At 38.8% G+C, this 71,809-nt stretch overlaps 3 protein-coding genes across 7 annotated transcripts; 1 reads left to right on the top strand and 2 right to left on the bottom strand.

Annotated features, from left to right (window-relative positions):
* Positions 1-12,524: 12,524 nt before the first annotated feature.
* LOC145786667 (uncharacterized) lies at positions 12,525-21,594 on the top strand. Of its 3 annotated transcripts, none has more exons than XM_082598377.1 (13): positions 12,525-12,664; positions 13,318-13,360; positions 13,899-14,022; positions 14,403-14,471; positions 14,940-15,042; positions 16,061-16,145; positions 16,246-16,311; positions 16,756-16,847; positions 16,962-17,127; positions 17,405-17,566; positions 17,847-17,925; positions 18,457-18,571; positions 19,450-21,594. In XM_082598377.1, the coding sequence occupies exons 1-13, from the start codon at positions 12,642-12,644 to the stop codon at positions 19,730-19,732; spliced, it is 1,410 nt and encodes a 469-aa protein (XP_082454503.1). In that variant the 5' UTR covers positions 12,525-12,641; the 3' UTR covers positions 19,733-21,594. The 3 variants fall into 3 exon arrangements, with proteins under 3 accessions (XP_082454503.1, XP_082454502.1, XP_082454504.1); XM_082598376.1 differs by having other exon boundaries at positions 17,823-17,925; XM_082598378.1 differs by lacking the exon at positions 16,246-16,311 and having other exon boundaries at positions 17,823-17,925.
* A 509-nt stretch (positions 21,595-22,103) lies between these two features.
* Positions 22,104-41,224, bottom strand: LOC145786929 (uncharacterized). The gene is made up of 16 exons (XM_082598670.1): positions 41,030-41,224; positions 40,081-40,204; positions 38,414-38,573; positions 37,662-37,882; positions 36,107-36,253; positions 35,703-35,781; positions 34,732-34,947; positions 33,206-33,399; positions 32,609-32,695; positions 32,016-32,180; positions 28,234-28,369; positions 27,670-27,866; positions 26,420-26,587; positions 25,728-25,856; positions 25,107-25,218; positions 22,104-24,440 (listed from the first exon to the last, which is right to left on the bottom strand). Exons 1-16 carry the CDS (start codon positions 41,116-41,118, stop codon positions 24,181-24,183), a joined length of 2,484 nt encoding a protein of 827 aa, XP_082454796.1. The 5' UTR covers positions 41,119-41,224; the 3' UTR covers positions 22,104-24,180.
* A 7,190-nt stretch (positions 41,225-48,414) lies between these two features.
* On the bottom strand, positions 48,415-69,586 carry LOC145786603 (aminopeptidase N-like). Of its 3 annotated transcripts, XM_082598289.1 has the most exons (22): positions 69,436-69,586; positions 68,278-68,624; positions 66,737-66,921; positions 66,109-66,256; positions 65,090-65,218; positions 64,131-64,257; positions 61,506-61,660; positions 61,128-61,241; positions 60,820-61,023; positions 60,388-60,453; positions 59,359-59,555; positions 58,645-58,724; positions 57,479-57,606; positions 56,316-56,371; positions 55,590-55,737; positions 53,476-53,549; positions 52,639-52,749; positions 52,090-52,257; positions 50,963-51,103; positions 50,143-50,221; positions 48,961-49,125; positions 48,415-48,669 (listed from the first exon to the last, which is right to left on the bottom strand). In XM_082598289.1, the coding sequence occupies exons 1-21, from the start codon at positions 69,512-69,514 to the stop codon at positions 48,976-48,978; spliced, it is 2,886 nt and encodes a 961-aa protein (XP_082454415.1). In that variant the 5' UTR covers positions 69,515-69,586; the 3' UTR covers positions 48,415-48,669; positions 48,961-48,975. The 3 variants fall into 3 exon arrangements, with proteins under 3 accessions (XP_082454415.1, XP_082454414.1, XP_082454416.1); XM_082598288.1 differs by having other exon boundaries at positions 48,415-49,125; XM_082598290.1 differs by lacking the exon at positions 52,090-52,257 and having other exon boundaries at positions 48,415-49,125.
* Between the last annotated feature and the right edge of the window lie 2,223 nt (positions 69,587-71,809).

Raw genomic sequence — 71,809 nt, 5'->3', positions numbered from 1 at the left:
CCAGCTAGGTTAAGTAGACCATAACGGTTTTATATGACGTTTGATTTGGTGAATAATTGTCGGGAACATAGCGGCCCCTAGTTATGACAGTCTGACATGGCATAACTAAAAAAGAATTGACGACAATTGTGAGCCAATGAATAAAAACACACGATACATAAATTGTTTGAATCACTCACGTTTATGTTAACACGTAAATACAAAGGGCATGCAAAGAATGAACAACAATACGGGACAATACACGACGATACATGAAATTGGTACCATAGGTACATGCTAAAATGACGCTATATACAATGGTTGCGATAATAACCGACTGTTCCGGGCTCAGACAAGGGTCGGCCACGCAGACAAAACCAGGCTCAAACCCTAACACTTAGGTGTTCTTTACGGGGGCGAGGCACGAAATATCCCTCAACACGTAGTCTACTTTCACTTTCCCCGTACTCTCATCATAGTTGCAGACGGCAACTTTAGCTCTACGAACCACAGGCTTCCCTTTCCTAATTTGTGGAACTACCTCATGCACTCTCCCAAGTTGATACTTCCCACGTTTACCAATGTCTTGGAGAGAACCCACCACTACAAGTTGACCAGGCTCCAAATTCTCGGCCATTTTTAACCATTTTTTCCGGCCCTGAAGACCTGGCAAGTAAAAATCTATCCATTTGCTCCAAAACTGCTGAGAAACTGACAAATTGAACCGATAATCCCTTCTTAGTTGGTCACGATCATGTGGTTGCCCAACAGCACAGTATGGGTCTAAGTATGGGGTCAAAAGTGAGGCAGGGGTGATGACAGTAAAATCCCTAGGGTCGTCACTCAAAGGTACCAAAGGGCGTTCGTTCACGATCCGAACGGCACTGCTGGTGTACGTAATCAGTTCAATAAAATTGGGCTTACGAATTGAAGAGTCCAAAATGTGAAAAAAGTACTTGGTCATATCAGCCACGAAACCAAATCCACTAAGCCGAAATCTAGCCAAGAGATCTGCCATAGGGTTTAACAAATTAGTCCAGTCAATCCGGCTCAAAATAGGGCTTGACCCACCACTAATTGCAAATGTTTCGACCCATACATTTTCTGAAAGCTTACATCATACAGAATAACATACTAAAAATCTGCTGCGAAAAAATTAGTGAAACCCGCTTTTTAGGGGTAAAAACAAAATGGCCGCCATGTGTCCCAAAAATCTTCATTTTAACGTATCTTTTCACCTAATTCATGCAATTTAGTTCTGTAAAAGAGCTCGTTCTATATTTCTGGTACAAGGAATTTATAAACAGATACTGGAAAGTTGAAAAATGAGATAAAAATTTGTCTTAATAAAATTTTATAACAAAATTTAAAAATAAAATGGCCGCCATGAGTCTCAAAAATCTTCGTTTTTCCTTATCATTTAACCTAATTCGCACAATTTAGTTCTGTAAAAGGCCTAATTTGATAAAACAACTAATAGTTCAAACCAAGACATCATCATCAGAGTCAATGTCTTCCATTAGGCCTAATGACTAATTTGAACATGACCCATGACAGACTGACCAGCAACAATGTTCAGATTTTCTCCTCTCTGTGCACTTGCTTTCACAGTTCCGTCAACAGCTTTCGCTCGTCGTCGTGTGAGCGTCTGGGGCCGAGGGTCTATCCTTTTACCACCCCAGATTCACGATGTTCCCGGACTACACTGGAAGGCTACTAGAGAGCAGCCAGTCTTTGGTTTCATCATCCATGACACGCAGACCTTCCACTCCGTTAGGTGGCTTGACGATGGAGCAGTCATTGATGATGTGGTCTGCGGTCTGTTCCTCGGCACCACATTCACAGGAGGAGGAAGAGGCCATTTCCCATTGGTGCATGGTTGAGCGGAAAAGCCCGACGCCTGTACGGATACGGTTGAGGCGCACCCATGCCTGTCTTGGTAGTGTCAGACCGATGAGGCGTGTGTCGGCGTCGGGAATGAACGAGTAGAGTCTGGTGGCGGTTGACTTCCATTCAGAACTCCACTTATGTCCCGCCCAAACAGCCGCAGAGATGTTTTGTACATCAGCTTCGTTGATAAGAAGTTGAGCGGCTGGCACGAATGGGTGTCTTGATTTCAGTCGACGGGGGTGCTCGTTTGGGAGAGCAGAGATCTTGCGATGGAGAAGGCGGTTAAGCTCTAGTGCCCGTCGACTGAGGGACAGAGTGGCTTCTTCGCGACGAAGCTCAACGGGTTGGATGCCAACGAGAATGGGGAGATTGTCCAATGGTGTGGGACGCAGGCATCCGGTCACTGTGCGTAGGGCGCTGTTTATGGCAGTGTCGATGTTATGACAATGAGCACTGCGGCACCAAACAGGTGCACAGTACGTACTCTGCTGAAGAGTAGACAAGGGCTAAGGCTGCTATACGCAAAGTGTCAGCCCTCGCCCCCCAGCTAGAGCCTGCTAGGCGCTTGAGTAGCGCAGCGCGGGATGTGAGTTTCTTGCGCAGTGACACCAAATGGTGGCGGTATGTGAGCGATCTGTTCAGTGTCACCCCAAGATATCTTGGTTCGGGGCAAAGGACAGAGATTTTCCGTTATTCTGGACGTGTAGCTCACGATCAGCTTCCCGATTATGGAGGTGGAAAGCTGCTGCCACAGTTTTGGTTTCGCTGAGTTTCAGTCGCCAGTTCTGGAGATAGGCTGAGAGAGTTTTCATGTCCTGGCTCAAGGTATCTTTTTATTTGTTTGTTTGTTTTTCATATCTTTACCCGGCATTGCGGGAAAGCGGACTTGAGCGCTATGCATCGGTGTACGCCTTCCGACGCACACCTGACCCACGCTGCAGCCGACTGCAATGTCTGTTTCCGGTTGTCTACTCTACTTATTACTGAAATTTGGTACTACCCATTACTTGAAATCGATCACTGGGTAGAGGCAATTATCGTAAAGTTTCTTGCCCAGAGAAACAACAGCAAGTGCGGGTGGCTGGAGTCGAACATGCATGACTGCGAGCCCAACGCGCTAACCACTCGGCAACTGCTGATTAGATTTTCCCACGACTTTGTGGAGTGGAGAATTGCCAGGTCGTCCGCATAAGCATATTTTGCGGAGACCGTAGTTGGCAGGTCGTGGGTGTAGATGTTGAAAAGAAGTGGAGCCAGGACCGATCCCTGTGGGACGCCGTTTTTCAGGCGTCTCAGTCTACTTCGCCGTGAGCTACCGGTAGTGAGGGTGAAGCTTCGATTCCTGACAAGTTCCATAATCATATGAACCATATGTCCGTCAGGAAGCAGCCGAAGCAGCTTGCAAGTAAGGCCGCGATGCCATACGGTGTCATAGGCAGCTGTAAGATCTAGAAAGACAGCGCCTGCCTTCTTTTTTGCCTCAAAGCAATCCTCCCTCGATGTCTTGGGTTAAGAGTGTGACCTGATCTATGGTGGATTTTCCGCGCCGAAACCCAGCTTGCTCTTTTGGAAGGAGTGGGTCGATGATTGGGTTGACGCGTGCGTAGATCAGTCTTTCGAGGATCTTGAAAGGAACACAGAAGAGGGATATCGGACGATAACTCCTTGAGTCCTCTGGTGGCTTGTGAGGCTTAGGGATCGCAACTACTAAAGCTCTTCTCCAGATGTTTGGGACTGTGAGGTGGTGCAGGCAGGAAGAGAGAAATATACGTAACCAGGACTTTAGGGCATGGCCAGCATGGAGCACAAGCTCAGGGAAGATCTTATCCGGCCCTGGAGACTTGTGTGGTTTCACTAGGCGGAGGTCGGTGGTGAATTCCTCTGGGGTGAAGTCTCCAGAGATTGCTTCCTCTTGTGGTGTTTCCACTCGCCAAAGGGCAGATACTTCCTTGGCAACAAGGCTGGATGCCTTGCAGTCCTTTGTCTTGTTGACCCTGTTCTGCACTAGCTGGGAAGCGATGGTATTAGCAGAAACGGGGCACTGACGAGGGGAGTTTGCTGAGCGCCCAGTGAGGTTGTTGATGATGCTCCATGCTTTGCGGCTTGAGTGTGAGAAGTCGATGGTTTGGAAAGCTTCGTTCCATCGCTCAAGCTTCTTTGTGTCCAGCCACTCAAGTAGTCTGGTGGCGGCGGTGTTAGAAGCAGCACCACTTGTGGCGCCTAGGTATGAGCGATAGAGAGCTTCACACTCAGAGTCCCAGCATGGTGTATAGCCGGTTCGATGGCCACGTGGTAGCCTATTGTGGCCTTTGCCGCAGTTATTATGGCATTGCAGAAGCCCTGGTATGCCTCGTCTGTGTTGCATGTTTCAGGTGATGGTAAAAACTTTGCAGCGGACTCATTTGTCAGGAGGCTGTATTGATTCCAATCGACTTTTTTGAAGTTCCATCGCTTTACGGGTGAACTCGGGACAGGAGCCACAAGTTTTGGAGCGATGATGAAGGACGGCCGGTGTTGGAACCGCGGGAACTTCTCAAGCACACGTCTGTCTGGAAGAGAGCTGTCGACACTTGCGAAGGCCAAGTCAGAGTTTGTCCCTGTTCCCCAGCGGCCGGAGTGGAAACTGGCTGGTTCCTTTGGGTTGAATAGGAGGACAAGATGGTTTGTAGAGGCCCAGTCAGCCAGCAATTCTCCGTCGCTGCTTGTGTTGCTGTCGCCCCAGTCGATGTGCTGGTAGTTGAAATCGCCAGCGTAGAGACTGGGGGAGGGGAACTTTGGAAGGGATGGTGGCAACATTCGCGAGGGTGGGGCTTGTAGATGTTGACGATGTTGTAGTCTGAGATGCAAATGCACACCACTTAATCTCAGCATAAATTGGAGATTGGTCGACAAAGGTCCACTTCAGGCTCTCATGCACAAACGTGGTGATGCCGCGCTTCCTGCTTAAGGTAGACCCGGCTAGCGTGTAGTTGGGAATAGCTAGCCTATCTGCAGAGGTGCAGTGGGTCTCTTGGAGGACGATGACGAGTGCCCGGTTGGTATGGGCAAGCCGCTCCACAACTTTGATCTTGTTGTGTGCCCTTCTATGTTGAGCTGCAGAATGGTGGGGCGTCTGAACTTGTCCATTGCCCCTTGCAGCTGTGCCGTCCGGGTGGAGGCTCTTGGTTGACAAGTTTCGTTTGGCATCTGCTTGGGTGCAGATGTTACTCACAGGATGGGGCACGAGGAGCCACTTGTCGTCCATCACCTTTCGCTGTCAAAGTCACAGCTGCATCACATTCCAGTATAGAATTCGAGCAAAAAACACATTCATTCATAATGTAGAGATATCAATAAAATCCAACACACTTACAAGAAGGATATACAGTCTTTCCCAGATCATCAGATATAGAGAATGAGGTCTGTTGCAGAACTAAATTTTTCAGGCAAAGCAGCGCAATTATCACGATAGTTACGTCATAATACAAACGGTAATGTTTGTGAAATATTGATTTGCAAGTTGAAGAAACATGAATATGATCAAACTAGCAAACTTTTTAAGGGTTTATGTTCGATTTGCAGTGAGTTATTAACATAGGTCTTTTGCAGAACTAAATTAGATGAAAAGATATGAAAAAATTAAAGATTTTTGGGACTTGTTTATGGAGGCCATTTTATTTTTAAATTGTTATAAATTTAAAAAAGACACGTTTTTGTCTCATATTGCAACTTTCCAATGTCTGTTTTTGGATTCCTGTACCAGAAATATAGAATGAGCTCTTTTACAGACCTAAATTATATGAATTAGGTGAAAAAAAATGGAAAAATGAAGATTTTTAGGACACATGGCGGCCATTTTGTTTTTACCCCTAAAAAGGGGGTTCTACTAAATTTTTCGTGGCAGATTTTTAGTTTGTTATTCTGTATGATGTAAGCTTTCAGAAAATGTATGGGTCGAAACATTTGCAATTAGTGGTGGGTCAAACCCTATTTTGACTGGACTAAATCAGGACACGAAAACATTACATCATTAACACAAGTTCCTCGAAATTCAGACTTGCCCTCGTAAACAATGCGCTTTTTTAATTGTGACGTCACAAAGTATGGTAAATACCACTGAAAGCCCTTTACATTTCCTGCTTCACCAGCACGCTCAATATAACCATTAGATTTAAGATCTTTCATGGTGTCGGTAAGAAAATCACGAAATTCAGGTTGTTTTAAAGCCTTCTTCCTTAAAGCAGCAGCTCTATCTGACGCCAACACAAAATTGTTAGGTAAATCAATATCTTCCTTCAACGGTACAGGTATCTCAAATCGACCATCTTTCAACTCAATATTCGGTTCGACAAGTTCTCTAGCCAAAATATCATTGCGAGACAATTCACAGGTTTCATTTTGCAAGGTCAAATCCTGAATGACTTTATTCAGGTCTGCTATTTCCATATCACGAGACTCAATTTTACGCTGAAAGCCAGAGATGACATCCGACTCTGAAGACGTCTGCACTCTGCACACGTTAGCAACGCTTTCATCTAAGGGTGACTTACCACCACAAGCCAACCAACCGAGAGGAGTGAGCAAAGCATGCGGTTCACTACGATTCTCACCAACACGCTCTTCTTTAGCACACATCAAATAAGCGTTGTCGTTTCCAATCAGTACATCTACAGTACTACAATCATTCAAATGAAACATATTCACGTCATGAAAATGACGGAAACTACTTAAATCCTGCTTATGTGGTAAAGTTTTAACATCATCAGCCCAAGCTGGGTTAACCACCGAAGTTATATCACAAAACAGCTCATTCGTCTCTAACGACTGAATGTTGAGTTTAACAAGGTCAGCACAAGTAGGTTTCTGACCAGCCAGAGTATCCATTTTAAACGACGCTTTGTCATACGGTTTAAGACCAAGTTCGCAGACCAAATCACTCGAAACAAAAGTCAACTGCGAACCAGGATCATGCTGACAATACACCAACTTCGATTTGCCAGTCATTGGATTCAAAACACGAGCAGCAGTAACGCGGTTAAAAGCTGCTTTAACATTTCCAGTCTTAACATTACGCACAGGAACTCTGGCACCAGCATCATCTTTACCGACCGAATCCAGAGAATCACGTGACGTCACATAAAAATCATGCAGAAGAAAATAGTGTTTCCTATCGTTGTTAGGGCCACATTGACGACAGTTGTTTGCATGAACGCAATCCCTAACCATATGCTGGCGCAAACAATTCAAGCATTTGCCAGCTTTCACAATGACATCTCTCCGATCTTTAGGTGTCAAGCGCAAAAATTCTTTACAATTAGACAAAAAATGATATTCAACTTGACCATGTGACGAACAATAAAAACATGCCGATATGTCTCTACGTCTGGCCACACCACCGCGCGGTGCGCCAACAGCAGTCGAGTACTGCGAACTACCTGAAATCACATTATCATGGGGTTTTACCGACGTCTGCCTAACCGGACATGAAGGCAATTTTCCTTTGCCAGACTTTTTAAAATGCTGCGACTCACCAGAATCGCCCATTAGCATAATGCTAAAATCAGTCGACTTGCGCGTTTCCTCCCGTACTACAAATTCAAACAAACTCTGAAAAGTAGGCTCATCAGTACCACCATACTGATCACCTAAAAAGTCAAGATAACGCTGCTTAGCGTCAAACGGGAGTCGCTTAGCCAAATCCAAAACAAAACGTCCTTCCAATTTGTCACGCTGACCATAAGCTTGCGCGTAAAGCAAACACTGCGACAATTCATCTTTAAACTCTTTCAAATCACTGGAAAAAATCGAAGTCAATTTGCTACCATAGCGATACTTTCTAATTTCCGGTTCGGCGAAAAGACCTCCACGAACCCCAAAACGCTGGGACAAGCGAGCTAACGACATTTCTATCCTGTCTTCTTCTGACAAGCCAGGAGTGTCGGAAACCAAATTAGCAATCGTTTGCGCAGCTGTTCTAACACAAGCTGCTTGTAACAAAGTCAAACGAGTTCCTTTGAAGGGTGAAGCTGCCATTAAGGCCGTAACACGATTTTTAAAGAAGATAAATGGCATATTATTACCATCGTAACCAATCAAGGCCGCCTTATCGAAAAACGTCCTACTATTTTGGTATTCAAAAAAGCAATCCTGTTGTTGAGAACTCGACTTAGCGGGAGAAGACAAACTATATCCCTTAAGGGGCTGGTGGGGCTCAGTCACATGCACAGCCCGATCACGATCCTCACAAACGTTAAAATCAGGAGACGCGATACGCCTCTCACAATCACCCAAATTACGTGTAGCTGGGCGATCAAAAACTAGCGGCGCAGAAAACTGTGAAGGGGGCAAGACATTACTTCTGATAGCGGCCCCGTGACCTGTACGCTCTGGGGGAGGAGTTAGGTTATAATTCACAGACCTTGGCTCTACAGCCTTCGGAAGACCCTTAGCCGCGGCCCCGAGACCTCCTGAAACAGCTGGAAAACGTGTGGATTGCACTGGTCCACTTACAGATTGAACAGGCGTCTGGAAAAGGTTATGTAAATTAAACTGTGATTGATGTTCACTTCTGGAATGCCTAGAAGAGCCCTTCTTGGAGCTACGCCGGGAGCCCATATCTGATCGATATTCAGCCAAAGCTACCTCTTTACGTTGTTCAGCCCTCAACTGTGCGTCTTTGAGTGCAAACTCAGCAGCTCTCGCGGTGGCCTCAGCAGCTCTCGCTTCAGCCTCAGCTCTCGCGACGGCCTCTGCTCGTACGGCCTCAGCTCGTATGGCATCAGCTCGTATGGCATCAGCTCTCGCGGTGGCCTCAGCAGCTCTCGCTTCGGCCTCAGCTCGTATCTGGAGCTCCTCTCGTCTTAGCTGCAGGTTAATTTGTGCCACTATCCGAGACGAACTCGTAGACATCCTAGTGCTTACATTTGAGGCGCTATCCTCAGGATGTATGTCAGCATCCAACATATCTGAGAACTCACTTTCTTTTTGTTCGAAGTTATTTTTTAACGAGTTAAATTCGGGATCTACCCTATCACGAAGTTCTGCCAAGATTGCAGAGTTAAAAATTTTAGTCAAAAGAGCATGGAAATGCCGTAAATCTTCTTCCAAAGTAGAGAACTTAGATCTAAAAATTAACAGTTCCTGCTTATCACTCAAAGAACCTAGGGCTACAGAAAGTTCCCCAATTTGAGTCAAAATATCCCTTCTAAGATGCCGGGCCTCTCGAACTGACTTAGCCTCATCGTTACTGGGTCCCTCCCCAGAATGGCCTGCCCGACCGCAAAGAACATCATCAGGCTTAAACTCAGTCGAGTCGACGGCGGTCGAGTCCCTGTCGCCACCGAGTGTGGACATATTAAATGTTGGGGCTAAATTTAACAATTAAAAAATTAAGTTACACAAACACACAAAATTAAGTTATAAAAAACTTAACTGCAAAGACCGTAAAAATACAAAAAAGAATTTAAATGCACGATACCGTAGCTGTACGAGTATGTGAAGTCCAAAAGTCCACAAAACTTGCTTGGATTCTTCGACTTGAATCTTCAAGCACAGATCGATTGTCTTTAATCTTCTTTCTTGCCAATGAATGTCAAAGTTATTTTTCGTCAGTACCAAACTGAGAAGAAATGTCTTTACTTTTCCTTGCTTCTGTAGAATACCAACCAACAAGATCTTCTTTTATTATTTCTTTGCTTCTGTAGCCTACCAACCAACAACTTCGTCTTTGATTTTTTTATGTGCTTCTAGTGCTTCTTGGCCTACCAGCTAACAAAGACGTCTTTTATTTTTTTGCTTTAATTTCTTCTTGACCTACCAACTGACAAGAACTCGTCTTTTATTTTTTATGTGCTTCTAGTGCTTCTTGGCCTACCAGCTAACAAGTCACGTCTTTTATTTTTTTTGCCTTCAAGTGCTTCTTGGCCTACCAGCTAACAAAAACGTCTTTTATTTTTTATGGTCACAGCGGTAAACCATAATCTCTTTGTGGGAAAATTGTAACATAAGATTCCCGAATCCGTTCGTCTGAATGTAATGACTAGGGCAAGTTTTTGCAACTTTTGCAACTTTTTTTACAGCTTCCGGCAGCTTCCTAAATACTCAGAATTTATGTAGTATGATGTTTTAAGCTGTTTGTAGGAATTTTATATTGCAACTTTTTGCAACTTTTTTCTATTTTTCATGCAACTTGTTACTGCAACTTTTATCAAGTATTGAGCAAAATGTAAAGGAGTGATTTAAAAAACATGCTATAAAACTGTTTCTAGTACAGTATGGTTCTATTCTCTTTGATTTGCACAACAAAAGCTATGTGATGGATTAGCTGCATCTCAATGTTATCTATGACGCAACAGTTTGCTTGCAAGCTAGAAGTTCAACAACCTCAGCCAAGCACGACAGCGCCCGAACTAAATTAGAAGTGGAAGTATGACTTGGCTTTTGGCCAAGCCCGCATAAACGGAAACAGGTTGTGTCTAGTCTTTCGAAGTAAATGAATGGTAAAAAGGTAAATAAATAAATGCAACTTTTTACTGCAACTTTTGTTAAAATTAAGTGCAACTTTCTCATGTTTTTAGTGCAACAAAAACTTGCCCTAGTAATGACCGAACAAGAAACACTCCTTTGAAACGTCTATTCAAACTTGTATTTCTGTAAAATTAGCCCGCGGCTATCGAAATCGAGATGCAACGCCGTACACCTTTAAAAAACTGTCACTACAGAACAAACTACTTAGATAAAAGACGGAAAATTTGTCCAGCTAGCAAGCACCAAGCAAACAGTTAAATTTGCGACTGACTTCCAACAAGCAATTTACGAATGACTAGAATAATTTGCGATATCTCAAATGCACGTAGACAGTAACTGTGACGCAATAATGAAAGACAATTATGAAGTCATTCAAACAGGTGTTCAAGCGGCTAATGCAATATTTCATCAGGTCTTACGGCCGATGGTGCAATATTTGGACATTTTCTAGCAATTTCCATGACGTAAGATGCCAGCTAGGTTAAGTAGACCATAACGGTTTTATATGACGTTTGATTTGGTGAATAATTGTCGGGAACACTAGGCTTTGTCTGTGCAATTTTTATTAATCTTTGTTCGGTTTGTTTCACTGTTAGTAAATTTGAAAGAGCCTAGAAAAAATGTTTTTAGTCAACGTTAGGTTGATGGAAAAGTTACAGGTTATTTTGCGTAGCCTACTTGCCTTGATGCTTAAAGTATGTAAACAAGCCAAAAAGTATGACTAGTATACGAAAGAACTTTAGTTTCATGAAGTTTTATAAAAATGGCGGCATTGAGGACAAATGAGAACAAGTGCCTGTGTTGTATCGAAAAATTGAAAATCACCAACGAAAAATTTTTTTGGGGGCGGAACTTTTCTCATCTGCCTAGGGCAGCACTTAAGCTAAATCCGGCCCTGATTCTCGGCGATTCGCAATGACAATTTAGCCTACAGTTTAATGCGATGGCTGCGCTTGGCAAATATATCAATGACTGCACCATACTCGAGTAGGCCTACATTATCCTTGTTTAAATACATCGGAGCTAGACCATCCAAACGTGGCTCGGTCATAATCGTGCGGTAATAATTTTTCAGGTAGGCTACTTTAGTGAACTGAAACATCGCTCATTGGAGGCAGTTGTAACTGGAAGCAAAGCAAAGATTCGAAGTAATTCATGGATAATCTGATAAGTGCCGACTTGTTCATCAGCTTGACACGCATCCACAAGAGTCGCAGGTCGTTTATCCACAGAAACTGCAAGCCAATTCGCTCTCCATTTTCGCAATTCAACAGTAGCTGCAAAGCAATTGCTTGGTTCGACATCCAGCATTTCATGGTAGCGGTCGAAAATCTCCTCGATCGGGCAGGTTTTATCTTCATGAATCAATGAAGGCAGAAATGTGCTGACTTTAAAAGCTAGCGAGCAGTGTTCATTAAATCTCTCATGAATTTGTGCCATGCAATTGTGATGGAAGAAAAACTGTTGACGAATTACATTGCAAAAAGTAGGCTATACCCCCGCCACCTCCCCGCGCTAGGACGAATCATAGAAGCAATTATGTCTTGCGCTAAAACTTTATTTTGCAAAATTTGTATTTTTTTTACCTGATCATTAGGGGGAGGCCATCGCCCTTTATCCTCCCCCCTAAATACGCTACTGGGTGTTGGGATTTTTTTAACTAGGTGCTAAAACGGTGGAAAATAAACTAATTTAAACTATCTCTCAGCTTTTTTGAATGATAGCCTAAATATTTTTTATGGATTACAAAATTTTGAGACTTTGAAGTAAATTTGTTGGGAAGATTGAGGAGAAAAAAAACTCTAAGTACTGCAACTATAGCAGTTGTTTTTCTGTACGTTTGGGTTTTGTGGCCGTGCTAACTACTGATATATAGGCTAGCCTACTACATAATGTTTCATTCAGGCACGTTTTAAACCTTTCAAGGATTTGCCACCTTTTCCCGTTCGTTAACGTGCTGGTAGGTTTATATCGATTTTTGTAGTTAGTATCTTTTTCGTCCGGACGCGTTAATGACGAAAATTAAAATGATTAAATGATTGACGCGACAGTGTTTCAAAAAAGTATTGGAAGTTTTAGACATTGTTGGGCAGAAAGCTATATTTTTATCTGGCAACTTTGGCCTCTGCAAGTGCCAGGGTTACCATGTTGGCGTTTTTAATTTGGCTTTGGTAGGCTAGTTTTGATTTGGCATGTTGACTTTTTTCTAAGTTGGCAGCTTGTTTAACAATGTTACAAAAACAGTATTATCCAGCACTTGAAGCAAGATGAATTGGGTGGGAGGTTTAAGGTATTCAATATTAAAGTAAAATGCAGTTTATATACGGTACTAAATGATTCAATCACTTCACTTTTTTGATGTCATTTGTGTAAGAACTTCGATTATATCTCACCAGTAGAGGTTCTATTTGTAATTGGTAGTGTGACAGCAAATCTTTTTATCAGCTAACATCAGTGGAAAATATTTTGCTAAATGTGTGAGCGTGAGATACAACTCAGAGACAGTTCCAAATCCAATGGTCACAGTCTTCAACCAAACTCATAGGCAGAATATCCAAATATTAAAATTCAGCTTTCTTTGCAAATGTTTGTGCATTTATTATTATTTTGCACTATAAGTTAGTTCAATTTCAGCACTGTAAGTGTAAAGCGTCTGAAAAAATGTATTTTTCACGGTAAAATATTTGACTGGCTTAAAAAATGAAAAATATTCATTTTCCTTGCTTTGCCTGACAATACAAGATCATATTTTTAGTTATGGGAATCTATATATACTTGGTATTGACATCAAAAAGGAAATAGAGTTGTCTAGAAGCTTGTTGACTGTCTTGAAAAATTTTCATACATATAGCCTACAGCACAATTAAAATATAGTATCGTAACCTACCTACTCCATCTGTTGGTTTTAACCCAAAATTTTTAACAATTTTTATTTTATTTTAGAGATCAAGTACGTCGGCGTAATGAACTTCAATGCAAACAGAAGGTTGGTTATTTTTGTTTGTTGAATAAGCCTAGTTAAGTAATTTAGCAAGTATAAGTATAATAATTCAATAGTTCTGTCACTAGTTACAATATGTTTGCAATCTTAGTCTTTTGCTTTTGCAATGAGAATCTTCTATCAATAAACTTGTTTACTAAACCTGGTTAGATTTAACATGTCCGCGAAGAGCTTAAGTCCTACATGCTCAGTGTTGCTCTCGGGCATTCTTGCAACACCATTAATATACAAAGGTTATTAAGCTTGGAGCATGCCATTGACAATACCTCTAAAGCTGAATGATAAATTCTTATTTTTCATCTGTTATGATTATCCTGCTTCTAGGAAGTCACTTGAAAAAACTCTCAAATGTTTAATTGTCTCAGACACAGCTTAGTAAAGACCCTTAGATCAATCCAAAAAATTAGATTTAGTGACATCAACCAATTTTAGATCTCTCACACCTAAAAAGGTATACGGTATGTTGGTTAGTATCATTATTAACATATAAACTTGACTTTATGCTGAAGAGAATACATTTCAGGAATATTTTGAGAGAAAAAGGATTGAAAACAATAAAAGGCGCAAGACCAAATATAACAAGAAAGGAATCAGCCGTGACCTCCTCAACCTTGCTTGCATTGCAAGAACAGTTAGAAATCCATTTGGTGAGTGCATAAATTATATGAATCATTATACCTTGCCGTACGTCAGTCAATTGACTAAATTGAAACACTTGCGTTTTTTAATCCCTTGACAAGAACATAATGGCTATTGCAATGGATAAAATCAGTGCAAAGAATAGTTCCAACTGGTGATAGAAATTTGAAATATTTTATAGAAGTATGGTACCGTAATACTATTTTGCTTACAATATCACTAATGCGTCAGTACATCTAATCTGAATTGGAGTATAAATATTTTTATCGGTTCTTTTTTTGTTACATACATCCAGTTACATAGAGTTGTTACATACAAATTGAAGATAAATCGAAATCACAATCATTATTAAGAAAATCTTTATTTGTTACTTGCAAAAAAACTCAAGATGACAGCGATGAAGACAGTGACACTCAATCTTTCCAAACACAACTTATTCAGGATAAGAGTTTGAAAGGTATGGCATATCACTATCAGCCAAACTGTTATTCTTCTTGGACATAATTATTTGAACACTATGTTGTATTTTACATGATGAAATAGGTTTGTAGAATTTAGTTGATCTATCAATATCATTAGTTACGAATTATTAACAGTTTGATTCCTTGAGTTACTGGTCTAGCCACAACTAAATTGTAACTGCTTTTAAATGCAAAAACCCAAGGGAGGTTGTCAGAAGTAGAAATATTTCATAATGAAAGTGAAACAGACATGACAAGCAAACTGGAACATTGTTGGCAAGCAAATATATCATTAAGGAAGTGGTTTATTTCTTGACATTCTTTATAACAATGTTTGGAAGTTCAACAAAATGTTGATGGCTCTACTTTTCAATTCAGAAATGTACTGAGATCATTGTCGTGCAGCAGTAAAGCATTGTAATCTCCTCATACTTCCAATTGGTTGACAGCTTGACTTTTTGCAGCAAAAGAATCTCGTTCAAAACGACCAAAAGTTGATGTGATATCTGCTAATTGCATTGGAGCCCAAGCTACAGATGCAATCCACGATGAAGATATTTTTTTCAGGTTACCATTTTCTGTTCATACAATTATTAATAACGTTCTTACATAATCATAACAAATCGGTTTGAATAATTTTGCCTAGGTGGATGAATGGTCATTTATTTTTGTTTGGATGCGAAACAAAACTTACATAAAATATAAAAAACGTACAGTGGGCATCCAATGAGAGAGTGCGAAAGACCGTAGCTTTATGAAGGCGCGGGAGGTCGCCGAGTCTGCATTATCTCATTTAAAAAGATAATACAAAAGCAAGTATTGCGTTTTTAAATGGCTAATTAACGCAATGAAGAAGAAGGTTAAGGTAATAAATGACACTGTTTACCAGAAATATAAATCTTCTCATTTTCATTGACTCATTGACTGTAAGCAAGGCCACTACTAGGTGTTTAAAGCTATAACCAGCTTTGAAAGTAAAACGCCAAATCAAAAGGTCAACAGATGAATGAAAGAAAATTTGAGACCATGCAACTTTGTGGAACTTGTTAATGACCTGCTACTAGGGATGCCCAGAGCAGAATTTCGAATCCTTAAGATTCGAATCCATCCAGAATCGAATCTAAAAACCGCTTTTTTATCGGGTAATTGGATTCGGAAATAATACGAAAAAAGGAACAAAATTATAAAAAAAAAATTTTTTTTTTGAAAAAATGCTCCGCCGATCCGCAAAACGCCTGCAAGTCGAACGTGCGTCGTGCATGCCAATCCATTTCTGCGTGTGATTAACAGAGGTCCCTTACGTGTGTGTGCGCGCGTGTGTTGTTTTGAGAGAACAAAGGCAAGAAGAAGAAAACGATTGAACTTGAGAATGAGAACTTGTTAAAATGATGGTTTTGTAAAGCTTCTTTTACATGCTGTTAATGTGTATTTTCTCAATAAAAAGAAAAGGTTAAAAATTTACGCCGAGGATTCTAGAATAGGATTCGAAATTCTAAATCTGAAAATAAATTCCAGAATAGGCAATTATTCTACTTTGGGCATCCCTACTTGCTACCAAATTCCTTAGTCTTAACTTATCTTGCAGAAGCAATAAACATCAACTTAAACTCCAGCCTCCTCTTGTGAAGAAGCACTCACCTGTGTATCACTCCACACCTCTTTTGTATGAGGTACTTTATGTCATCCAACTATATTAGTGCTGGCTTGAACGGTTTAATAATTACCAGGAATGTCCTTAGACTGAGAAAGATTCTTTGAAATGATTTCCAGAGGTTTACCGTGCACAACAAGATTCTCCCGTCAAATCTAGAGCAAGTTGCACATTTCATTGAGAAGGTTAATATAACTATGCTATCCACCGTGTTATTACAAAAGCCTACCTGGAAGCGTTTTGATCAGCGCTGGTCTGATAAGTAGTGGATCTACCGGGTCTTGATCGTATTTCTCAAAAGCATGAAAAAAAGCTATTTTTTTAAAAGCGAAGCTAGTTTGTCGTTAGGGTATTACCGCCATACCCCGCACTAAAAGCTAACTTTTTGATGCTTGACTTTTGATGCCTTTTGTGTTGTATATTTTGAAACAAGTTGAGGTGATTTTGAAATATATATTTTTTTGCAGATTCGCTATGGTTATTATGTATTGAATATCGTTATGATAACATTTATGCTTCATCTTTAGCCGCATATTGGGTACATTGTTACTATATTAATAAATATGTATCAGATATTTGTTTTTCGTACCATCACCTTTTGATCCCCAATGTTTTTTGACACTGTTTAGCAGCGGAATTGTTCTTACCCATACAGACAACACAAGTCGATGACGCAGGTGCCAAGTCGTAACTTACCATCTCCAATCCGCGCTCGCAACAGGCAAGTTTTGAATGATGAAACATTGCAATGTATTTGTATTGGTTTTACAGTATCTCCATACTGAGGATTTAGTGCAAACTAGTGTATTATTTCCAATCATCATGTACCTTTCAGCTTCCAGCATTCTTCCATCCATCCGCTATCCATACTCACGGACGAAGAATTACTCCTGGAACAAACATCTCCGTTTGTTGAGTCCGATTCTGGCCACGTCGAACCTCTATTACAATCTAACTCTTTCACAAATGAAATTGCTACTGAAGTCAATCCGCATTCGTTTGTAAGTGATGCAGTAGTTTAGGTTTTTGTAACAAATGTATTATAATTGTGAATACGACCCTCATCCGGCATATAACCGTCTGATGATTGCAAAGTTCGACAAGTAGGCTTAGCAAAGAGATTTTTCAACCCAAATTTATATTTTAAAAAACTTATTGTCAACTTGGATCTTTTACTATCATAGCTTAGGCAAGTCAAGCGCTGCATTGTTTGAATGCACATTTGTGTGATATCTGTCACCTACCAGTATATCTTTTGCTAACTACATAAGTTGTCAGGGTGACTTCTTGCACGGTGTCCCTTCAAGATCATTCCTTGTTAAAGAAGAAAGAAACAGTCCTGACCATATCCCCTTGTTGAAAGATGAGGAACAGTTTGAACAATATGATTTAATAAACAGCTGTTTGGGTTGTGAAAACTCACCGACCACCAGCGACCAAGTAAGTTGGCTTGCATAATTTGTGCGGTGGCCAAATGGGCAGCTCACCTACAGCCCTCATCGAAAGGATGTCCGGCTGAAACTCATTGAGGTCACACAGTTGTGTCTTGATAAGACACAATGAAATGTATGAAGGTGGACGGACTGGACGCATCAATTCATTTCTTGTTTACTCGTCCATTTATAGCTTTAACACCAAGCATAAGCGTTGATATGATGAAAAAACGACATCCTCGTGTGTATGTATTGTATTATAGAGAGCATTGGTTCTTTCATCACAGAAAAGTGGTCAAATGGATTTCCCTGCAGAGTTCCACCAGTCAATATTGGATAATCAAGTTCCAGAAATCGGTGCCTCGGGTGAGAAATTATTATGTGGTGCAGTTATAGCTATCGTAGCCATATTACAATGCAAAAAAGCATCACAGCTTGAACGTTATGATGGCGGCATACGCTGCACTGGCTTTGAACAGGCAAGCAGCTTGCCCAAAACTGCGACCACTTTTCTTAAAGTGTGGCAAGATCTTATACCAATCATTTCCTAACTTACTGCCCAAACACCTATTTATCATCTTTATTTGTCTTTTGTGTTGCACACCACAAGTGTAGGATAAATGGCGGATTTTTTCCATGCAGACATTCTCTTTTTCTAAGTTTCAATCTATCTATCGCATCTTCCTCCTTCACCTTTTTCTACCTTATTTTTATCTGCTTTTTTTTGTATCCTCCAAATTTCCTTTTCCCGTCCACAACCAATGGACCAGTGCTACTGAGACCATGTTTTCCCTCTTTATGCTATGTCAGTAAAAAGTATGTTACACCTTTGTTCTCCAAATTTTTATTAAATTTAAAAAATCAAGCTTTATCACACTAGTCATTCTCTGTTATCAGCTTTTATGGGAGATGAACGTACTGAACAACCCTCTTACCACACTGGGCCATCCATTGATGAATGCCTGATTGAAGATGAGAATATCTATCTTCCCGGAACTACAATATCTTCGGCGTGAGTGTCATTTGTTGGCCAAATAATCCGATCATAGCCATCAGCGGACAAGCCTCCAGCATGAAGTGTTTTATAATTGTTAAATTTAACGAAGTTTTGAAAGGGAACTCCAAGTACTTGAAACTTCGTTTTACTTTAACAACCTTGTTTCTTTCCAAAACTTAATAATAATAATAATGTTATGGTTTTATTTATTGTCGCTCTACAACAGCTAAGGTTTTTTAGCGACAGGGCTCATGTTTAATTTTATATCAGGTTTTTACGATGTTATCACATTATTACCCGATTTATTCTCACTGCGTTACACAAGAAAGAACACAATCGGTACCGTTTTTCAAGTCTTCGGTTTGACCCGACCTGGAATCGATCTCAGATCTACCAGCACCAGAGCCGAAGGCGAAACCACTCGGCCACTGAGCTGGTTTTTCCGAAACTTGACTTTGTGTAAGGCTGAACGAGTGAACGTGTCATTCATTGGCCGCTATCGGCTGCGGTGTTTCCAAAATTAGTCATTACACTTTTGTGCTGATTGCTAAAAACCAATAAACTTTTTGCAAGTTCTTGACTACAGTAAATACTGTAGGCTATTGGGTTTTTCTGCATTAAACTATATTGTTTTCTTAAACTCTGAAAATCGTATTAGGCTATCTGAGTATTTTGAAAACGTTGCTTTAATCGAAGGACGGTGTATCAAACAGCAAAATCGGTTTGAAAATTAGTGTCTATCATGCGAGGTTCGTTTTTGCGGCAAACTTGTGCACATGTATATTGTATAAGCTTAACAATCAATATTCATTCTTTTTGGGAAATAGTCACCTTGGTGTAGGAAAAATGATTGTGCTGCAATGAACTGGATTGACGGTTTTGTTATTTTGCAGACAAAGCATGGGATCCCTTTGCAGCAAATATTCTTCAAGTGATTCTGCCACCACTCTGTGTCCTCCACCTTCTAAAGCTACCTTGGCCAAGCAAAAAGGAAACGAAGACATTCCCTTTAATGTTTTCAACCAGGTAGATGCGGTCAGTTTCGGTCAAAACCAGTTTGTAGATGCTACACAGCAAACAGACAGCAACTTGCACCGACTTTGTGTTGATGCATCCACCAGCCCCATAGTTTGGTCAAATGTAGATGTTTTAGTTCAGACTGAAGATGAACATTAAAGGTTCAAGTAGGAAGCAAAATGCAAGAATGAAGATGAAACTCATCAGTTAGATCTTGTTTTAGCTGTTGGATAACTTAAGTATGCGAAACTGCCAGGATTAAGCTCTGCAAGAAGCTTTCCCAGTCCGAGGATAAAGATTCAATCAATCAATCGGTCAACAAATCAGTTCTTTTTTGCACTGATACAGCATTTGCAGGGCATGAAAGCAGAATTAGCTGGTTTGTTATAGTAAGCCTGACGAAGTGATCATGCGCAGTAAAGCCGAAGAGCATTGTTGGTTTTCAGAATGGTAGCAGATTTACGACTGCATAGAAACATAACTCCCTTTTCAGCTTCTGGAAAACAATTTATATTCAACGAATATTTAACGCTAGTTTTGCTGAAGACTCAAGGCTAATGTTATGTTTTGAAAGTGGATCTTATCTTTAATGCTTGTCTCTTGTATGCGCGGTGTTGATAAGCTACAAGGAATAGATGGACTATTTCGTCTCCTTGGTAATGACTTGATACTATGAGCTGGGTGTATCTAAAGCCTGATTTAGACTTTCTTAAGTTTTGGCAAGAGTACTCCTGTAGCCAGGCCCGCAACCAGCAAATATTTTCGGGGGGGGGGCATTTAATTTTTATCAAAGAACAAACATTAAAATGATGCATTGTGACATTTTTATGTTAATGTCCACAAACAAAATTGTTAGCATGCCTTCCAACCAGCGTAGCCTACTTTCGGTTTCGATAGTCTACACCAGTGGCGTAGCCAGGAAAAAAAATTGGAAGGCCAAACATTTGATGAATTAAAGAGAACGACAAAGTGTTTGATTTAAGACATCGCCACCTGATGTGCAGTGGCGTATCCTGGTGGGTTGAGCAAAGGGAAGCAATGAAAGTGGTGGGGGTGAGAGCGTGCCGAACGCACGCGTATTCTAGGGGGGTCCGGGAGCATGCTCCCCCGGAAATTTTTTGCAAAACTACACTCAAATAATGGATTATAGCGCTTTCTGGAAACACTTTTAGGATAATATTTGTATGAAATTTATTAGCAGATAAACAGCTATTAACTTATTAAAGGTAGCTCTTACACACGAACGGGCAAAATCTGCGGATAAAATTAGAGAACACCAAAAACTTAGCTACACAAAAACCCAAAAGAGTAAGCCATTCTGAAATTGCTTCCACAAATTAGTTAAAAGAAACGTAAATCGAGTAAATTTTGCGCGATTTACGATTTGCAAAATTTATTGGTGTCTTTCTGTGTGTCTAAATCTAAAACAAGTCCTTGTGGTGTTCATAGCCAGATGTCTTGGAAAACGTTATAAATTTCTACAAATTTTATTATATTTTCAACAAAGCGCTCTACTTCGGAATTCAAGCTTTGAAAATTTGGGGGGGCCATGGCCCCTTTCGCCCCCCCCTGGCTGCGCCTATGGTCTACACTCTACATAGGCTACATTTCATACTGCATAGAACGCTGAAAATTTTTTCAAAAAATTTCGGGGGGGGCAAATGCCCCCAATGCCCCCCCCCCTGGTTGCGGGCTTGCCTGTAGCCTACTGTAGGTTCATGAGTGAAGTGACAGTTTGTCGCATAATGGCAATCTGACAAAATGACAATTTACCGCATAAGCGCTCTTTCGTAACAATATAGTGTTGTGTCATTAATCTATTCAGCAGACTATCTGCATAACACAGAATTGGTATTTTTCGGTTATTAGTAGGCTATCTCAGCGGAAAAGCGTTAAAAATTTTGGAGTGCATCTGGTCGTGCGACTATAGACGTTTTTTATATTTTCTTTTTTTTATGATTCTTATAAAATATAACTGCATATTTTATGTTGATGAAGTGGTTTTTGAAATAAAATAAATTGCCATATAGTTGTTTTAATTCATGTTTTGTTGTGCTAGAGTTATGGTTTTTATAAAAAAATAGCTTGTTTAAAAGCGTAATCAACGAAGTACGACATTTTGGCGTATTTGTTGCGTCATATTACGAATCTCCTGGCGTCCTCATAAGAACTATCATAAAGAGACAAGCGACATTTATCGGACATGTTGGTTGGTTTTGAATCTTTATCCTCGGACTGACAAAGCCTTGATAGGTTATTCCTGGTAGTTTTGCATGGCTCTTGACACAGGGCCGGTTACCGAGATTGGCAGAGTGAATTTTCCGATTGTTGAAATCTTGTTGCTGGGGAATTATTCCATCCATTAGGTGCCGCTGAATGAAGAGCAGTCCTTGAAATGCGTTGCTCAAGCGCACAGCCCGAACCAGCGCCGCGTGATTTTGAGTATTCGAGTAACCACTGAGCTAACGGAGTTGATACTAGACTACTCTGCAGGAAGTCGCTAACTCCTCAGCAGTCTACTGTACTATACAGTAATTGTATTTGTAGCCTATATACATTATTGAATTTCAAAATGCATCGTTTCTGGCTGCACTGTGCCTTGTTGTAGCCAAAGTAACTTCAAAATAACCTACAAGACGTGATCATGTTCTCCAATGTCCAACCGGTAAATCAGTTCTTTTTACACTGATCATTTAGATTGTTCAGATGGAACCAAATCAAAATACATAATAGATACAAGATAAGTTATATCATCTTTGTAAAATGACCAAATTTGTTTTTATACAATGCAGTGTCATTATACAGCAGTGCTTCCTAAATACAAAACCTTCAGTTTGTTTTTATTTCTGACCATCACAACGAAAAGCGTTATCGGCCAATCATAGCAGAGGTCTACTAAAAGGTAGAAGCTACAAAACGTCATAAAATGTACCGTAGGCCTACTGTGTTCAATAAGGCGAAGGGCGTGATAATTTTTTGCACAAACGGCATTAGCCTATGGTAGGCTACGTAGGAACAGCCTATAAAATAGCTCAACGAAGCTTAGTGCTTAGCCCGTTCAATAAAATTTATTGTTTTAGGCTACATCGATTCAATACTCTATGATATTAAAGCGATGTCAAAAATTTAGAGTTTTGTTGGTATGAGAATCGCAATAGCGCGAGACAGGTAACTTCGGCCTACCTCACAAACAATAAAAAAGATGAGCATCTTCATTGAAAGAAGGTAACCTGGATATGAAGTTGAAAATAATTGCAATATACTGTAATTAGAAAGCGAAAGATCAAAGGTCAGTAAAACGAGGGAATTCCCGTAATAGGAATTGAAACGTCACGGAATGACAATGACTGGACTAGACGTGTTCAACAATGTTCACGCTTCAAAACCAGCACGTTTTGATCAAAAATCAACAGTGCAAAGAGTTTCTGGTACACAAAAAAGCTGCATGATTTATGGCATCGCGCATAATTCCAACATTGCTAACTTCTACAGCAAAAGCTACAACCCAGACAAGAATATCCGTCATTTTTACATTGAGACGTTGTATCAATGTAAAAACGACGGATTTTGATGTACGGAAACTCATTAATTTTAACAGTTAAAAATTCGCTCAAGCAAATTAAGACTACGACGCCAAAAGACAACACTATATTCTATGTTGAAACGTACAAAGTATAAGTGCACTAGATTTCTACAATGATGTAAGTATACGGTAGTATTTACAAAAGGAATGCAGCTACTAACAGTGTTAGCCTACATTATAAATTCTTTACAAGAGAAAAATATTGCTTTATGTAAACGTATATTTCTGGACAATTACAGTAAAGTCTAAGCGTAGAATTTCGTAATACTGTTGCAAATAATTTCAGCCTGAGCAAGGTAGGCTACAATACAAAAAAATAGGCTATATCTGAAACATGAAAATAAAAGTGAAAAATGACGTAGGCTAATGCTTTTATTTTTCATAATTTTTAACGTTTTTTAAATTTTGTTTTTCAAAAGGACGAGCTTCAGTGGAAAAGCTTTCCGTAAGCATGTAGGCTAAATTCATATTCGTTTTGCTAAATGGTTCAATAAATACAATTTGAACATAAATCACTTAGCCATAGTCTATAGCTTCGCCGATGACGTTTAATAGTCTAAAGTTGGTTCCTTTCTAAAAAGTGAAGAATACGAAGTGCTTTTAATTGCTAAATATAAGCACGTAGCCTTCGCCACAATTAAAACTAAGGTAGCCGAGTCACGTTTCTCGGCCAACTTTTTGTAACTGGCCCATGCCTACCAATTATAGGCTACTTTACGTAAAAGTGAACGGTGATGTTCAGTATTCAACTTTACTGTGCGTCGAACCCAAGGGTCCCAGAACAATGAGATATGTATTCACTCAGAGTGGGACGCGTTAGAAAATAGCCTACTAACGGCAGATGTTCCTTCAGTCAAGGTTGTTTGTTAAGTTGACAAAACTAACTCAAAGTATAACTTTTTGACATTTCTTATCTGCAATGATTGAAAATTTAGGCTACACAAAGCCTTTTTGTTTACAACCTAAAAACATTTACAGTTTATGATAGCCAGTGATCAACTAATCGCAAATTGATCAACTTGGCCTAACTCATTGCTGATGAATTCACCTTCTTCCGTTTGGGTTTTTTTTGTTTTTGCGTTGAAGTGCTAGAACAGGGGACTTCCCGCCTCGATAATATTGCCGAGTTCATTTCCTCAACAATATCATTGATTTTCTCTTTAAAAGCATCTTCGTTTTTAAGCATTTCCAAGAGAATAGATTTCTCTTCCTTTAAGAGCACTTTCATCACTTGGGGCGCATGGGGTCCGTGAACTCTTGCGATATGTGGAAAGAGAATCTTACCTACGAATAGATATAGGCAAATGACCATAGGCTATTAATGTTAGGTCACTTTAACTTTGTTAGCACAAAACTCTATAGAAAAGTGACAAATACAGAATTGATGCGTGTTTTTGTGCAGCTAGCTTGTTGTCCGTCGCAGGAGTGAGTCGCCTCTGCAGTCTGCACCTCAAACCGAGAATGCACTAAATCGCAATATAGACTTTCTTGAGTCAGTCCATAACCTTTGTGCCTTTGTCCACGTCAGATTACGAAGCATCGCATGCAGAATGTATCAAGAATATTTATGAAAAAATACGCTAAATGAAACCGCTTAAGCTCGGCATTCAGTATGCTGTTACCACGCCGAGACAGGCAATAACGGCTTATTAGACCACCATATCCGTCATATTGTAATGAACTATTCATTGTAGTAGTATAATGCATTAAAAGCTTTTATGTATCTAATATTAATTCTCGTCCCATCGTATTATCGATGAGAAAACAGCCAAGTTTGAAAATACTAAGCAAAATATACTTTGCTATAAAGCTTAATTTAAAAAATCTATATACAATTAACTTTCTAAAATCACAAATCTATTTGCGATTATCTCAGTTTATGATAAGCCTATCAATCAAGCACAGTTTACGGTTCAGTGAGGTTTTATTACGTCACAAATTCGTCCTTACGAAATGTTTCTTTTTGATGGTCGGGATCCTGGGATTTGAGATCTTCTTCAATTGAAGCTAAACTCTGCTCGCTGCATTCTTGTCTGGAAAACAGTCCTGGACCTGGAGGAAACTAAACAGTAACGGTATTGAGAATAAACAAAAAAGAAATGGGATAGTTAAGATAATATGTGAACGATAAAAATGTAGATTAATAAAAGTATGAAAGAAAGAATAAACTGGCAAAACATTCATTTTCCGGAAATTCAAATCAGTTAGCAAATGGTGTTGCTGAGCAGACACAAGTAAACTATAGATAAAAACTACGTTGTTTAAAGTTCAGTTCAGTTTATTTTTTGTTTTGTTGGCGAAAAAGAAAGAAACAAAAAGCAAAAATATACAATAAACACAAATAATTCGCACAACAAGGATTGCAGCGAAAGACCAAAAGGTCACCAAAGTCAGCTGCCACTCAAACATTTAAACAAAAGACCTAAAATTAAGAACATTAATATTGCATAAGGTTGAAGTTAAATATCATTTAGGGCCTACAGTATATCTACAGTAATTAATTTGTTTAGAAATTTACAACAATACGAGATTTTTTGCATTACTTTTAAGTTTGATTGCGCTCATACTCACAGGTCTGATGTGGAACGGAGGGAATCGATGATTACCTAGTTCCATCAGGTGAGGAGGAACCATGTGGAATGGAAGAGGAGTTATAAACACTGGAGCAGGAGGATTCATCACCAATCCAGAGGAAGTTGGCTACAGGTAATGCAACAAAGTGTTAAAATATAATAATCATGTTTTATTTTGCACCCATTGCGACAACATGCAGTACACTGCGATCACAGATGTGATACAATAGACCACAGGAAGCAGAGTAGTGATAGTCTTCGAGTCAGCTGCTCCCCTTATTTTGGCTTGCCATTAAGTCTCTTTGCCGAGACATAGCCGCGTGCTCTAGAGCGGTATGGAACTCACATCCTTTCAAACGTCGATTACATTCCATTATAATATATAAGCTATTAAGTATTTTTGCCGAAACACAGCCACGAGCGGTGTCGAACCCACGTCCTTTCGAACGTCGCGCCACCACTCGGCCGCGCAGTCGACATTACAAAAATTTATGCGTTTATGCCGAAGCGTTTATGCGTTTAAAGCGTTTATGCCGAAGATGAAAGCTTATATAAACACTTCTAATGTAATTTCATTTATTTCTGTTGCATGAATACCATTACAAACAAGGAACAACTTCCTCAGACAAACTATGTAACATGCCTGAACAAACACCATAAAGACAGCAGGAAAAATTAATATTTTCTTACCGCTTCGTCCATCTTGTTACTTTTCTTCTCATGAAACGACACGTATAATGGCGAGTTCCACTTCATTTTCTTTTCATGCATTTTAATTTTGGCCGTGGCTGCTTCAGCTTCTGTTCTGAAACAAACGAAGCCGAACTTTCGCGACTTTCCTTTGGCGTCGCGCATTATCTAAAAAAGCAAAAAGAAATACCATTTTAAAGCCAGCAATCGATCAATGAAGTTGTGGAAGAGAGATTGACCAACTAAAAATATGCAAAACTAGGTTACACTTCAGGGCCTAACATTATTTCCATCACGTAAAACATCTAATTAAAATGCCTCTTCTCTCAATGGTCCAATTTATCGTAATTGTTTCTGAAAATAAATAACCTTCTAAATATCATCTCAATACCGCGGCAGAGACAATTCATAGTTTATATGACAAAGATTCACATATGTCCATTTCTGGGACAATTATCAATAATAGAGAGCAGCCTGCAGCTGAAGGGGCCCGACTGTGAAGTCATGCAATGCTGGTAACACAAATTATAAGCAAAGAAGGATAGTTGCCGCATTCGAAATGAAACGAAATCGAAATTTAACTTGTTTAAACGTCTGGAACTAAATGTACTTTTATCAATAAAATTAAAATTTGGTCAATTAAGCTGATCACATTAGACATGCAATTTACTCATGAATATCACTCAGTCAACCACCCCATCAGCTAAAACAGTGGTTCATAAGTTACCCCGGGAAAAACATGATGGATTTCGATTTTATAATTTGTTTCTATTTTTTGTTATTGTTTCGATAGCGATAACTATCGAATTCAAGTGGCTGACAATACCCCGAATAAAGCTGCATTTCAAATTCGAATCAAATTGCAAAAGCATTGTCAATTTGAAAACATGATCTTAAGTGAAACCAAACATAAACACACACGAAAATTTATCTAGTTTACGTTCAAATTTATAGGGTTGAAAATACTGTGTTTTGTTGGAATGTAACTAAAAACAAAAAAACGTAAATGTAACAAAAAAATGTAACAAATGTAAGTAAAAAAAATGTAACCAAAAAACGATAATCTAAATTACCCCCAAAAGTGTCAAATTACCTCTTTAGGGGTAATACCCACAAGGTAATTAGCCCTGAGCTAAAAAGTTCTATCATTGAATAATCTTTTTTACCTTGAAGGAGAATTCCCCCTCTTACCTACATCTTGCCACCGCGCTACGCCAAAAATTACGGCTAAATTATTCTCACATACTAACCTTCGCACTTGTGATCTCTCCAAACGGAGAAAAAAGGTCACTTAGTTCTTCATCGGTCAAGGTAGCATCGAAGTTCTTGACATACAAATTGTTTCGCAAGAGAATTTCACCTTCATTCACACGGTGCCCCCCTCTCAAAACTTCTTTCCGCTCCTGCTTCGTCATTGCGCGACCAACAAAAAGTTTCGCTCCGGAATCTAAATGACATTTTGTTGAACTGAAATGTAATCTTCAAGATATTTAACTTTAAAGGTGACGTTTTTCCCAATGTGTTACGTTATTATAGCTACCCTACTTCATTGGAAGCTGACACCCTTTTTAGTACATCATCATATGTACATACATATGTTACGTAGTACATCATTCATCGTAGCCTAGGTAGGCAACCTAAAAAATTCATCATCATGCTGAGCGCTGGCAAATTGGAAGCGACTTAAGGATCTAAAAGAAAGCTAATTCGACTTGTTCCACACTAAGGTGTGGCGCTGAGCGACTTTGCAACCTTAATTATTGGTTTTGATGTTTCATTCGCGTTAAAGCAAGCCCATTTATACACAAATTTACCTTTAACTCTGGTTCCATTGAGAGCTTCTATCGCCTGCATCGCGTCTTCATGTCTTTTAAAGTTGACAAAACCGTAGCCGAGGGAATTTCCGTTATCGTCCTTTTGAATCGACACGTTGCCCAATTCGCCAAATTTCTGAAGTCAAAAGCAGTTTGTGTTTAATTTGAGTGGTTTTGGGTTATTTTTGTGCGATTTTGACCATGCAAAATTGAACTAGATTTTGACACTTGTGTTGAAAAATTTAAAGAGTAGCCTATCTGGCAACACTGGTAAAAGGGAATAATTTGTTTTTTTTGGGGGGGAGGGGATAAACCCAAGTGTTTTGCAGTGATTTGAGATTCAGTGATCTCACTTTGGCAATTTGGATTCTCAAAACTATCATTTCAAAGTGACGTACAGTGAATTTCACATAGAGTTCAAAATCAAAATTTAATCGGCCTCCAGTCATTTAAGGGTTCGCACGTTGGCAACTGGCAAGGCCTGTATTTATACTGTAGATCAGGGGTTCTTAACCTTTTTCTTTCATTACCCACTTCCGCTACTTAATAAACCTATATTCCCCACATACTTTTAAAACTGACTGAAAAATCAAAATGAATCCTAGTGACCTGTGTGACATATCCCAAAGCACAATGGTATTTAACAAAAAGAACAATTTCAATGAGAAGAATAACATTAAAGAACGTTTACGTAGTTTCAAACAACGTCAATGCGATTTTTGTTCTTGCTTTTCAGCGACGATCGAGCCAATGTCAGGCTCTATTTTTGAGATTGCACAATGCAAATCTGATTCCAGATTTAACATTGTGTTTCGTGCTTTTGTTTTTATGGTGACAACGTTTGAAAATGCTGATTCACACAGGTATGTTGATGAGAAAGCAGTCAGCAATGATAATGGTTTTGCAGCAACTTTTGGGTATGTATTCATCGTAATTGCCCAAAATTTATCCAAGGTATTATCTTCAAATGAAGCTTTGGCAGCTGAATCATAAATCAATTCCAAAAACTGTTCTTGTGTGTTTTCTTCATCCTCTTGAACACCTGCAACAGGGAATCGAAATGGATTCTTTGTTAATGCCATTACTGGAGTGTCAGCTTCAAATGATGGAAAATAACGATGAAATTCAGAAATAAGCTTGTCAAAATGTTCAACAACGTCACCTTGAAACTTGAATAACGGAACAAATACCATTCATTCTAGTCATTTTATATAAAGTTGGAAATGCCGCAACACTATGACCACTCTGTATTTTCCCTTTCCACAATTCCAGCTTTGCAATAAATGCAGCTATCTTGTCCCGTTGTACAATTATGTTCGAACCCACTCCTTGTAACTTGCGATTTAGTTCATTCAAATGACCGAATATGTCTGCAAGATATGCCAATCTCTTCTGAAATATATTGTCAGTAATAATCGACTTCAATTCTATTTTCTTTTGAATTTCAAGAAAATCAATAACCTCTTGCAGTAAAAGCACAAGGCGATTTAACATGTTTCCCTTGGAAAGCCAGCGAACAAAAGTATGATACAGCAAATTTTGATGTTCTGATTCCATGTCCTTACATAGTTTTCGGAAGAGCCGGGTATTCAATGCACTAGCTTTTATGTAGTTTATGGTCTTGATTGAAGAATCCAATGTTTTCTTGAGTGCCTCAGGCATTGTCCTTGAGGCCAATGCCTCTCGATGTATGGTGCAGTGCATTGCAATAATAAACGGATTCTTCCTTTTCACCAGTTCAACAAAACCAGACCGCGCACCCAACATAGCAGGTGCCCCATCTGTGCAGTGTGCATACACCACCGAGTTTATCCCAATCCAATTTTTCAGTCTCAAAAAATTCTTCCACCAGTTTGAGCACATCGCTGGCCTTTGTGGTTGTTTCCAATGGCCGACAAGAAAGAAAGTTCTCCTCAATGGCTTGATTGTGAACATACCGGACAAACACCATCAGTTGAGAGAGATTTGCAACGTCAACCGACTCATCGAACTGAATTGCAAATACAGGTGAAGCTTTGATATTAGCGATGAGTTTAGATTTGATATTGCATGCCATATCATCAATGCGTGACTTAACAGTGTCATTGGACAAGGACACCTGCTTAACCTTGGAAACAGCATTTGAGCCAAGCAAAATATTAGCACACGCTACGAGACACGGCTTTATCAGTGTCTCGCCGATGTTATGTGGCTTTTTGGCTTTTGCCACTTGCAAGGAAACTGCATAAGATGCTGTCAGAATTGCCTTTGAAGTGGTTTGAAACTGACCGGTAGTATCCAATCGCATTTTCTTTACTTGATTTGCTTTTAGTTCAAAGTAGCTCCGGTTTTTTTCGACTAACTGTGGGTGGACTTTTAATTGGTGTTGTTTCAGTTGATAGGGCTTCATGGAAGCGTTTGAAAAAGTTTTACGACATATAACACATTGTGGTAACTGCTCATTACCTTTATCCACAAATGTGAATCCATAATTCAGATAATCATCGTCATATTTTCGTTTAACTTTAGTCATAATGATCAACTAAATCTAGACTAGAGAATCTTTCTAGAAATCTAGATAACTCCTAGAAATCTAGAATCTACCAGATAACTGCTAAAAGTTATTTACCATAACGTTGCTAGCTTATATCGAGTACAAGTAACCTAATCCTCACCTAAATATAACTTCAATTTAACCATAATTAACTAAAATCAGCTTTCAGAAATCAGAAACTAAACTCCTCGCACCTCGTGGCCAATCGTTGAGCGGTGACAGGTGTCTGTGACGTAACGATGCAACGAAGATTGCGCCATCAGTAGAAATCGAGGCAAATCATTACAAATTGTAAAACAATGCACTAGGACTCGGTGTTTGTTAAAAAAAAGTACTTTTGTGACTAACTAATCAGATTTACTTCCTTGAATATTCGAGTAAAACTTAAAACAATTTCCCACTTCCAGACCAGAAAGAATTTCTCACTGCATGGATATTCAGTAATTTCCCACTGGTGGGAAATTTCTCACCGGTTAAGAACCACTGGAGTACACATAGAACAACAAACCCAACTTCAAATTACCCACTTGAAATCCCCAAATTCCCAACTAGTGGGTAATTACCCACAGGTTAAGAACCCCTGCTGTAGATCGATATGGTTTTCGAGATATCTCTTGTGCTGATCTACAACCCAGGCATGGTAGGCTACATTGTGGCATAAACTTCAACGCCCTGAAAGCTAAGCTATAACAAAAACTATAATATTTCATGAGGTGGAATACAACTTTTTCCTCGAAAGGTCTTCCGCTTCCTTTCTCCTCGTCTCAATTATTGAAAGAATTTGAAAAAATAAATAAACCAAGGATTGAATTTTTGGATTAGGGGCTTTTTGTGACGTCTACGACGTCATAATAAATAAACAACCTCACGTCACGAGACGAAATTGTGCAAATTTTAATGTATAAAACCAACTTTGCAGTACACACTACGGTACCCGGTCATTTGGTCGACAGGACGTTTGGTCGACAGACATTTGGTCGACAGGACGTTTGGTCGACAGGACGTTAGGTCGACAGAACGATTTATTTTAAGGTTAGGGTTAGTTAACTAACCATAACCCTAATCTAACCCTGACTCTAACCCTAACCCTAAAATAAATCGTTCTGTCGACCTAACGTCCTGTCGACCAAACGTCCTGTCCACCAAACGTCCTGTCGACCAAATGTCTGTCGACCAAACGACCGTGCACCACACACTACACAGTAGGCTATCAGTCTGTTTGTTGCAGGATAAACTGTTGTGGCCTGACCTGAAACATTTTCGTGAGGTCGCCTTCGTTAAGTTTGTTGGCGAAGTTCTTCACATAAATGTTTGTGAATTGTTCCTGTTTATCAGCTTTGTTTTTCGTTCTTTCTGCCGAAGTTAAGAAATAATTGACTGAAATGACTTTTCTTCCAATGCTCATGTCATTGATCTAAAAATAAAACACGGTTAAGTGCAAAAGATTTACATTTTACATGTAACCAAACTTGGTTTCATGTTTAAATTAAATCAGCACATTTTCGAGCAAAGCGGAAAAGATTTTCGCCTTGTACTTTGGCGCGATTGACAAGTCTACGAAAAGTAAGAAGTCTTAGCCAAACGCACCGTGCAATGGAGTTAGGCTAAGTATTAATATGGCATTTAAGGCTATGCAATAGTTAGCTTCACGAGATAGGCATGTTAACAAAAAACATGTGTTTTTCCATTGCAACATTGTCACAATGCTTCTGGTTAGAAGTAGCAGTCACGTGGCGTTTTAGCAGCAGATTTGCTTCGTTTACCAAAAGTTACTTATCTATCAACACGTACAAAGTGGTGAGTTATAGACGCATATTATGTAAAAAAAAACGCATGAATTACCGTGTTTATTGCGAGTTCTGCCGCATCATCAGTGTCATAATGGACGATTCCCTGTCGACAAGAGTGGCCATCGGCTTGATGTTTCACCTTCAATACAAGTGCTGATTGATTTTATTGATGAATCTATGGCGGAAAATCTCTGTCGATATAAGTTCTTAAATGCACAATTGGTTGCTTTGGGTATGCCTAGCTTACTTCACTAACTTGGGGATTTTCTGGAATATATTTTTGGTTGAGTACAAAAAGATTTGGTTCCATTTTCAATTAACTTTGTTGGTTATTTCAGGATTAATTTAAAACTTTCTAAAAAAGTTTCCACAGGGTCCACTTTCCCTGTGTGTCCACAATACACTGCCACCAGCCGGGGACGTAGCCACGGGAGGGCTTGAGGGCAATCTCCTCCTCCCCAAAAAAAATTAACTTACCCTCGAAAAACATGCTTTATAGTATTACAACGTTTTAATATCATTGTAATTCATGTGGGATGACATTTGCCTCCCAACAGTTGCTTTTGCCCAACTAAAATTTACTTTACGGACACTTTAGCAAATATACGCGTTTAAGTACACACTGCAACCCAAAGTAACAGCAACTCACTCGGCAAGACAAGATATTTCCAAATATGGAGAAGAGATCAAATAAAGCACAGTTGTTGAAGAAGTTGGGAAGATTCTTGACAAAAATACAACCGACGCCAGATTTTGCCAACGACGGATCGTACTGGCTCCACGTCATATGAATAGATTGACGGTAGATTTTGATGTAGTTGAGGTCTTCCAACGCGTCTTTAGCTGTGCAGGTATAAACATCAAAATTACATAAAAATAGTCTAAAATATCTTATCAAAAAAATTAACACTTAACATATTTTTTTCAATAAATTTCTTACCGTAGGCTACTGAAAATACAAACACAAAGTTTCCATAAGATTGATCGTGGAATGTCCATCAATAGATGAACAGAAGTGTTTAAACCACTGACGCAGGCGTTATCACTACGTTGGCAGTATGTTGTTCTACTTTTTTTTTTGTCGTATCCAGGCTTACACCCGGTGGTTGAAGATTTAGATTAAGTGGACGGGAAGGCAAGGAAGCCAATCTTCGTGTCCACCTTCAGGCATACCTTTAAGTGTCCTGCCACAGACACAGCCGCATGCTCTTGAGCGGTGTCGAACCGGCGCCCTTTCGATTACCGTTCCAAGGTTCTCACCACTCGGCTACGCAGGTTGTTCTACTATATTATGCTTAATGCAACAATTTTGCATATAATAAAAGTAATTTGCGTTCTTCTGGTGACTATTTACTAGGTTACCTCCTGATGTTAAAGATGATAACTAGCTTTTGTATTTCCGACGTTTCGTCAGTCAGCACGACTGACTTTATCAAGGTGGCTAAAACAGGTTAACACAACCTGTTCAGCAACGATGGCACAACACAAAAACGTACTGATAAAATGAATAAAGTAAGCAGCAAGAATCAGAATTAAAACACGCAACAAGACACCTAGAGGTTAAACTGAATGCAGTGAATGCCTAAAACCAGTAGGCTGCTTTCCAACAGCGTAAATTTATCTATCTATTGGGCCACCGTCAAGAAACATTGAAAAGTCATCAGACAAGACAGAAACCAAGGGAATTGGCAATAACAATGATAGAGAAGACGCACTGAGAATGGAAAAGGTGAAGTTAAAGTTAAAGTAATTTTTTGTACACAGAGGGAAAATTCTGACCATCTTTCTGGTTGAGAGCATGTTGTGCTTTCTGGTTTATGTACCACTTTTCTGTAAATAATCTTTTTGTGTAATCCTTTTCAGTTTTAAGAATGGTAGTCACCAGAAGAACGCAAATTACTTTTATTATAAAATGCCTGGTGAACAGTCTCTCTCTGTTTTTAATTTTGCATATATTAATCTTTTAGGGTTGGATGTATAAACCACGGATCATCCACCAATTAACTAAATCGGCTGATTTAGCAGCATGACTCGCGGAGTTTTTTTGCTGATGCACCAACCGTAATCCGTCGATTACTGATCTTCAGATGATTAACAGAGAAAAAATTGATGCTTAATTAAATAATCAGACGATTAGCTTAATCCGCCGCTCAAAAGATCAGCCGTCTGACTCACCATCATCAATTTCATCAAAAGTAACAAAAGCAAAGCCTCTGGATTTGTCAGTAATGCCGTCACGGCATATATGCAGCGAGGATATGCCCCCCGCAGCAGACAACTCGTCATGCAAGTCATCTTCAGTCACATCTGGGTGCAGGTCACCTACATACAGAGAGCCGACGGGAAAGTTTGCAGTCTCCGGACTTTTATCTTGAGATTCTAAAGATGGCTCTGAAATAAAATAAAAAAAGATTTAAAACTGAAACTTGGAATCTTTTTAACCTGTTTGTGACATCATCATTTCCCGGTTTGAAACAATGTGAACATTTTATCAAGTTTTCTGTGTTGTCTGCTTTTCTTGAGAGTCTCCTACAAGTCAGCAGTTGTATTCTGAGCAAGCGACAACTGAGCAAGCGACAACTGAGCAAGTGACAACTGAGCTAGCAACATTAGACCAAGTGGTTGAAGTTGGTAAATGATAAAGCTGAGAAAGTAACAACTGAGCAAGCCGTAACTTGGAATATCACAATCACAAGTCAGCAAAATTACTTTGACAAGCGATGACCAAGCAAGTCCGACGTGAGCACGTAAATCTCATTTGGTGACCTGGCAGTAACTGAAATGTAGGCTACTTGCTGAGTTGAAGCGCTTGCTGAGTTGTTGCCTGCCAAGTAGTCCGACAACTTTTTCTTGAATGATCAAGAAACTATTTATTAAAATATCCTCTGTTTTCAATTGATATTGACTTAAGTCTTAAGTAATACATTTAGCAAATAATATTAACGCCACAAATAAAGTCCATTGCTAAGCATAACAAATGCAGTGAATGAAATAACATATTCATAAAAAATATTCTACTTGTTCAAAGACATTTGCATGGCTAGTGGCTACACAATCCCATGGCTACGTTAAGTACGTTTATAAAAGCATAGACAAAATGTGAAGAATAACTCCAGCGAAAACAAGTTCTCCAAGAGACCACTTACCGACATCCTCATCAAAGCACCTAGAAGCAATCGTTTGCACCAACTTCTTCAGACACCTTGGGTTTCGTAGCACCAGCTCCTAATAGACAATATTGTGCAAGATACATGAAGCTAAAGCTCTAAATTGTACAATTTTGAGTCAAAAACCGCAACAGACATGCAAAAATATTAAAAATTTCGTGATCTACCACAAATCAAATTTACTTTGCGCTGCTTGTTTTTTGCAAATGAGCCTTCAATGAAATTAAAGCAAAACTCAAAACGTTCACTTACAACCCAAAAAGTATACTTTATATTTGACAACACCTGTTCTATGACCTGGGCACTGGGTAGGCCTATTCCCTCTCCAAACAAGAGATACTTTTATAGGTTTACCAGCAACCATGTAATAGCCAGTAGCCTACCTGATCTGCCACAGATTGTTGCAGAAAACTTGTTGACAATTTTTCCAAATCAACAAGCTCGAAGAGGTTTTCAAACTCTTCCGTTCTGTTGTACAGATCATGCGTCACCCAGGCAAGGATTGCATTGAAAATCGTTTCTTGGGATATCTTTCAACAAACGTTTGTGATTAAACATTTTTCGTAAGCAGAAGTTACAACATCAGAAATTAATACTCTTCCTGGTTACAGTAGTTCCACCTATTAAGCCCACTTCGGGACCGGACGATTTTGGGCTGGTTAAGCGGGTGGGCCCTATTAAGCGTGGGATAATTTTCTGCCACTCCTATAGGCCCACATTCATTCATTCCGGACCAAAGTGGGCTTAATAAGCGGATGAGACTATTAACTTCTTCTTCGTCGTATGAGCTGTTCTTCTGGACTATATGTTTGGGCATGATGTCATCAGCCACTCGACAGTCTCGTCATCCAGGGCCTTCAGTCCAGGCGCTCCATGTGGTGGTTGATGGATTGGGCAGTCATGGACGACATGATCTACTGTCTGGTCTGTGGCGCCACACTCGCATCCCGGTGAGGAAGCCAGGCCCCATTTGCACATGTCTGAACGAAAGCGACCGACGCCGGTTCGTAGGCGGTTAAGCCGGACCCACGCAAGTCTTGCGAGGGACATTCCCGGAGGGTGGGGATCGACGTCGGGTAGGAAATCACGGAGTCGGGAGGTGTTGTTTTGCCACTCCATGTTCCATGTGTAGTTCGTCCAGTGTGCCGCACTTATTCCAAGATCTTCAACGTTGTTCAGAAGCTGTCGTGCGGCGGGCACAAATGGGCGTCTTGATTTCAGTCGCTGCTGTCCTCCAGGTAGGCGCTGAAATGTACTGTGGAGGAGGTGGTCGGGGTCCAGTGCGCGACGAGCAAGGGAAATCATGGCTCCTTTACGGCGAAGCTCAGCAGGTTGGATGCCTGCAAGGATGGGAAGGCAGTCCGTTGGAGTGGGACGCAGGCATCCAGTCACAGTGCGTAGTGCGTCATTGATGGCGGTGTCAATGTGGCGGGTGTGAGAGCTGCGGCACCACACTGGTGCGCAGTACTCAGCAGTAGAATGGACAAGGGCCAAGGTAGCTGTGCGAAGGGTTTTCGCATCAGCTCCCCAACCGGAACCCGCCAGCCGCCTCAAAAGTGCAACGCGCGCAGATAGTTTTTTGCGCACTATTAACTGTTAAGCGGTGAAATTCTTTTTAAGTTTACTGTGGCAGTACCCTATATAATCATTTGATAACTTATAGCAAATCCTTTTAAACCGTATGCTACGTTCTAAATCCATAAAAAGTAGTCGTTAGCGCAACTCAATATGTTGTAAATAGCCATAACTTCTACAAAACCCGAGAATGACACAGTTGTCCACACAACCGCTAATATTGGAACTTCATTATTCTTTGCTAGGTAGGAAACTACTTCAAACGCTTGATACGTTGAATCACACTTTAGTTGCTGGTAGCTGCACCCCTTTTCGACCTAGTGTCAAACCCTACGTGTTATCACATCGCCACTAAACGCGCACCTGGTTGTCTTTTATATTCAGCAACGACAGTATCCCTTCCAGTGGAAGATTTTTAAAATCATCTTGACTGACAACCATGTCAAAATTGTCGATGAGAAACGCTTTCTCCGCTTTTTCTTTAAGCCTCTTCAGCTTATGCTTGCTCGCAAACTCCCTGATAGTTAAGCAGTTGCTCGAATCGATAATACCGCAGAGAAATGTTTCTGCATGTTCTTTCACACCTGCAACGTCATCAGGTTTAGCAAACGTTGTTTCACAGATTACAATTATTATATGCATCGCTGATTGGTGAGAGCCTGGTGGAAGGTTCGAAAGGGCAGCTGTTCGACACTACTAAAGAGCATGCGGCTGTGTCTTAGGCAAAACATTTAAAGGCATCCCTGAAGGTGGACACAAAGATTGGCTTCCTTGCCTTCCCGTCCACTTAATCTAAATCTCAAACCACCCAGCACAGTAGCGTTGACAGGGGGTACTATTAAACCCGGGTCCGGGGTGATTTTAGGGGACCGAAAACTTTCAAGGGGACTGAAACCTTTTCAAGGGGGCCCGAAAACTTGAAGAAGCCATTGCTTATTCTTTGAATACGGTGCGTTTTCTTTAAAAAGTTTTTGATTTGGGGCCCGAAGATTTCATTAGTGCCGGGTCAAACGTATCCACTCAACGGCCCTAACCGGGTATAAACTTGGATATGACAAAAAAAAACGATTACAAACGAAATACTCCATTACAAACGATCTCATTGCAAGACCTACCGTTTATTTTCAGCTTTTCAGCAGCTGAAATTAATTGATAGACGTTTTCCTTGTCGATAGATATCTTGCATTTGTAAACAAACTTGATCATGCTTTCCATGATGTCAGAACTTATTCCGTTGATGAAAACAACAGGAACACCTTTTTTCTTCGCTTTGTGCTGTTGAAAGTTACGAAGATTACATATGCCCAACAGGATTTAGTTAGAGAAAAGAATTAATTGTACTGCCACATAATAGTGATGCACAACCAAACACAGTAATTGCGTAACACAGACTATCATAATCAAAAGAAAAATATACGTTAAACTAAAAATAATTACTGGTTCAGAAATGGCTTCACAATTTGCAAAAGTGCTGGGCTGCTTGTGCTGGCTTAATACGTAGTAAAAGGTTGCAAACTTTGTGATTCCTCAAACTTTTGTTGCATTTCTTGTACGATCCGGTCAGAGATATCTAAAGTAAAGTCTGATACGCTGCAGCCAGGGTTGTGTTTGTTTAACGTATTAGTTTGGTTCGGAAGCACAAGCGTAACTACTCAAAGCAAACAGTTGTCATGGAAATGAAACGTCATTTTGAATTTAGAAAAATTAGTTGTGCTGTGTTTGTATTTCCATCACTCATCAAAAGCAACATAAAGCAAATACAAATTCTATTTGTAATCGATAGTTTAAATCCATGCGACCGCCTCCCCTAAAACACAGGAAAGTAATTTCATTTACGGTGTATTTGTAAGGTTGGATTAAGAAGACCTGCACATCATTGTGTTTTGTTGAAATTAAAATTTTGGCAAAATTTGATAGAAATTTGGGCAAGAACTTTCAGCTTGTTTCAAAAATATTTTATTAAGATTGAACTTGTTTTTGATTTTTTGTTAAAATAATGATTATGCAAATGTCAAATAAAATGCAACCACACCCACAAACTGTTCAACTAGTCAAAAATTTGGCAAAACTTGATAAAAATTTAGACAAGAGCTGTCAGCATATTTCAAAAATTTTATTAAGATTAAACTTATTTTTGATTTTTTGCTCAAATAAACAAACTTATACCAGACTATTGGGAACAGTGTATAATTTTTAATGAGGTGGTCTATTCTTTGTTGCAAAAAATGTTTGGGCGCATTTATTTAGGCTATATTATAGTAAGAATTTTTTTCTCACCCTCAAAAACCAACTTTCCCCCACGCCTATGCTCTGTACAGAATAATATAGCCTGCTATAGAAAGCGTGGTTTAATATTTATCACAATGCCTACCATGTGGTAATTTGCATTCACGCTTAATTTACGTCACATCCGGTTCAACACGCACAGTGGATCTTGTAAAAGTAAGCTGGAATATTACGTGTGTTTGATGCAAACGAAACACGCTAAAGAGCATATCAGAACAAACAAGAACGCAGGCTGAATTGGATTATTAGAAAGAACACACATGAAAATCCGATCAAAGGTCGACCAAGCGTTGTAGAATAAATGCTTTTGCAGCAAAGCCAACGCTATCAGCATCAAATGTTTTTCTAGATTGATTTTTTTAAATAACATGCAAGCTTACAATTAAGTAAGACACAAAAGTGTAACTGCTAACATTTATCTGTAGCAAAAGATTTGAAAGATTTCAAAATGTGGGTATTAAAACTACAATCAACTATTTTCTAGAGTGATACGCACCTTCCAGGTTACTTTTTCAAAGTCAATCCCAGAAAATATTGCCATCACACATTTGTGTACCAAAAACTCGCGTTTTCCTGCACAAATCGTGACATCACAGAGAACTTTTGAAGACTCTCTGTCCCTAAACACATCAGACAACAAATTGATTGAAACAGAGATTGACAACCTAACAGTAACTTCCAAGACAGAACTGACTCGGTGGCTTAGTGGTTAGTGCGCTCGCCTCTGAATCGGTAGGCATGATTCGATACCTTGTCGGGTCATACCAAAGACTTTTGAAAATGGTGCTGAATCCAATTCCTGCTTGGCACTGAGCAATGGAATGGATTCCGGGTAATAATGTACTCAGTTGCGCTTCTACACGACTGCATTGACACTGTCTGCTTTGTAAAGCGCTGAGGAGCAACGCGTTCTGCGATGGATACAGCGCTATATAAAAACAAACAATATTATTATAATATTCCGGTATAAACTTTAAAGGCGAATTAAGACAGACGGTTGTGCCTACAAAGTACAAACATCTATTGAATTGGCGATCAGGTTATAAAACGAGAAGGAATCCATAGGAGATGCAAGCTGACTTACACAAGAAGCAAAAATAAGGTTTCCTTATCAATTTTACTGTGAATTAGAAACTAGAGATTGGAAAAATACTTTCAGATTTAGAGAACTAGAGATTTAGTCCATTATACCACCATTATATTAGCTTATTTAAGTTATATTATATGATTCATCAATAAAATGCATATAGACTGCTAAAGGTTGTGAAAAGAGAAGCGTTACTGAAGAAGCTTGGTGACCATGTTTTAACACATCTTTGACAATAAATAGTGATCTAGTTTCCTCTATGCCTGGACAATGAATAAAAAATGGAAGAAAAAATGTGTGGTCAGTCCTATGTGAAACAACCTCAAGTCACGTGACTGATTCCACTTTGTTACGTTACCTGTCCAGTTCTGTCAGGAGATGTGACGCATGATCACTGACGTAGTCTTTTTGATCGATGTGACTTCCACCAGAAGTTTCTCTTGCCATACTTATGAAAATGGCTCTGGCAGGTAGAATACTCAAAAACGGCTTCAAATAGTGTGATACATACCAACAAGTTCAAAGTAAAATTAAAGGTCCGTTTTGTTACTTACGTTCTATTCAAAAAAATATTGGTTTGAGACAGGTATGACCATCGCAGAGTCTAGGTCAATGATTTCCAATTGTTGTAGGCAGGACGATTCATAAGAAAGAAATATGAAGCTAAAACTGCACGGAGAGTTGTACCATCAGAAAGCCTTTCTTAAGGAACAATTTTCAAATACATCTCCTTTGGTTACTAACGTAGCCTATGCTTTGTTAAATATTTTCAAACACAAACAAGCAGGGTAGTTGAGAGGGGCAGGCAGGGCCGTTGGAAGGATATTTTGGGACCAGCACTAATCAGATCTTCGGGCCTCCAATGGTAAGTGGTAATTTATTCAAGTTCCCAGACCAACTGGAAAGGTTCCGAGCTTCTAAAATTATCCCGGGCCGGATCCAAAAGTATTCGCCGGTTTATAAATAATTCTCACTGCATTTTCTCCAATAGGCTACTTTTCAACAGTTTGATGGGTATATCATCAAAACAAGGACTTTTTTGGTTTTTAATAGTTTTTAAAAATTTTTGTAGTTCACTTAGCAGTGGTCGTGGACTCGTGGCTCTGTATCGTTTACATCTTTACATTGTATATTTGGACTTGTCTGTACATTATCGATAGGATCTTTGTTTTTGTATAGCTAAGTTCTTCTCAATATTCTTTCCATCTTTCTTTACCTCATCTTTCTGCCACAAAACTTCACCATCTTTACTTGTTATGTTGTCTAGCTTTGGTTTAAACTTGTTGGTCATGCTTCTTACTGCTTGGTATAAATTGAGACATGAGTTATTTGATACGTGTTTTCCAATTTTACAACACTGTTGTTCTATATTGTCTCGTTTGTCTTTCCTTATGGCCTTTTGTGTCTCTCTATTGAGCTAAGCTACTCTTGTCTGGCCTCTTCTGACCGGGAAATATTTGTTTTTAAATTTTTTCATTGTTTTATTTTCATTAGCGTCTCTTTGATCCAATTTTTTTTTTTCGTTTTCTGCTTTTCATGGGTGTAGTGCTTCTTGAATGATTTTATTTGTGTGATTTCAGAGCTCTTGAGGTGATGCTTCTTTGTCTTTACCTTATAACATCTCAAATCTGTTACTTGTTTCAATGGAATAATCTTTCGTCATATTGTCATAATCCAATTAAAGTGGGGACAAAGGGTTTGTCACTGTCATCTTTTGTAGCTGAAGCTTTAATGTTGCTTTTAACTTTTGGTGGTCGGTACTACAGTCAGCTCCAGGATAATATATATAATTGTGATGTTGCAAGGCTATAAAGATTCTTCGGACTATATGTTTGGGCATGATGTCATCAGCCACTCGACAGTCTCGTCATCCAGGGCCTTCAGTCCAAGCGTTCCATGTGGTGGTTGAGCTATAAAGATAATATAAAGCTATAAAGAGCTATAAAGATTATGCTATAAAGATTATTTTATTTAACAAATGTTATAACTTTAAACTGTGAACACGGAATAATTAAGAGAAATGAGGTGTGAGCCAACCGAGTCAAAAATTCATTTAATTTTTTGCTGTGAAACAAAATTTCGTTTTGAATCAGTTGATTCTGAAAATTCGTAATTTGGAGGCTAAAGTTTAGAACATGGCGTAAATTTACGAAAGTGTCGATTGTTTTCCAAGTTCCAGACTGTCCTACGCATCGATTTCGTTTCGAGTAAACAATGAAACCAAACTGTTTTCACTTCGGAATGAAAACAAAACCAATGCGATGAGTTTTGCGTCGAATTATAATGTTTTTTTGTTTCGAGCGTCATAAAGGCGCTCGAACCACTCGACTTCCGGTCACGAAACCAGCAAAGTTCTAATGTTTCTAAACGAGACCATTTTGTTGTTTTCAGCAAGTCCCACCCCTATAGCTCAGATGGTTTAAGCTCCCGGCTTAGTTTACAAAGAAACTGCAATATTAAGCAGAGCTGGTTCGACTCTTTGGGTGTGTCAGTGTGCACCTGAGGCAACGCAAGGACTCCTTTCCATTCAGCGGTGCCTAGTGGGTGGAATAATTCGGACAACAACTCTTTCACCACCGCAAACTTCACTCTGCCAATCTCAGTAACCGGCCCTGCGTCAGTAGCTCAATAGCCTACTTTCACAATTCTGCGAAACTGTCAGGAATAACCTATCAGAAGCTTTCTCAGTCAAAGTATAAAATTTTAAAACAACCCTTTAACACCACTTGTCCATTTATTTTATGCCATTCGGTTTTGTTTATTTTTATAATTTGTAAAATAAGCTTCCAGATATTTTATTCGTCTTTGCTATTCTTTGTCGTGAGATTAATTTGAATTACTGCAAACGCAGGGCATTGAGATAACAACATCCGTCTGTGTTTCTACAGTCAGTCACTTTAAATTCTTTCACATAATTTCATGACCAAGACTTCCACTGTTGCTATAACCCACGAAATCTTGAGTTTTGATATTGAATTGATCAGAATCACGGCTTATGATGCAATTCAAAACTCACTTGTTTTAGGGACTTTCCCGCCTTAAAAACTACCACATCAACAAATCAATATCTTTTTTATGTTGATTCAGCATCTGTAGACGTCGAATAAATGCAAAAAGAGACTGATTTTCTGGCTGGTCAGACACTGTTTTTTCTGTTTTTGTTGAGACTATGTTCATGAGTTCCTCTTTTGGTTCAGCTTGACACCTGGACTACTTAAATTAGAAATTTACTGATAAGTTTCGTCTGATCTACGTTTTCAAACCAATGTGGCAAGGATGCAGCGCTTCCACTTTGGTGGTAATTACCACAATTGTGGAATTTTCATCATGCTTGTGGTAAAATTGTGGTAATGAAAAATTTGTGGTAAAAATGTGGTAATATGGAAATTTTGTGTGGAAATGTTGCCAAAATGTGGAAATTATAAATTTTGAAAATTTGAAATAAAATGCTATCAATAAATAAGAGCATTTGAACTGTTGTCTTCCAAAATCGAACAGATACCGGTATGCAAAAAACTACTTATAATAGTATGCGACTGGCATGTTCCGCTGTTTTTAGTTTGATTTTGGAATGCGTCCTGACTTTTGACTTTAAACATAGGGTGACCATGTGATCATATTCGTAGTCAAGATGTCTTTCAGATTCTAGCTGCGGTGTCAAGTACAGTACTTTGCTTTCTTATTTCCGACGTTTTGATGACTGTTAATAAACTGAGTAGTTGTTTTAGACCTTATTTTAAACTATATAGTGCTGTGATTCCCAACCTTTTTGTTGTCACGGACCCCTTTAGACAAATTATTAATTCTGCGGACCCCTACCTAAATTTTACCTGAAACTCAGTTAACATACTATTGATTATTGTAATTATTATGCTACTCAACTACTGTAGCCTACTGTGTCATGTTGCATTGCCGCTATGACTCCTGCGGCAAATATCAAGTTAAACAGTTACTCAAATAAGAAAATGAATGAGTTACTGCAGGGGTGTGCAACCTTTTTTACAGGAGGGCCAGATATAAACAACTGGGTGAAACCGCGGGCCGCATGTTTATTTGACATATGATTTCTAGTAGTTGCAGGCACAAAAAAGTAGTTTTTTGTTATTCATATGGTATTATTAGGGGATCTCCTTGCAGAAATAATAAGTTAAGACGTATAAATTTCTGAAGATAACTGCTATTTAAATCTATTGTCACACAGTCTTTAAACGAGTTCAATTCAATGTCTGTGTTAAATGCCGAAGAGAAGATACCAAACAAATGTTCATGAAATTTAAAGTCCTCGGAACGAGCCAAAAATTCATAGGCCTACAACAATTTTTCAAGTTGGTCTGCAAATTCAGTTTTCTTCTCAGGATGCATTCCATGGTCTCTCAAAGTTGGAAAGTGGAAAAGATTTCCTGTCTGTATGTGGCTTTCCAAAGTCGTAATTTGTTCATAAAGCCTTTTATGTGACCATACATCTCATTCGCATACTGTTTTTTTTTGCTGCATTCTTGCATTGAGTTCATTCAATTGTTTTGTTTTGCCCTTTTCAATTGCCACTTTTTCAATTTTTTTTTTCCAATGCCTCTACTTTTTTACTTCTAATTTTAACAAATTTTCTGTTTTGACTGGTTCAACAAATTTGGCAAGGAATGGGCCGCTAGGCTGAAGTTGTTCTGATCCAACTGCTTGTAGGCCTATAGGCTAGGCCTACATTGGGCAACTGCTAAATTTGACGCAAGCCGGCTCTACAAAAGGTCTAAAGCAAGAGATCAAATAAAAAGGCGACAAAGCCAGAGACAATAGCAGGGCTCCACCTCTGATCTTCTGACGTTCCAAATAATTAAATACAACGGATTAGCGGTGGCCGGTGGGAAATTTCTAAAATGGTTAACAGAAGGTGCGAAATTACAATAATCCACTCCATAATGAATTGTTCACATGTACCAGACTAAACGAAATTATAAACACGTTTCGCGGGCCGCACACAATTCAAAATTGGTACATCTTCGTGGGCCGCACAATTTTTCTTCGCGGGCCACATTTGGCCCGCGGGCCGCACGTTGCACACCCCTGAGTTACTGTATTCAAGAAATGTCAGCAGTATTTGAATATTAAGGTGACCCAAAGTGCCATGCCGAAACTTTTTCAACGTAAACAAATTTAATGAGAGAAATGAAAGTAAAAAGATCGCTTTTTTTTCCAAAATTCATCAAGGTAATCTCGGACCCCCAAATGCTTTCTCACAGACCCCCAAGGGGTCCACGGACCCATGTTGGGAACCATTGATATAGTGTAATAATAGCCAAATAATGGCATTGCCAAATAAGGAATTCTGTCCTAATCTGAGAAAAGTTAAAAGCAGTTGAAAACAAAAACTTGCATTTTGGAATTTTTTTTAGTTCTGGGTAAAGATCAAAACTTTAACCTTATTCCTAAGTCTAACCCTTACCTTAACCCTTACTAACCTTAATCCTAACTCTGGCAACACCTGATAGTAACTATGGCAACAAGTGGGTAAAAATAGCCACTTTGTTAATGTAAAAGTAAGTCGAAATACGGTTAAAATCGGGTAGAAAATCACAATAAAAAATGTGGTAATCTGAGGACAAATGTGGTAATACAAGTGGTAATCTAGCTTTGTAAGAGTGGAAGCACTGCAAGGATGACTTTTTTTGGTTGAAACAATACAAAGCGAAAAACAAACTGGTAATTCGTTTTCTGCAAAATGAGCAACGAAGCGAAATTACTATCTATCGAAACAAAAGCAAGGGATAATTTTGAGTTGACACAAGATTTTTAGTTTCTTGCTGCCATTATGCTTTCTTTCTCGAGGTTTTTTGTTGTTTGCATTTCGCTGAAATTAAATAAACAGAACTAACAAACTTACAGTGCCGTATTTCATAACTTTATTGGTATTTTTTAGAGAAAAATAATCGTAACATTTTTGCAAAGCATTTAGTAGCTAGAAAGTTTGGCTAATCCCTGACAGTATCAAAAATTTCTACCTTCAGCGCTTCTACCTTTTTCTAGACCTCTGCTATGTTTGGCATATATTTTTTTTTTCCTTGTAATGGTCAGGCATGGCTGGCCCAAAAGCTAAAACCTCTGCCAAAGTTGAAACCTCTCCTCTAAAATCAACAAGGAACTCTGGTTGGTTTTCTTTATTGTAAATGCAATGCTTGGTGTGTTCGCTGCATGAACTGACAGACCGTGACGTAAGCATCAGCTGAGTGAGCTGACATGTTTCTGAGGATTTCGCCATCAACCTCAAAGTTGTACAGATTCCTTTCGCTGGCTTTGTGTCAACTGAGACTCGTGACTGGAGTGACGTAATGTTTCTTGTTTGGAAACCAGTCAAGCGGAACAAAACATTCAAAACTTTGTGCGATTGGCTTGGAGAATATTTATTCAACGTTTGACATTGTTGAAACAGACAACATTCGGATTGTACATGAATACGAACAAACAAGCTGGCACTTTGCAAAACTTAACTTCAATTAAATCTGTGCAATTTTGTTACTTTTGTTTGATCTTTAACAATCCTAGTACACGCCTCATAGAGTAAGGTAGCCAGGAAAAACTTGAAGGTCGAGGCAGGCCTTCCGAGCAAGTAAGCTAGCTGTGGGAGGGGATTTCAACAAAACAAAATGCTATGTAGGAGGTCTACTCTACACACATTAATGTCGATTTGCAAATACATCGTAAATACAGTTAATTTTCTGTGTTTTAGGGAGGTGAAAAACGCCCCCTCCTGAATCCGCCACTACGCGGAGCCTATTAGCGCGAAACTCGTCAGCGCGAGATTTTGATTGGTTGAATCTTTATCCTCGGACTGGGAAAGCTTCTTGCAGAGCTTAATCCTGGCAGTTTCGCATACTTGTAGAGGCTTTGAATCACTGAAGCAGGCCGGTCGCGAAATTTTTTTCCCACCAACTTTCTGTCTCATTTGCATATTTCTGTAAGTGTAACTATAACTGGTTACCACGCGGCTCGCGTAACTGTTTTTATCGATTTTCGCCCTCACAGCAGCCGATTTTCGCCTTCCAAGTCCAAATCTAAACATTGAACTTGAAAAAATACATAGCCTGGAGACACACCTAGTCTAGTCAAGTTTAAAAAAGTTGAGAAAAGAAATTGATTCTGGTCACTAGTCTATAAGTAAGATTTTCCGAATTGATTAAGAATTAACCCTAATCTATTAACCCTAACCTTACTTTTTTTGAAAAGCTTTTGTGCAAAAAATATTGACTTCGATGGGCGTCGAACCGATGTCCTCACGATTTTAAGGCAAAAGACGAAGCCACTGAACCAAACGCACCAACGAAAAGTGTTTGCATTCACACGGTATAAATACAAACTTTATGCGAAAGAACAAAAAGTTCGTGGGAAAAAAAATTTCGCGGCCGGTTACCGAGATTGATAGAGTGAAGTTTCCGATTGTTGAAGTTTTGTTGCCTGGAAATTACTCCATCTATTAGATGCCGCTGAATGGAGTGCAATCCTTAACGTACTTTGCTCAAGCGCACACCCCGAAAGTCGCACCAGCGCCGCTTGATATTGAAGCTTTTTCGTTCCAGAAGTCACGCGCTAACCAACTGAGCTATCGGGGCGAAGTCACGCGCTAACCAACTGAGCTATCGGGGCGGAAATTATACATCAATTATACACAAAATAATGTAGAAGATACACTTTAGAATCGTAGAATATCACAAAGTAGCTTGTTTGTCTTGTAGCCTATTGCAATGAATGCAAACTGTCTTTCACAGTGTAATTTCCAATTGACCTCATGAATGGCTATGAAATACATTGACAAATCAAAAAAACAAAAAATGATTGAAGAATCAGACATTTATTTTTAAATTGCGATCAATAAGCTTCAGGAATAGAAGTTTGCTATTTCCATCATAGCAGCGTGTTTGTCTTGCATTGACGATGAAATACAGCACTCAACCATACGAGTATTTGATTAGCTATGAAACATCTTGGAGTGTGAATTACATGATCTAAAACCTGAAACATTAAATATTGAATTGGATGGTGATATTTATCAACTGTTTTGCAACACTACAATATAATAGCCTACATTGAAGCGTATCAAAATAGTAGAGGCTACTATAGTAAGTCAATACAAATACGCTAACAGTAGCCTTTAAACTGAGTTTATTTATTGTTTTAACATAGTTTTGTTTAGACTTAGTCTACGTAACTTTCAAAATCAAAACGATTTTTTTAAAGCAGAGTAAATAGAAAATTCAGTCAGTGTTTCAAACGACTTCAAAGTTGAGAATCTTGTTCCCTTACAAGATATCTTTATATTCAAGCAAGAGCAACTGAAAACCATTCAAACAAATTATCTTCATAGTTTTGTCTCCAATCTATATTGGCTTGTGTTTTTTCTATTGCTTGATCGACTGCTCTTGCTGCAGATCCCAGCTGATCGGCTTCATTTTCCTTTAGCAGTTCCAACTAAACAGTTAGTACATCACTAAGTCATTGCATGCTTGTACCATTAGCGACACGTAAGTTATTCCTAGTTGTAAATTGGAATATAAGTGCGCAACTGCGATCTGGGTCATTTGAGTAGTGAAATTATATTCTTGCGCATTTGCAACGCTACAAATATCCAATTAAAAACAAAATCATTCACCACTCTGCAATTGAAGCCTTGAAATGATAATGTGCACAAAAAAAAATTACTTTCCTTATTAAATCAAATATTTGTTATCATCGTAACAAGGGGCGTCATGTTTGCAATTCAACGTCGTATATGCGTGGATATGAAATTAATTCGACTCATTCATCTCATACTGTATCTACCAAAACAAAATCAAAGGTTTTAGTGACTAAACCAAAACTTTTGTTACAAAATCATATTATCATAGCCATGGCCACCTAAAGATACGGCCTGATTTGTCACATTATGTAGAAATTTCCAAGTTTTTCTAACTTTGGGCGAACGTTTAAATAAATTTTTCTAAAAATTAGATTTTTACGCTTTCTTTATTCTTTTCCGCAGATGACACAATAGGTTTTAACATCCTCAGACGTCGAAAAACAAAGAAAATTTGATTTTGTAAATTTTTGTCAGACTGTTAATTTTCAATAACAGTCTGATTTTGCGTTTTTCAACTTATTTTTTCTCATTTGCTACTGCTTCCCAAGCAAGGCAACAAAAAAGTTTTTTGTCATTAGGAAACCGTAAAAAGTAAAAACATCTCAAAAAATGTCAGTCAAGCACTAGCAGTAGCTGTAATAAAAATCTGCAAAATGTGACAAATCAGGCCGCATCTCCAGGTGGCCATGTCATAGCCTATATTTCAATTAGGAAATCAAACATTTTGGTAATGGTCAAATTTTCTAGATGGCAAAATGAAAATTTTAGGTTACCGTACACAAATAAAAAAATGTCTAGATCGAGATCCAGTTGAAATGAAGCCACGCATTCACCATCGCATGGACCAAGATTACCATCCTCAATCTCACCTTTCTCAGTTCAAATTCCGTAGAGAATCGAGCTGTGCAACCGTCAATGATTTTTCCAAAACTGGAGCTTTCTCCGTAACTGAAAAATATCGTTTTAACAGTTGATTAAAACAATCAATCAACAGTCTTTTTACCACTACCCAGGGCCGTGTGAGCACCATCGTGTTTACTTCATAATATTAAGCCTATAATTATTTCGTTAGTTTTTATGGAATAAAAAAAAAATTACTCCCTTAATTCACTTTCTGAAATTATGTTTGCCCAATATTGCTGGTTAGGTAAAGAAAATGTGGACGAACGAGCAAAGCGAGCGAAACATTTTGCAAAAATGGAAATCAAATTCTATACAAAATGTTTAAAATTACAAGCCGAAAAATGCTACACGAACTAAACATGCGTGGGATCCTAGACGGAGGTGGAGCTCCGGCTGGGGGGGTTGGGAAGCAATAAATACGGCCTTGCATGATTTAAGCTATTGATTATTATCGGAGCTTTTGTAGCAGCTTTTTTCTCTTTTAAACAGTCAAAAATTATCAAACAGACTAAAATCAGCGGGCCCGTAAACAGCCGTGCCCCCTCCCAGCCGGGGGGGCGCGGGGGCGGTTAACACGGCCCTGCAACTACCAATGATTGTTATAGAATCTTATATCTTTTGGCAATTGTATTAAATATATAAACTGCGTTATTTGTTTTTGGAAAGTACTGTAAGTTCAAGGGCCTAACTTACAATAACAATATTGGCAAAAAGTGAGCTATTGACAATGGAACTACAAGTTTCAATATAAAAAGAATCATAATGTGAAATGAAATTGCTTCGTACAATTGATACAAAAAGTCCCATTCACTGCGAAGAAAGTCCCAAGTTAGATCTCTAGCAGCTTCATTGTTGCACAGGCCAATCCAGACGTTCGGGGCGTCTTGCTTTCTCACGAACTCATCGTTTAGAGACATGTCTAGAAATCTATTAAACAAAAAAGTGCAAACGTTTTTAATTCTTAGTTTATTGAAGTGCCATGAACCAGTCAATAATTAAAATAGGAATTTTACAAGTAGGTTTTAATCAAGAATTCTTTATATCAGTAGCTATAGAGCTACGAGGAAAACGGACACCAGGCAAACGAAGATAAAGGCGGTAAGGTGGGTCCCATACTTGATTCAAGCGTCGGGTGATGAGAAGATAAGGTTCTCATTGTACTAAGCCTTCGGCACGAACGAGAGTAGGGTGGCAAGTTCCTTTCTCTCGGCCGCCTTTACTTCAGCAACTAAGCCCATCCAATTTATTACACCCTAGGTAGAGGTGAGCGGTGTTTTCAACAACCAGCTGAAGCCGGGAGTCGAACCAAGTTTGCATAATTGGAAAGCCAACGCCTTATCGGTTGCGCTATCCCACGAAGATTAACTCATTTATGACACGATGAAAGCAATTAGCCATAAGTTTTATTACCGGTATATGAAAACTTTGACTAAATATTCATGTTAGGCTATCGGTGTTTGGTTTAAGCAAGACAATTGAAATAAAGCCGGAATTCACGGAATCCTTTAGAAACCCCAACATAAAATCATCTGCATGAATTGAAAGTAGCCTTCTACATGGGTGCAAATAAATATCTCCACGGATTCGACTTTCATAATGCCCTAATGACGAAATTTTTATCATACAATAAGAGTCACTATTACAAAAACCTTAGCCTACTTCTTTTTCTTTATCAATTGCCTTACCTACACCAGGCATCGACGACCTAGGATAAACCAAGTATTCCTATGATATGTTTTGTGAATGATTGTTTCTGCCTTGTCGTTAAATTGTTTAAAATGAGTTTGTCTTTGTTTGCCAGGTGCTCGCTTTCCAAAAATTTTACCAGTTATAGAGAGATGCTCCAGTTTTTGCTTTCTTATTACAAGGCCGAGAAATTTATATTGTCTTGTTGTATTTATTATGAAGTCTACCTTTGTATTATCCACGGCTCTCTGGTGCATGTTAGTCCGTTTTGGAGTTTAAGTTTTTCTTGGGAATCACTTTCACTTTGGTAATTATTCCACAAGAGGTCCCAATAGGTTGTTCCCCCATTTTTCACAGCTTGGCAGTATACAGTTTCTCTCAAATTTGGGGATATTCTATAAAATGTGTCAGAAATTTTATGTGAAGGTTGTTTCGCATGTGATTATTGTAAAACAAAAGATTCGAGGCCAAATGGATTCGCAGTCGCAGACTATAACCAGGCTCAATTACAGTAAAAAAAAAGCTTTTTACAATAGCACGCACAAAGTCAAAACTTTACATAAGTAGGCAAAAGTCAAAAACTTCTTTGATTGAAACAACAATAGGCCCAGTTACAACACAATGTAAGATAACCAGTAGCAGCATAAATGAAGCATCTCATCTTGTCTCAATAAACAAAAATCATCGGATGACAAGATTTTGCAGGTTCATAACACCAGTATTCATAACATTGTTAACAAAAGTGAATCGTTATTCAAGCAAAAATATGATCTTACGTATTATTGGAGGGATCTTTTTGCCATCTTTTAAACTCCTCTATTGCCTGCGTAATGCAACTGGTGTTCCCGTATGTACACGCTACGTTGATAGCATTTATTCTCTGTAATCTAGCAACATGCAGTACAAGAGTTAATCGGCAAAGAAGTGGGCCTAACGCAAGGGTTCTATCCACTTTTAGAATTCGGGGGGGAGATGATTTTTGGACAGTGGGCTAAAATCGTCATAGTCATTTCAACAGCAACCTTCAACTTGTCTTAGTCATTTCAATCACTCCAATAAGTGTGGGGGGTGATCACCCCCTCACTCTCTCTTGGATAGAGCCCATCTAACAAGTTCAATTTAACATAGACCTGCGATGCGTTTAAGATGTGCATAAAGCCTTTACCAAAAACAGAAATGTAAACATCAGCCGAAAGTTGTAATGGACCAAAACTTTGTCATATGGTTAAGCTATTAATAATTAATCGTAAGCAATCAGGGTTGTCACTCGAGACAAAAACACCAGACTTAGGACAATTTAAAATAACTTCCACATCGATTCCATGTCTAAGCAATATTTTTAAAACTGGACACCACAACTCTGGACACCTAACAATAAAAATAACACACAGTAGGCTATGTTACAGCACTCTGGGAGAGGAAATAGATTGCTAAGGAAAAGGTAAGCAAAATTGCATGAGCCAAACCTAACAATAGAAAAAAACGCAACAGCACCAGTACACCTGTAAGCTAGGAGTGATCCGTCGCTTTTAATTTTCGGAGCTTTAAAATTTTTAATTTCAAACTCAGATTTCTATCAGATTTCATTTTATTGTAGGCTATAGACAACTCACTGTTCCAGGTGTTCACCACCATCATTCCAGGTTAGATGAGAGTATAACGGTTCCACAAGGTACAGAAGGTAATCCTTGGTGGATGAATATGCAATTAGTAAAACATTAAATGCAGTTACTACTACTTTCTAAAACCTCTACTACAGCCTGTTTTACCCTTACTGGGGGTCATCAAAAGGTCCTTATTCAAATAGAATTGTATTTGAATATTTATTTTGAATATTTATTCTATTTGAATAAGGACTTTCTGATGATTCCCAGTAAAGGTAAAACAAGCCTTAGAGGTTTTAGAAAGTAATAACTATATTTGATGTAATTTGCATTGCTTGACTTTTTTGCTTGGCATTGTGCACTTTTTGTAGGCCCTAGTATTAATAGCATTTATTGTTTAATTGTTATAACAAATATATCAACTAACAATTCTAATCAAATTCTAATAAACTTGGACTATGGTACCATACAAGAAAGCAGTGGCGTAGCCAGGGGGGGGTTGGGGGTTGCAACCCCCCCTTTGGCACGCGTGTGACGTCACTATATTGAGAATGATGCTTTCAGTCAAAAAAAAATTGCCTAATTTTAAACAAAATTGCATTAAAAGAGCGAGTTTTGCCAATACCAAACATTCAAACATCTCAGCCAGGAATTAGCAACAAGAAAACATAGAGACTTAGCTTTATTTCCGAAAAATGCCGAAGAAAACGTGATCTTATCCTTTTGCTATGCCACCGGACAGTATCATTTTATAGGAATATTCATACCCATATTTTTGTTGAAAATGCACCAAATTCAAAGTAATTTTTCAAAATTTTCTGCGGGAAACCCCCCAAACCCCCCGCCGCTGGGTCGTCAAAACCCCCCCTTTCAAAATTCCTGGCTATGCTACTGCAAGAAAGGATAACGTTACCTTATGAAGTTGCATTACGTACATCAGTGCCTTACTTCAATGTCTATGTTGCGGTTACTGGTTATCTTTGAAGTTAAATTTGTAGAACTTGTGGAAGAGTTTGGTTTGGTTTTTGACTTTTTATTCTCGGACTGACAAAGCTTCTGATAAGTTATATCCAGAGATGTAGGCCTACGTATACGCCGCAAATTTTAGGCCGCATACCTGCGGCGTAGACTTTTTGTTTACGCTAACGCTTGCGGCCACATTTTTTTGGATAGTTTGCGCTTGAGGCTACGCCGTAAAGTTTTCGCGTTTTTTAGCACATAGCGTCAACGCATACTTTTTAATGTATTTTTTTCGCTACAACACGCCAATACCTTCCAGCGCTGCAGTTGAAAGAATGTTTGCAATGGGCAAAGACATATTGGAACCAAAACACAGCAAAATGTCAGATGAACACTTTCAGATGCTTGTGTTTCTTCGTGGAAATTCAAAATAAAACTTGTTTGTTTCGAGTGGTTTATACCGTGTGAATGTGTGGCACCTAGCAAACCAAATTAGTTTACGCTAGCGTATGCGCTAACGCTGACGCCGCCAACTTTTTTTACAAGTTACGTTGACGCATACGGCGTATGGTTTTTCGAACGTTTGCGTTTGCGCTGACGGCGTCAATATTTTTTGTATGCGCGTACATTACTGGTTATATCCTAGTAGTTTTGCATACTTGTAGAGGCTTTGAACCACTGATGCAGGGCCGACGACTGAGATTGACAAAGTGAAGTTTTCATAGTTGTTGTTGAAGTGTTGTTGTCTGTGAGCTATTCCATCAAATAAGTATTCACCGAAGATCACTTTTCGAAGTTTAGAGGTTGCATGGTTCCATACGTTCAACGCAACTGCAGTATTCCATAGTTCCAACGAGTTCAGTGACTACAAAATGGTGGAAGACCACTAGTTGGTTAGTTGGTTTTGAATCTTTATCCTCAGACTGACAAAGCCTTGATAAGTTATTCCTGGTAGTTTCGCATAGGCCTACTTGTAGAGGCTCTTGACGCAGGGCCGGTTACCGAGATTGACAGAGTGAAGTTTTTTGATTGTTGAAGTGTTGTTGCCGGGGAATTATTTCCGGGGAAGCGCACACCCCGAGAGCCGAACCAGCGTAGCGTGATCTTGAGCCGGGCGCGCAACCACTGAGCTAACGGAGCAGATGACTTTGACTTTAACTTACCGAATAAAAACCATAAACTTTCGATCTTCCGAGAACTTGATCAAAATATTCCAAAACATTTAATGCACTTTGCCAGGGGATGTAATCAAAGTCAGCTCTTAAAAATGTCGTCGTATTCAGCGTCACTGAATAATCAAGCTTCCCAGATCTAAGAAAAAACACATCTTCAAACAGAATGACAATGCTTCTGATACTGTGTTTGTAATAGTAAAAAGGTGAAGGTGGGTCCCATACTTAAGTTCAAGCATGAGTGGATGAGAAGGTAGGGACAAGATTCTCATTACTTCAAGCCTTCGGCACTAACGAAAGTAGGGTGCTGGCCAGTTCCTTTTTCTCGGCCGCCTTTTCTTCAGCAACTACGCCCACCCAATTTATGACATCATGGGTGAAGGTGAGCGGTGTTTTTCAACAGCCAGATTAAGCCGGGGTCGAACCAGGGTTGCATGATCTGGGCAGCCTTATCAATTGCTCAGAACACATGTTGTTTTTGTTGTTATTCTTTTGGTCGCCGTCGTAATTTTGAAATACTAAAAACAGCGGAGAACAAGCAGCACTAACTCCAATCAAATCCAGCCGGAAGAAAGTTATGTTACGACGAGTTATCTCAGTGATAACAGCTTATTGAATACTCTCTTCAAACTCTACAAACCCATACAGTTTGCAGAGATTACATGAACGAAATAAAAAAAAATATGCAGCCCATTTTTAAAACATCAACCGGCTTGCCTTGCAAGATTGAAAGCATCATCTATAATTTGTCCTCGACTCTTTGCATTGATTTCCTGAAAGAAAAATAACACAAGCCTCAATTCTCGTCGCAGTGGAATCTATTTTAAAGCATTTTTTAATTACAAAAGAGATTGCCTGTACATAACGCAACTAACTACAGCAGGGTGTAATCTGGAAGAACTCGACGAGACGAAATAGTTGAATTGAACAAATGGTTTAAAAAAAGTGATTTGATAAATGAGTGAATTCATGGTATTCTGTCAGTCATGCTATTTCGTAATGTAATTAAAGTTAATATCAATAACGCTGCAGAATGGTTATTAAAAATTTTAGTCTGACACACAAAACAATGTTTTTTTTAGTTTTGAAGTGAAATTTACCCGTTGCTATGTTCAGTTAACCAAGGAAATCATTTAGACTTTAGGAGAGCCTTATGGTAGGTTAACAACACTACGCTTTTGTGGCTATGTTAAGTTACAGCTTTATCCACTTGAACTGTATTAGTTGAAATCAACGGGCCGTAATTTAACACCGAGTAAGCAATTATACTCCAGTGGTTGTTCGTTTTTGCTTCTTGTATTGCTTTACGATTGCTGTGTGGGCGAGTATTGAGAAGTTTTACATGGCACTCGAAAGGGCGTAGGACGTCGGTTCGACACCAACCTAGAGCACGCAAGTATATTTTAGGTAAACATCCAATAAAATGCTTCAATGTTGACACCATCTTGTCTTCTCAATCGCTTTATTGGAAATCTTTGACTATCAGACATGATAGGATTGAACGCGGCGAAAGATGATTTGAATATGGGCATCTTTTTTTAAATCTTCCTTCCTACTCTATTGGCGTAATGCTGGAAACAAGATACCTCGGAAGCTCAATCGCCTGCGGACTGGGGTGGGCCGTTTCAACAGTAGGCCTAACATATTCCAATGGGGCCTCGCCGACTCACCATCTTGTGCATGTGGCTCAGATTCTCAAACTGCACACCACGTCCTGTATATCTACCCCACGACAGATATGTGGACCTCACAACGCTCGATGAACACACAATCCATTGGCTGCTGCGCCTGGATGTAACAACGTGATCTGCGGCGGCCTTAAACGCAAGAAGAAGAAGGAAAATAGATTTGTACCGTAGGCCTACCGCCCTACGTCATACCATAAAGTTCTCATTTAACTTGTTGATGATCTTTTTCCAGTTTTCCAAGTCGTAATTTACTCTGTAATATCCGTACACCTCGTAATTTCCAATGACGTATTTGTTAGCAGGTACTTCAAGTATGAGATCTGATAAAGTTCAATGCAATTTAAAGTGCAGTCATGTGTATTGCCAATCAAAACTTAACTTTGTGAAGGTATTTATGTTTATCGAAATAAAAAATAAATAAAAAAGTTTTAACACAAACGACTGGGGCTTTTTGATTACATTTATAATTATAAAAACAAAAAACAATAAGCGAACGTTTTCGGCTAGTCATACAGCCCTTTTCAAGCCCATAAGAAAATATTTTTTTTAAAAGAATTCCATTCTTATAGGCTTTAAAAGGGCTGTATGACTAGCCGAAAACGTTCGCTTATTGTTTTTTGTTGTTATAATGTTATATGTAGTGTTGTTGCTGAGTTATATCTGTTTGTGGTTTAAAAAAGTTACTTCTCCACCAAAATTGAAATATTTTAAATTATTCAAATCTTATTTCATTAATCTTATGTTTCTCAAAAAAAACATCTTTGAAATTTCCTTTCAATCCGCTTCTGTAACGATTAGAGTCTTCACGACTGCTCGCAAGGGGTCTTGTTTCGATTACTGCTAAAGTGATATTGGAGATTTCAAATATGTTACCAACTGCAGTATTTCTTGCATTGTGCCATGAAGATAAATGAGAGTAATGCTGCATGCATTTCTTAATTTGTATTTCATACAACTGTGTTTCTAAGCGCTGCACTGCATGCAAGCCCAAGATGTTTGAATTTGGTTCGGGTGATATTATTTTAAACCTTTATTGATGATAAATTAATAATTAATAATATTACAAAAAGCACTTATTTTTTTGTTACATCTTTGAAACCTTTGAAACAACCACTTTGAAAGAGGTTTTAGAAAGTAGTTACTACAGTATATTTGATCTAATTTGCTATGCTTGGCTATTTGCTTGGCATTGAACACTTTTTGTAGTATTAATAGTATTAATTTTTTAATTTTTGTCATGTATTATAAAAGACATTGTCATAAAAAAAATAATAACGTAACAAGTGTTGGTCAAGTAAACTTTCATTAATTCATTATTTTATCATTTTGGCAAAATAGATAGGTGCGTGTTACAGTACCTTTGTCTGGAGTGAGCCATTCTAAAGTTTTCTCGCTGTCTCCTTCTCGCTTGTACCAAAACGGGACAACCCACTTGTAGCTGTAATAAAAGCTGCTTCAATTGCTGTTCTTGCGATTTCGAAAGTAAATTTTATGTATTGAATATTTGTAAAAGGGTTGTTAAAATATTACGTGGCGCCATACGCCAGTTGTTTGCATCTGTACACTACAAATGTGATGCCAAAAGTGAGGTGTGTTGTTAACCTATACGACGCAACTTAACAGTTGTGACAAGCCCCGTCAGATGCATCATAAGCTATGCTGTCTGAACAGCTCAAATTGTGCGGTTCACTAATTCAATGAAAACAAGATTGAATGACATGTCAATTGCAAAAGCAACATACTCGGAAAACATCACATAAAAAGAATTAAGAGACCAGTACGCCAATATTTAAAAAAAAATCAATAACACAATAAAAAATTGGGCTATGGGGATGAATTAATTGAAAGGGGCACTGATCACATTTTTTGTGCAAACTTCATATTTTGGCCAAGAACTATTTGAAAAAGAAGGTCCAATTGATTTATTTGGCTTTCTGGAAAGGTATTTCCCCTATTGATATACCAAATATAAAATGTATGCTTTGTGTGACCCTTGTCAGCTATGTGCTCTTATCATAACCAAAGTGTTAAATTTCTTCAATGATCTCGTTTTTAAACGTCGTTTCACTCACCTAAACGGACTTTCTGGCTGGGTCAAATCACCTTTTGGGTCCAGTAGAAACCTTTCTTGCTGAACGACTACAAGATTTGGGTTTGTTGAATGTTTCTTCATATTGATGAAGGGGTAACCCATTTGCAGCACCCAAGTGTTCATTGAACTCACAAACCCTCCAGGTGGGATGTTGGAATTATTGGTTGCAATTGCGGCCTGTCACCATAAACCAAGTAGGTTGTTGACATGTTGTTGATACCTTTTTACATAACTACAAATGCATCTTAGTGCTTGTGCTGTCATTATCAAGTTTGCCCTGTTGAGATTACTATCTTATACAAATCACAGACTTTTTTAACATATTTTGCATTCAAAGAACGTTATCTAATTTTTTTGGCATTGCATCTTTTTCTTTGCTTCCTAATTGTACTGTCCATGATAGGCCTATAATGATTTTAAATATTTATTGTTCATAAAAGCTTACTAGCTTGTTTATACACATAGCGGCGGATTCAGTAAGTATTTTTAGGGGGGACGACCGCTCCCTTCCTGGATCCGCCACTGCATGCACATGGACAACGTCTACAAAATACAAGCAAGCTGAACTAGTCTTTACTTAATTTTGTAAGTGCTAAGATTTTCATGTTTGTTGTAGTGATAGCTCATCAGTCCTTATTACACAACCGAGGAAATAAAAAGTTTTTTCACCAGCTTTCTCATCCTTGTCAGAAGATTATTTTAAAAGGACGGAACTGCTTTAAAAAGCAACCAATTTATGAATCATAGTAAACAAAATAATCTTTTTTTCTAGTTGCCAAACCTGATTGTTTTATTCACTGATTTTATTCGTTTGGTTGCATCCTACAATGCGAGAATCCCAGTAAATTTTGTGATCAGCAATTCTATCAACATCGAGAAGCCAGAAGAGAGGTTTATGAAACATCAGAAGCACTTTATTACTCAATTTTTAAATGTTTATGAAGCGTTCGTGATTATATTTTCACAGTTAAACAATTGATTTCTGGAATGAGTTTGCTTTGATACATACCTCCTCCCAGAATTGAAACAGTTGAGTATGTTCTACTGAACCATATGCATGTTCTTCAAGATAATTCTAAAAAAAAATAGTATTAAGTTGACAGTATGTGATAAATTGATGAAATACTCTTTCTTGAGGTGTGTATGCATTGTTCAATTAAATATTTATTTCCGCAGATTTGCCCAAGCTCAAAAGCTACTTGTAGAAACGAGCAACCTAGACTTTGATTGTTCAACTCACAAGATTAAAACATTGTTCCACATAAACCTACAGTCGACTTTTTGTCAAGGGCAAAAATAATCATAACAAATAATCATATACGTTTCGTCATAGCTCATGACTAGGGAACTGTGTTCCGAAAGCTAGTGTAATTCGATATTGCCACAACGAACTCGCAGCATCAAGCAACGATCATGCTGCTAAAAGCGAAAAATAACTGACCTTTAAACCTAATTTGAACGCTTCTTCCCCAGTGAAGTGACTGATCATCCTTATAACGCTTGCGCCCTTGCTGTAAGAGATGGCATCCACCAATGCTTGAATTTCATCGTTTGTGGTTACGTTTTCAGCAACAATTGGACGAGATGTGGCTAACCCATCCACGGTCATTGCGGTGTGCATATCGAGCAATATGAATTGATCCATCTTCAATGGCAAACAAAACAAATTGAAAATTATGAATCTCATCAAAGTAGGCTAGACCGCAGCCTACCTAACTAACACATTATTATGTAAAGCTTGTAACTTACAGCTCTCCATGTCGGTTCAACTTTATCTTGACCCAAATATTCAACAAAAGATGCGAATCCTTCATTCAACCAAAATTCATCCCACCATAAAGGAGTGATCAGATTACCGAACCACTGAAAAAAATGGCGGAATTATAGAAATTTTTTGCTGTTTATAGACTACCAATTGTTGTCATTATTTTATTGCTTCATACCCAGACAGCAAAACAATCGTTTTTTTACATTGATTAAACGTTAAATAAACGCTGCAGAGGTTTATTCAAGACGTTTATTTGTACTACAAATGTAGTAGGCTAAAGTAAAAAATTCGTAGCCCTGAACTTCCACGTTTATTGTACGCGGTATAGTTAAGGCAGATCAATCAAGAACGCTGTTTACCTGATGTGCCAATTCATGGGAAATGACTTGAACTACTTTTTGCTTGTTTGATGCAGAGTTCTCTAACGGGTCATAAAGCAAAGACGTTTCCCGGTATGTGACCAAACCCCAATTTTCCATAGCTCCAAACTTGAAATCGGGAATAGCCACCTGATCTGTTGGTTCACATGCTTCCATGCATAAGTTAATAAAGTTTGTGCCACAATAAGAAAACTTACTCAGCTCGTCCTCAATAACTTTACTTTAAGTTTATTGTTTATTGTTGCTGTGCCCAGGACAAAAGGGAATAGCCTTGCGTCTAAAGTAAGTCGATGCAAATTAATACAAATTAATTTAATACTTTTTTATACTTTTCTGTCGTACCAGGGCAATGCCTGTGGTTGAAGATTTAGATTAGGCGGACGCAAAGTCAATCTTCTTGTTTACCTTCAGGCATATTCTTAACGTCTTGCCAAAGACGCATCTGCATGCTTTACAGGCGTCGAACGGACGCCTTTTCGGTTGTGTTACATCAGGGGTTCTTAAACTGGGGTCCATAGACCCCCAAGGGGTCCGCGGACTAGTTTTAGGGGGTCCACGAAGGCCCAATCGAAATCTTCGTGTATAATTTCAAAAATAGAATAAATTTTTTAAAAGAAAAGAGATTAAGTTCAAACAACGCTGATGATTTTCCTCAGGTCATCGTTACTCATTGCTTTTTACATCGCCATGCATTAACATCTAAAACTCTCCCAACAAATTTGAAATAAATTTGGTCTGGTAGTGTGAAAATCGTTAATTTTATCAGAGCTTGTGCTTTGAACCATCGAATATTCAAGAGGTTATGTCAAGAAATGGGAGCGGAACAGGAAGTTCTCCTCTATCATACAGAAGTTTGCTGGGTGTCATTGGGACAATTTTGAATCGCTTATTTAAACTTCGAATGGAAGTTTCTTTTTTTCTAAGAGACAAAAATATTGAACTCTCAAAGCAGTTTAACAGTGAAGAGTTTATTCATGGGTTAGCTTACTTGGCGGATGCTTTTACTCATATGAATAAGATAAATCGTTCTGTTCAAGGCCCTGCCGTTACAACTATGGACGCTTCTGAAAAACTTACATGTAAATCTTTTCAAGACAAGTTATCTCTGTAGAAGAGGAGATTGGAGACTAACAACTATTCTATTTTCTCAACGTTTGGAAAATTCATGCTTCAAAATGGAACTGCAGTTTGTAATGCTCTACCATCTTCCCTGCACACAGACATGTGCAGATATTTGGAAGCATTGCAAAACTCTTTCAGAGGTTACTGCTTAGCCGCAGAGGATATTAAAAACACAGCATTGATACGTTACCCTTTCCTCGTTGAGCTGGAATCTATCAGTGATGAGGACCTTGCAAAAGATGAGTTCATTGAACTAAGGGCAATGGAATCATTAAGAATGTCCTTCAATTTGAAAAGTATTGGCGATTTTTGGAGTTCGTTGACGCAAGCATGCTCTTTTGGTAGAGAGCCATGGCTGCTTTAATCCCTTTTGCAACCACATATTTATGTTAGTCAGAATTTTCTTCCTTGGTAACTATCAAAACAAAGAGCCGAAACCGGTTGGATGCAAAGGATGACATGCATGTTGCCTATCAAAGACGAAGCCACAATGTTCTTGTTGAAGACAAACAGCAGCATCCTTCACATTGATGAAATTAAATCGAAGATATTAAAAAACAATCTGCATTCGCTATTTCTTCAATTTAATAAAACATAAATTTTGTTACCAATTCATTTTAATTTTATTGCGTTATGTCCAATTCATGCTGATCAGAAAAGTTTCTCGGACTAGGCCACAAAGGGGGTCCACGCAAACCAATTTTTTTTTTAAGGGGTCCGCGATCAAAAAAGTTTAAGAACCGCTGTGTTACATAATTGCCACAACTCTATTGCACAGCACAGTCAACATCATCACGACGTGGTACATCCACCACTTAACAACCGATAACTCAGCGAGTGAAGCACCCGATTTTATGTAGGTTACAAAAAAGGCAAGATCAATCAATGCTGGTTCGGCTCCAGAGGTGTGCGCTCAAGCAATGCATTTCAAGGACAGTTTTTCATTCAGCAGAACCTAGGAAATAAAGTAATTCATAGAAAGTCATTCTTCAAAAAGCGGAAACTTTATTCTGTCAGCCTCGATAATAGGGTCAGGATCAGTGGTCCAAAACTTCCACAAGCATGCCAAAGTGCCGATAATAATAATAATGTTATGGTTTTATTTATTGTCGCTCTACAACAGCTAAGGTCTTTTAGCGACAGGGCTCATTTTTAATTTATATCAGGTTTACGATGTTATCACATTATTACCCGACTCATTCTCACTGCGCTATGCAGGATAGAATACAATCGGTACCGTTTTTAAAGTCTTCGGTTTGACCCGACCTGGAATCGATCTCAGATCTACCAGCACCAGAGCCGAAGGCGAAACCACTCGGCCACTGAGCTGGTGCCAAAGTGCCGAATTAAACTCTCAAAGAAGCTTACTCTGAAGAAGAATAAAGAATCCCATAATCAAACACTCTTACGTGTGTTTAAAGAAACCAGAAAATGTGTATTGGCAGGTCTATGGAGTTGTTTACTTTAGAACTCGTACTGCACCTGATTTGGGAAGTGGATATTCCACACCGAAGTATTCAGCATAGTAGTCCAACACCACAGGGGTGATGTTACCGGCGTAGTTGACATTTCCAATACCAACCTGGTCAGGTCGGGCATAAATTCTTGTCTGAAAACGATAACTTAGTGTTATGCCATCACAGACCAAACATGCAAAAATATTTTAAGCTACTGTGTAGAGCCCTGCGTTTCACCTTAGGTCTTTTCAACGTTTGTTACCAACGTGTCGTTCTTTTGCATATATGTAACGCTACCCAGTAATTCAAGTAATTTTTCAGTTGTGCTTCGGGATTCTGAAGCGTGATTAAGAAATCGCATACCAATAAGCTAAAAGGATTCTTGCAACCGGCAGTGTCAATCACATATGCGTAGTTTTTCGTCTCTTCAATGTTATCGCCTACAGATGCTTGATGCCTCAATGACTATGTATATCGCGTTCTGGCCTTCAATTCAACAGAGAATTTTACTTTTGGTGTAGGGAGTGTGTCAGAGTACGGTGTAATTTTGGTGCAGCTCACAATAATATGATTTTGGTACAGTAGTGATATTACTTCTGGCTCCGTCAGTCAACGTTCAGTGTGCAGTTTCCTGGGTTAAACTTATGATTTGAATTATGTTCTGTTGTGGAAAGACGATTGCAATCTTTTAAGTTATGTGGTGACGATAAAATCATAACTTAAATGCAATAAAGAAGCCCAGACCTCGTTCTCGGATCATTTCTGCGGCATTGTCGCGCCCGAAATGTCGCTGTAGACTTAGTATTACAGCTAGGTATGAGCGGATAAGTTGAGTTACCTGCTGTCCGCTATATGAGTACTGATCTTACTCGAGCCTATTGTCATAAATTTTGTCTGTTTAAGAACTTTACCTTTTTTTAAAAAACAAAACAGCAATTGCAATAGAAAATTTTTACAGCGACATGGATTTAATTTAACCCATACCTTTATTTTTGGCTGAGATTGAGTAAAACTTTCCGTGTACCCAAATTGGCTGACCACAACAGCAAAAAGGTATGAGCTCATTTTTACAGATCTTTGAAATATTGTTCTTCTCCAGTCTCCATGAGTCTCCTGAGTTAAAGACAAAAAGTTACAGATTTTAACCTAGAAAAGCTCTATGGAGTTCTTAATACAACTGCCATATAAATTTCCATAATGATGTACTGTACTTCACAACGTCCAAGACAGACCATTAAGAGATTTGCATATGCAAAACGTAGGCCTAGTAAATCTAAAAAGGGATTCAACTTGTACAATTTTAAGCTTCTCTTTTCCACCAACATTGCAACATCACTATGGTATAGTTCTGAAAAACTCATTCCTCAAGAACTTTCTTTGTTGTGCTCTAAGATCCATATGAAATACACGCAGTAATCGACCAGGGAAAGAACTAACAAGAATTTTTCAAATCATTCCACGCTAATATTTTAAAGAAAAATAAATAAAAAGAATAATTGCCAACATTAAAAACGATTGGCAACGTAAAAATTGCAGGTGATTTTGGCAACACATTGAATATAAATACGTCTCACTGACACGTTAGTGAAAGTCTTCAGCTGTCATCCAGCCACACCAACTTTATAAAAAGTTTCATTCTTTCTTGCAAGTACCGTAGCCTACATTATGTCAAAGAAAAAAAATAATGCGACTTTTGATTTGAAATAGTTTGAATTGTAACAACATCAAAATTGTACAGTAACGATCTTTGTAATAATTTAGCCCGGGCCTCTCATTTGTACCGGACCAGAATTCTTCCAGCGCTGAGCAACCCAACACCGGGAGCTCCCACTCTCGCATGTAGGCATTGTCGGCCAGCCGATGTAAGAACTATTCGTCCACAGTAGGGAACATGTTATATTTGATTGCAGAGAGACAGTACGATATACGTCTACGGCTACGCGATAGTCACTCTCCCCCGCAGTCTTATAATTTATGCTAAACTTGAAATGCATACAACAAACCGTGATATTGGCCGGCATGTTGGACAAAGCAAAATAAGGGTCTTGATGCCACACAATGACGTCAAACGTGGCTTTCAGCGCAGGCTCATCAAAGCAAGGAAACGTCTTGCGGGCTTCGGTTGGCCACATTTGAGTGCTGGCGATCGTTCTAGAATTGCATAAAAATGGAAGAAAACTACAAAGTGTATCAAGATTAGATCCAGCAAATAGTTTTAGGGAGGTCGATTGCAACAAAATACATTAATGTGTCTACATGAATCCGACTTTGCAAAAACACCGTGAATACAGTTACTTTTATTTGTTTTAGGGAGAGGGCGATCGCCCCTCTCCCTGGATCTGCCATTGTTGTAGATGTGGTGTTTGTGAATTTCAATAGAAATAAAGGTACTTACCATACATTCCTATTACATAAGCTTATATCAAAATGATAGATGACTTAATTTCCCGTTATCGTTATCAATTTATTTTTGTACCTTTCAAAAGGTCTTCAAACAACACTGAAAAATTTATCATTGTACTCTAAATTGACCTCACATTTTCGATGCTTGGTCGCGATTTTGTTATTAGGGTTACCCCTGTTTGTACCCCTTACCCCTGTTTACCCCTGTTTGTAACTTACAAAACTTACATTGGACGATTTGCACTGTCGAAATAAGTGCTTCTGTAAAACCCAGCCAAGCCATCCGACAATTCACCTTTGAACTTCGTCTCAAGTACGTAATGCCGGCCGCTTAATAAACTCTCGTTCAATTCAACAATGAGATATTGGTTTTCTTCATACAACCATGAGCTCAAACTCTTCATCGGATCACCCTGAACGGGATTACAAGATAAAAGAAAATTAATAACTATTATACTATCGTAGGGGCGTATAGGCAGCACAAGATTTTGGAGGGGGGGTGTCACGATTTCTTTCTATCTCTTACCAGGAAAAAGACTTGGAAAGGTTCAATGACGTAGTTTAATGGGTCAAACCGAAAAGCAGTCAATTAAATGTCGAATAATTCTACTAGTGAAATGATAATCTGACTTCTTGAAGAACTTTAACGAACGGCTTCTCAAATAACTCTAATTTCGAACACAATTTATATCAGCACCAATTCTCATCTACTTGTATTCAATTACTTCAAGTCTCAATCACCAATAATTTCTGCATCAACTACCAATCCACAACTCATAGCACAACTCTCATAATCAACTCATAATAATAATCATAACACAAACTACACCACTATTTATAGTTGGTTTGTTCGGTCTAGTAACTTCGAGAAGGTTACGTAGTGTTGCATCACACGAACTCATCGTCGGTCACGTAGCATTGAGCGGCATAAACAAGCAAGTTTAAAGAAGTCTAAAGAATGTCACGTAGGGCCGAAGGTTGTAGAAAACACGTTACATAATACAGATTTCGTCATCAGAGGTTAGTTTAGGTCAATACCCGATAATAACACATCGCACCAGAATTCTACAACCAAAACAACACGCTCGTTGAAGATACAAAGCAAGCCATCGCGAGGCATTGCACCTTGATTGTGACAGGGAAAATAAGTATTTTTGCACATGTGAGTGAGCCCGGCAACGATTCATCAAAGACGAAGCACCCAGAAGGGGTCTAGAGGACCTCCCCCAAAAATTCTTGAAAAAAATACCTTAATTTTGCAAATTCTGAGTTTCTTTCAGCCTAAATCAAAAGTGAATTTTTTTCAAATAATGCTGTAGCCTAACAGAGTTTGAAATGTTTCGGGGGAGAGTTGTTTCCTTTTCCTTCTTACTACGCCCCTGTCATCTTATGTCCAACATATGGAGAAGGTCTAAGTGTGATCAGATGAGTTAATCAGGGAGTCCAGCAGTGTTTTTTGTAACCCAACATTGGATGCTTTTAAGAGCCCTGAATGTTTCCATAGGACACGAAAATTTAAAAACCCTGCGTGCGCTGCTGCTATGTTGCGTTTGCATCCATCTTTAGTGACAATTCCTGCTTTAGGGAAAAACTACTCTTTTCCCAGATGATTTCATTGGTAGGGTATAATCCTTTTCTATAAGGGCAGTTTTTTACATTTTATGTTTATATTTTAATTAAAAGGTGAACCTGTAAGCGAGAAGCTTGTTTATCGTTTTATCAATGTTATTAGATGCAAAAACACATGAAAAACATAGACAAAAACTTACGCCCGAAGAAAATACTTCCACTCTAGAGAAGTTCAGTTTGCTGCTGTGGATGACAATTATCTTTGTACTTTCTGTCACGTTAAAAGTGACTTCAGACTTTCCACTAAACCAGTACAAGCCGGATTGATCTGGTTTAAGATAAGGTTGAAGCTCAACAACATAATGCAAAGGCAGCAACACTGTCGGGAGCCTTTTACTTGACCATGGGCCCAATGGCACACCCGCCGTTGTTGATTCTTCAGAAGGTGACGTTGTCTGAGGCAGTGACGTAGCACCGTCGGGAATTGTGCAGTCACAGTCCGGACAAGAGGTTGGTGTTACTAAGGCGATAATCAATCCAACTGCAACTAAAACTCTACATCAGCAAACAATTCAATAAAGTTTGTTTTTATTTCTGATTATCACAACAAAATCAACAATATGCTAAACATAGCAGAGATCTAGAAAAAGGTAGCACGGTCACAAACACAAAGCTAAACCAACAGTTAACGTTTGTACCAAGCCTATGGCCTATAGTCCCTATACGTAATTCGGTTCTACCTCTTTCTAGAGTGTATAGAGTAGACCTTTGCTATGTTGACGTGTATTGTTTTCACTGTGATGGTCAGAAATAAATACACAAAACAAAAACAAGCATAGACCAAACTGGGGTCAATATTCACCTGGTAGCGCACATAATTTTTAAAATGGTGGCATATGCAACACTGCATAATGTTATATTATGACTCACTTCTGCAATCGTAGCCTACCACATCTAGACTGATCGAGTCAATATTTAGTTCTAATTTTGCTACATTATTATTGAACCTGCTCGGTAGCTTCGTGGTTAGTGCGCCCACCTCTGAGTCAGTAGACATGGGTCGATGCCTTATCGAGTCATACCAAAGAATTTTTAAAAATGGTACTGAATCTAATTTCTTCTTGGCACTGAGCAATGGAATGGATTCGGGTGGTAATGTACTTAGTTGCGCCTCTATACGGCTGCATTGTCACTGTCTGCTTTGTAAAGCGCTGTGGAGCAACGCATTCTGCGATAGATACAGCGCTATCAAAACCAAGTATTATTATTACACGAATTCGACTTCATTGTTTTGTAAATAGTTAGTTTGCCGAGTAAGGTTACATCGTTTATCCGAACAAAAATAATTATCTACTTACCAACAAGTAGAATCGTCCCAATAAACCATAAAATGATAGCAGTCGGACTCAAACGAACGCCTTCCTTCCTTTCTTCCATTGCTGCAACTCTGGTAGGTTATCGTTCTTCACGTTATTTAAAGTAGTTCAGTTGGCTACAACATGAAATCACTTGCCGTATAACTTTGTTGCATTAAGTCAAACCTTGCCTTAGTTGTACAACCGTTCTGTTACTTTGCGATTCAGTCAGCTAGGAATTTCACCAGGCTTAATTGGAGCTAGAAAACGTCTGAACATTGACGAAATAGTTGGCATTTTTGAGAGTCCGATTCCACAGCCCCTGCTATAAATACCTCTGCACATTTAGGTTGACTTAATTCTGACGACTACCAGCTCATTGGCCGAGTGGTTATCGACTTTGGCCCTACTGTTAGAAGATCTGAGATCGATTCCCGGTCGGGTCACGCCGAAAACGTTAAAAACAGTGCCGATCGTGTTCTTTCTTGGATAACGCAATGAGGATGTCGGGTAGCCTAATGATGTGGCGACTTTTCAAATATGCTAAAAAATTGAAAATAATCTCTGTCGCTAAAAAACTTCACCAATTGTTGAGCGGCAATAATAATTAAGTAGGCTAAACCATAACATTATTATACTATTTTGACAAGCTCCTGAAGAGAGTCAGACAAAAAATGTTGCATCTTCCTGCAATGACAAACCTTCTCCTCGCCAATTACAAGTTCTGTGCCACAAATCAATTCTTTATTACCAACAGTTTTTTTTTTCGAATCTGCAATGGCAACTGTATTGTATTGAGGTTTCTCTTTCATGTAATTTCGAAGCACATATTACTGAAATGGAACTTTACATAGTCTTTTCCTCCATTTTTACCTTTATCTTGCTCAAAAATTTTAAATAGAACAACAGTGTCATGATTTTACTATAATTACATAGGTTAACAAAATAGACTAATTTGTCCAAATTGCAAAAAAACAGGCAAACTATTGATTTTAGGTTATCCATGGACTGCACTACCCGGTGATTGCAAGTTGCAACACAATTCACCACTGCGGAAACACTTTTAAAAACTGGCTTAAAGGCAACGAGCTTCACTTGTGAAAGTGCTATTCGCAATTACTGCTACTTTTTTAACGCTAGCCTACTTTTGACATAAATATCTAGCTGGGGAAGTTACTAGTTACTTTTTAGGTCTGCTTTTAGCAGCGTTTCAATCTTATAAATATAGCCTAAATCTGAGTAGCGGATAGGCTTTAGAATTGTTAGGATAAAAGATTTTTCGCTGAGCTGGTCTATCAGTCATATATCGCTAAAACATTTTGTTTGCTTTTTCTTAGACAGCAAATCATCAATAATAGATGTTAAATCAATGTAAAAAAGGTGAATTGCTGGCTGGGTTCTTTCTGAATTGGCACTGCATTTGAGCGCTCAATGACAGCTGTAGACAAGCTACAAGCGAATGCAAGAGAAGGAAATGCAGCGTAGTGCTGTTGTCTGTAGTTTCAATGTTTACTCAATGCGTTCATATTGGCAAATGATTAACAGATCATTTCGCAGTGTTGTACGCGTCAATGAAATAAATTGACGACGTCAGCGTCAACGCGAATTGCCTAAAAACTTTACGGCGTAAAGTACTGCGTCAGCCACTTTGATAGGTGTATAGGTTATATAGCTAGTGATGGGGAATACAACATATCGCAATAGAATAAGCCTACGAAAAGGTATCGCAATAAGTAAACAATACAACAGGGTCAGGCCCGCAACCAGCAAATATTTTCGGGGGGGGCATTTAATTTTTATAAAATAACAAACATTAAAATGATGCATTGTGACATTTTTATGTTAATGTCCACGCCCATTGATAGAGTGTGTGGCACTACCATGCTACGGTTCAGTGGTCATAACTTATGTCAATCACGTTTTTGTTTAGTACAGCATTAAAGGAAACTAGCCTTTGTAACCTTTTCTCATTTAGCTATGACTACCCAAGGAAGAAAATTACGATATCACAGTAATGTGTTCAGTCGGTTACAAATAAAATACAACATCTGTAGGCTACGAACTGCATTGGCACGACTGGAGTCATAAATTAATCAATAACATATATTTACATCAACATAAACGAACAGATACATATGAATAAACTCAACACGGTAATTACATATTACAATCCTGAAACATTTTGTTGGCTCAACAAGTTTTTATGTTTGTAGGCCCAAAGAAGTTGACTTTGCAAATGCAAAATGACATTTTAATTTAGAGCATAATGTCTAACTTTCTACTTGATTTGGCAAGTTCGTTTAACACCAATTCCGCGCTTGGAATTTGAGTACGATGGATTTGCATGAGAGCTAGTCCAGAAAGCCTGTCCTGCCCC

Source organism: Aplidium turbinatum, chromosome 17, assembly GCF_918807975.1.
Source record: "Aplidium turbinatum chromosome 17, kaAplTurb1.1, whole genome shotgun sequence".
Lineage (NCBI taxonomy): Eukaryota > Metazoa > Chordata > Ascidiacea > Aplousobranchia > Polyclinidae > Aplidium > Aplidium turbinatum.
This window is presented reverse-complemented; position numbering and strand designations above follow the sequence as displayed.

Bases quoted from the DNA above. Each gene is read 5' to 3' on its own strand.
- LOC145786603 (XM_082598288.1), bottom strand. From the start codon at position 69,514: ATGGAAGAAAGGAAGGAAGGCGTTCGTTTGAGTCCGACTGCTATCATT. The intron at 60,454-60,819 runs GTCAGTTATTTT...ATTTTTTTTTAG, and splicing joins CGTTCAAATTAGGTTTAAAG to AATTATCTTGAAGAACATGC. The intron at 51,104-52,089 runs GTAGACTTCATA...TTTGTTTAATAG, and splicing joins GAGCCGTGGATAATACAAAG to ATTTCTAGACATGTCTCTAA.
- LOC145786667 (XM_082598376.1), top strand. From the start codon at position 12,642: ATGAATTGGGTGGGAGGTTTAAG. The intron at 16,146-16,245 runs GTACTTTATGTC...AATGATTTCCAG, and splicing joins CCACACCTCTTTTGTATGAG to AGGTTTACCGTGCACAACAA. The intron at 17,128-17,404 runs GTAAGTGATGCA...ATAAGTTGTCAG, and splicing joins AAGTCAATCCGCATTCGTTT to GGTGACTTCTTGCACGGTGT.
- LOC145786929 (XM_082598670.1), bottom strand. From the start codon at position 41,118: ATGGCAAGAGAAACTTCTGGTGGAAGTCACATCGATCAAAAAGACTAC. The intron at 32,696-33,205 runs GTGAGTTGCTGT...CTTGTATTGAAG, and splicing joins GAAATATCTTGTCTTGCCGA to GTGAAACATCAAGCCGATGG. The intron at 25,857-26,419 runs GTAAGAAAATAT...CATTACCTGTAG, and splicing joins GTAACAAGATGGACGAAGCG to CCAACTTCCTCTGGATTGGT.